General features: G+C 41.0%; 5 protein-coding genes across 5 annotated transcripts; 3 read left to right on the forward strand and 2 right to left on the reverse strand.

Annotated features, from left to right (window-relative positions):
* Positions 1-1,716: 1,716 nt before the first annotated feature.
* Positions 1,717-17,427, forward strand: coro1ca (coronin, actin binding protein, 1Ca; the record flags this gene model as incomplete). The annotated part of the gene is made up of 10 exons (XM_083904816.1): positions 1,717-1,911; positions 11,754-11,876; positions 13,278-13,407; positions 13,866-14,047; positions 14,184-14,303; positions 14,772-14,876; positions 14,970-15,115; positions 15,400-15,457; positions 15,611-15,853; positions 16,521-17,427. The coding sequence occupies 10 exons, from the start codon at positions 1,717-1,719 to the stop codon at positions 16,638-16,640; spliced, it is 1,422 nt and encodes a 473-aa protein (XP_083760942.1). The 3' UTR covers positions 16,641-17,427.
* Positions 17,428-23,232: 5,805 nt separating this feature from the next.
* tmem119a (transmembrane protein 119a) lies at positions 23,233-26,154 on the forward strand (the record flags this gene model as incomplete). Its single annotated transcript, XM_083905129.1, has 2 exons — positions 23,233-23,405; positions 25,407-26,154. The coding sequence occupies 2 exons, from the start codon at positions 23,233-23,235 to the stop codon at positions 26,152-26,154; spliced, it is 921 nt and encodes a 306-aa protein (XP_083761255.1).
* Positions 26,155-32,202: 6,048 nt separating this feature from the next.
* On the reverse strand, positions 32,203-33,854 carry iscua (iron-sulfur cluster assembly enzyme a). The gene is made up of 5 exons (XM_083904826.1): positions 33,731-33,854; positions 33,234-33,347; positions 33,040-33,150; positions 32,855-32,933; positions 32,203-32,687 (listed from the first exon to the last, which is right to left on the reverse strand). The coding sequence occupies exons 1-5, from the start codon at positions 33,827-33,829 to the stop codon at positions 32,614-32,616; spliced, it is 477 nt and encodes a 158-aa protein (XP_083760952.1). The 5' UTR covers positions 33,830-33,854; the 3' UTR covers positions 32,203-32,613.
* A 174-nt stretch (positions 33,855-34,028) lies between these two features.
* Positions 34,029-41,867, forward strand: sart3 (spliceosome associated factor 3, U4/U6 recycling protein; the record flags this gene model as incomplete). Its single annotated transcript, XM_083904810.1, has 19 exons — positions 34,029-34,226; positions 35,803-35,929; positions 36,012-36,116; positions 36,204-36,388; positions 36,584-36,689; positions 36,914-37,038; positions 37,224-37,379; positions 37,501-37,639; positions 37,730-37,837; positions 37,938-38,015; positions 38,106-38,164; positions 38,555-38,664; positions 38,756-38,868; positions 38,955-39,031; positions 39,126-39,297; positions 39,698-40,152; positions 40,290-40,442; positions 40,532-40,716; positions 40,957-41,867. The coding sequence occupies 19 exons, from the start codon at positions 34,029-34,031 to the stop codon at positions 41,147-41,149; spliced, it is 2,844 nt and encodes a 947-aa protein (XP_083760936.1). The 3' UTR covers positions 41,150-41,867.
* Positions 41,868-43,232: 1,365 nt separating this feature from the next.
* On the reverse strand, positions 43,233-45,228 carry ficd (FIC domain protein adenylyltransferase). The gene is made up of 2 exons (XM_083904818.1): positions 44,923-45,228; positions 43,233-44,468 (listed from the first exon to the last, which is right to left on the reverse strand). Exons 1-2 carry the CDS (start codon positions 45,191-45,193, stop codon positions 43,390-43,392), a joined length of 1,350 nt encoding a protein of 449 aa, XP_083760944.1. The 5' UTR covers positions 45,194-45,228; the 3' UTR covers positions 43,233-43,389.
* Between the last annotated feature and the right edge of the window lie 15,720 nt (positions 45,229-60,948).

Raw genomic sequence — 60,948 nt, forward strand, 5'->3', positions numbered from 1 at the left:
TAATATCCCTCCTAGTAACTGACCAATATTTTTCCCCTGACCAAGTAGAATGGTCGGCTGGCATCACATGTCACTCACTGACCTGCCTATCCACGTGGTCGATTGTGATGATAGGCATTTTCTGACAGGTGATTCACCCGTGATGCAGTCAGTTTTAACAAAGCTGAATAAGGCGACATCCGCACACAATTACAGCAGATTCAAGGCCAGACAAATATGGGTTAGGCTATGATGGGTTTTGGGTATTATGATATACCAGCTCCTTGTCTAAATCAGGACAGATACTTTCAAATTTCATCAATTTTTATACTCACTGTATATAGATTCATAATGATTGAAGTAATTGTAGTCAACCGTCAGACTAAAAACGTACAGAATTAACTTATGTTCTTGCAGCTTAATTTGTTGGTTAAAGGAAGATTAGCACTGAAATTGCCATTAGCTCCTTTTGTCCCAGCACGTTCAGAGGTTTTAAGAAATAAACGTGTTGTAATATGACTGATGTGTTTTACAGAAGTGTTGGGCTGGGACACGCCCACATCCCGACAGGAAGAACTTCCTGCTTGCGCTGCGATCTTTGTCCTGTCGGAAGCGTGTCATATGAGCCTTTCTTGCTTGTACTTACTTTTCTTTCTTGCTCTCTCTCACCCTCACGCTCTCTCTCTCTCTCTCTCTCTCTCTCTTTCTCTCACACACACACACACACACACACAATGGAAAACAACCTCCAAAACATGCCCCACATCCTGTGCTGTGCTTTGGTCATGTTGGTGATTCAGAGGCTGGGAAACTGTTGCCATGTGCTGTTTTCAAAAAAACAAAGAAAAACTTGAGGAGGCTTCCCAAAAGCACTGAGGAGATTTTGTCTTTCTCGAGGTTGTAGGTTAGATTGGACCTTCGTTTTTAGTCGTATATCTGGCCAGCTTTCCATTATCTTTGGAAGTGGTCTGTTATTGTAAGCAGAGCAGTGGGACTTGTAGCTTTTGAATGGGCTTGTTTTCCAAAGCTCTCGTGTCTGCCAGCAGATTCTTGTCCTGGTGAAGATTTTTAGCTGAACCAGCTACAAAGTCTGTTTTTGTTTGGATTGGGTACGTCCTATTTTTCTTTGGAAATGCCTCGTTTTAAGTGTTATAGAGATAAAGTGTCTTTTGTATTTCCGATGTTTAATATTTGTTTCAATGGAAGATGAAAAGAACAGTTTGAAGTCATTTAAAATATCATGTGTGTTTTTTTTTTGCAGTTATATATGTGGCTGTATTCTCTTTTTTTTTCTATGAAAAATTTAAATCTTTAGCAGTGAGTCGATAAAAAAACATACTAATTTCTTCTTGGGAGCTGCACCCTCCCTCATGCATCATGTGTTCCATCCACTGTGTAAAATAAATGCTATGTTCTTATGCACGATCGCCAACATGTGTACTACTTTGGAGCTGTGTTCACAACAATGCCAGAAATCCCACAGAGACCTTTGAAGTAGGACATTGGAGTGGTTTGTGACAATACACTCTCAGAGTGAGAGGCAAAGACATCTGCACAGGGAACGTGCTACAGAGGAGAAACAACCTCACACGTGATTTCAGGCTGTTACTCCAGCTGTAGCTGCAGTTGGTGGATGGGGTGTTTAAAGTCGCTCGAATAGATCTTCTAGTGTCACTTCTTCTGTGTTATGTTGAATAATCCTAAACCCTTACGCTCTGCTCTTTCTCTTCCACAGATATGAGACGAGTTGTACGACAGAGCAAATTCCGTCACGTCTTTGGCCAGGCGGTGAAGAATGATCAATGTTACGATGATATCCGGGTATCGAGGGTCACGTGGGACAGCTCTTTCTGTGCGGTCAATCCAAAATTCGTTGCCATAATCATTGAGGCCAGTGGTGGCGGAGCTTTCCTTGTTCTTCCCCTGCACAAGGTAAGTTTATCATTTATATGGTAATGAGCGCCACAGTGGACAAACACCATGTTGTGTACACATTAGTCGGACAAAAGGGTGGATATAAACTGTGTGTGCATGTGTACTTGAGTTTTGTGTGTCCAGTGTTTGACAAATCAATAATACTGGCGATACACTGTTGTTTTCATGTCTTCTTTGGTCACGTCTCTTTCCTTTGGTCCATGACTGGACAGAGATGAAAACAAGACAAAAGAGCTTGCTGTGGTATTTTCACTGCACGTTATGGTACTTTTGATTTTTTTTAATGACCAGTAACACAGTGGACTCCATGTTTAGCCTTCTCAGAAACATGTCCTGTGTTCACTGAGTAACTAAGCTTCGCTATTTAATATAATACAGAACTGGTTTGATGGTAAAATATGCATTTAATATAAGATTCACATGTGGGTGCCTTGTTGAGTGCTTGTCCTGCATGTGATATTTCTGTTACAGATTATCTAAATAGCTGTCATAATGACGGCATATTTTTAGATATGAGGGGAAGTCTCAATATTCTCACTGTTGCTGTAAACAGAATGATAACCATGGTATAATCTGGTGTAACGTTTGAATAGACACAGTCAAGAGCATCAAAACAAAAGTATGCATCCCTTTTATATTTTCTCACAATGTAACAACAAAGATAAGTGGCATTAAAGTCTTGCCTTGCCTTTACTTGTCGGTGTGCAGTAATCTTTACCAGTGAGCTCTTTAACACACCCTCGTGTGTACAACAGAAACTCTCAAATGCCCCGCAGTCAACAATCTCCTGATTCTAGCCTCCATATAAGGCATTGCTCTACTTCAACTAGAATGACTCAGGTCAGGCAAAGGCGGCTTTTGAGTGTTTGGCTTCAAACACTGTAGCCGGGTGATTGTGCTCCTCTCTCTTTTGTTTTGACCCTGTTGTCATAAATTGGCCTGATGAAGGTGCAGCAGTGGTCAGACTGGTCTCTGACATGTGTGTCCCCCCCCAGATCCCTAGAGTGTCGTAGCGGTTGACAGTGGAAAATTGCTGCCTGCTGCCATTTCTGTTTGGTGCTTTAAGCAATGGCCAAGTGGCAGCTCCTGACACTGCGAATGACATAAGTAGTGCAATATTGTTGACAGGTCTAACCTGGGCCTGTAATTAGTGTACACCAGTCCACTGCCATGTCATCCGAGAAGGCTTTGGCTCAGGGGACTGATCCCCGTGTCTGTCATCGCACAGATTACACCTCTCTGCACCTCATGCAATACAGAGCTCGTATTGAAGGTGGACTGTGAGCTCGACTGGTTTCACACTCGTCTGTGACAGTGTCGTGAAGGAGCTGCCCTCTGCTCTGCTATGTTCCAGTACAGTAATGGTGTGTCTGCTGAACAAAGTCCACTTTCACTGCTGAATTAAAAAGTGGTCGTAGACTGAGGTCTTTAATGTGCTGAGCAAACCTCGGGCAGTTTCTGTCAAGGAAGTGATTTTTTTTCTTCTTTTTTTTTCTTTTGATGAAAGCTGGCTGCTGTGACACAGACTAATCTTTCAGATATAGCTTTTTCCTCTCTTATTCTACAGGCCATCTATTTAGAAGCTGGCCCTGAAAGGAAATACCATATTAATAAAGAATTGTATGTGTGCGTCTGCACTTTTATGACTTTGGACAATGCAACAGTATACAATATATTGCCACCAAACCAGTTTAACAACCTAGCATAAATGAGAAATTCAGGACCATTCCTTTTTAGATCTTAAATCAATGAGCATTCCTGGGTTTTTTTATTATTCTTTCTTAAGAAAATATTCTATATATATTTAAAATTTATTGCCACGCTATTTTCAAATGACTTTTTCTGAAGGAGCAGGTCCATCTGGAAATCTGTGTATAACCTCAGCTGGAAGTGCAGATCCTGAAAGTGGGACGAGTGTTCCTGCAAACGCTGTCACTAGACCGCACTGCAGTGAAGCAGTGGTACAGCTTTCCTCTCAGCACCTGAGATCAGTCCTAAACCACTGAAATAATGAATAAGATAAGGATGTTGTCGTTCAATCACAAGTGGATTGAACAATTTGCAAGTCTGCATTCTAACTTGGGCTGAACAATTCTTAATTTTCTAAAACAAAATCGCAGTTTGGAACAATCCATTTAGCAGAGGCTGTGGTTTAATTGTTCTGTTTTTGATTGATTGCTGTTTCATACAGTTCATGTAACACATACACGTTGGAAACAAATCAGCAATTGCTTCATCATACTTTGAATATTAAACAAAGCTTGACTTAAACAATTAATCCTAATTGCAGTGTCGTTCAGCCCTGTTTCTTACAGCTCTGCTTGTCTGAAGGACTGTTGCAATTCAAATCGCTTGGGTCCTTCTTTTTTTAATTTTGTTGTAAGAATCCCTTAAATGCCCCCCCCCCCCCCCCCACCCTCCAGCCCCTTCCCAAGGCCAATATGAGAGGGCATCTGTCCAGCTCACCCATCTGCCAATGCCGTGTTGCTCCCAGTCTCTGTGGACAGCCACCTGCTCAGGGCCTTTGTCCCACGCTTAGTCCCCAGCGTAGCCCTTTGTCATTTCCACACTTCAACTGGGGGGTGGAGGCAGAAGTGTAATAATGCTCCTTCCCCCCCTTCACGATTAAGCCATATGCAGTTATGAGCCACTTCTGCTTGAATTCAGTCACGTCTGCTTTGTGTCATTACTGTCTGGAAACACACGGAAAATTATCTGGACTTCAGAGGATGATGTTGTGGGTCTCTGACCTGACCTCAGCTCTCATTTTGAGTTGTCGGCCAGTGGAACTGTGCGTCTCACTGGGGTGAGGTTAGTGTGGCAGGCCGCGGTGACTCAGCATAGCCATGAGTATTGTTGCTTCCTCTTGTCTGAACACAGGGATTTTATAGAGAAGAGGGCATCAGATGTCCAGCTCAACACTTGTCATTCCCTTCCCTCGGGCTTTCAATCTCCCTCTTTCTTTCTCTTAGCTGGGTGCCTGCTAATTTATTCCCTGATTTCCATATGAAGGAAGCTGTGGGAGTGAATGCCGCAGCTAGCAAATGTTAAATGAAAAAATTCCGTATAATTCCGCTGTCTGCACGGCGCGGGAGAGAGAGGGTGTCTCTTTAAATCGACGCTGTTGTTGATTTTAACTGGAAAATATGAAAATTATGAAATTATGTCATTGTTAAAAGTCCCCACTTCTTTTTTTTTTTTTTTTTTTTTTTCAAATCTTGGTTTATCCACCAGCATGTGTTAGTCACTTGGAGAGGTGTCATTAGTTTCATTCTTCTCTATTTCTATGTAAACATGACCTTAACTCCAGCCTTAACACCAGATTGTGCGTTGCCTAATGTCGAAGGCATGTTCCACGTTAGTGTTTCAAACGCGCGCTCTGTGCAGAAAGATGATCAGATTTGGAGTGTGTTTGATTTGGATTCAATCCCTCAATGCACCATTCATCCAGTGCTCAACCTTTGCTGTTAGTAATCCCTGGGTGTGTGCACAGTGACACATTATTTCTGCTCTCTCTCTCTCTCTCCTTCTCTCTCTCTCGTATACAGCAGTGTGGCTGCTGTCTTTACACAGAAATACCCTGCCCGTGCATAGTAAACAGGGTCTTTGACCATACTTTGGTCACTTTGTGTTCCAAGACCTCTATACTGCTCAGTCGCGTCTGTCTTTGCCGCTTCTGCCGCTCAGTCCTGCTGACTGCAGATTTTACCATATATGGTCATTCATTGCTCCCTGCCTGACAGCCTTCCAAGACCATTTCCTCCCTGCGTTGCCATTGGCTGCTGCATGCGGTGTCAGTGCACATGTGAATTCTGGGATAGGCTGAAATATGAAGAGCGGCCAAGATGAGAGAACTAGGTTGAAGTCAGATGTTGCCTCTGTCACAGAGTCATTCATTGTATTCATATGCCATATTTAAATCATTATTTTGTAATATTATACGTATGCAGTCATACTGGTTACGTAATAGCCATTTATCAATCTGGATTGTGGTTTATTTGTTGAATACGGCACACTTTAGAACCTTGGAACAATGCTTTGTTAGTTTTAATCATTATGTTCTAATTTCAGTGCCTTTTAAAAAGTATAATTTCTCTCATGCACTGTGTGTTTCATTCATTCTTTTTCACACTACAGGCTCTTGATTGTGCTCGATCACAGCATGCCCTGAGGAGAGGGAAGGAAGCTGTAGGGACACTGTAGAGACAATATTTATCCAGAGCAATCTCTGTAAAGAAATGACAAGAGTCGATGGCCCTCTTTATGATTTTAGATATCCTCTTATTGTGCTTAAAATGTCTTTATTATATTGTAAAAATATGAATCTGTCATTATTATCTACCTTTTTAGACAGCGAGAAATGGATATTTTGCAGGAGCATATATATAATAGCAGATGTGGCATAGGATTTCACCTGTACTAAATTCTGACTAGAAATATTTTTCTCATGTGCTAATATTTTTTATTTGATACTGTTTAAAAGGCAAACATAAGCAGCCATGTACCACAGTGTCTGTTTCTTCAGCTATGTATAGCTCGGGTTTCCACTCGGCACTGCAGTCTGCTTTCGTTGTCTTGGTCCAGCCACATCATTCAAAAAAATGTAAATCATAAGAAAAGGAAAAAAAAGACGTCTCTAGTCTTGCCTCAGCTGTTCGTCTCAGCCTCACAGATGCAGAGACTTTTTAAAATGGAAATTTCCAATGGCGCTGTGAGCAGCACTGTGCTGTGCTGTAGACATGGATGATGCTTTTGTAATGTGCATGTGTGAATCACATGTCGAGCTGCGAGGAAACCAAGTGTCCAGGCCCCTCTTGTGTGAAAGAGAAGAATGTCCTTCTCTTGCCTTGAGGGAATGATTTTTAGTCCATTCCTCGTGCATTTCACTTACGTGCTTTGTATTTATCCTTGTGTGTTTGACTATCATTTTCTGCAGTCTTACTTGTTGCTATGCAACCGGTTGTTTTCGAGGCCTCAGGCATTCCTCTCGAAGGATACAAATGTCTGTAGTGTAGTTTTGGACATGTAAGGTATTCAGCTGCTGGTGATTAACCCTTTGCAGTTGCTGTGGGTCGTTCTTGTGATGCCCTGCTCCATATTGTTGCCCTATTGCTTTCTGTACCTGGTTACAACGGAGAGGATTTTCTTGCTTTGGTGGTTTTAGTTTGTTAGAGGGAAATCTTTTCTCTGGATTTGATAAAGTTGTGGTGTGTCCAACAGTCAAACATTAACTGTTTATCTTTCTGTCGAGCTGTATTTGCAAACCTTAAATGTGATTACAAAACGTATTTAGGAAATATTTAACTGACACTTATCTACTTCCAATAAAACAAATGGAACTTGGAGCCATCAAGATTGTACATGTACCTCCCTTAAGTCAATTTGTACAGTTTAAATTTAGTAGTGATATGGCTGTGAGATATAGAAAGACATCTGTCTGCCGTTATCACTCGACAGGATTGCGTTTTCATCATTTGAACGATGCTTCGTGTTCTTACACATGGCAGGGATAGAGGCGGGAAATGTTTATGAAGGCAACAGAAGCATGAAGGAGCGTGAACATGACTCAGACGAAGGTAATGCCTAACAGGAGAACTCCTGACAAGCCAAGACAGAGCAGACAACTCTACATTTTAGTGCTGCAGAACCAAACACTACATATTCCTGCCACCTGTGCAACAAATTCCTGTGAAGTACTCCAAACAAGCTGTGGTTATTTATTTCGACATAGAAGGATTTCTGTTGCAGAATCTTGATCAGAATCTTTTAACACTTGATTGAGATTAGATCTGCAACTAAGGATATTCTTAATCGATTTATCTGTAGATTATTTTCTCTATTAATCGCTTGGTCCATTAAAATGTCAGAAAATGTTAAAAAACGTTGATCAGTGTTTGTCAAACCTGGAGATGACGATGTTCTCGAACGTCTTGTTTTGTCCACAAACCAAAATCACTCAGTTTTAATGATTTCTTTATGTGGTGCAAAGAAGCTAAAACAATCAAATCTTGATTTAATAATGAAAAAAACGATTATCGATTATCAGAAGAGTTGACGATTAATATAGTAATCCTTTAATTGTTTCAGCTCTAATTGAGATCCGTTTTGGAAGTTAAATCATTAGTCGGCAGATTATAAAACTACACAATCTGCAAGCTACTGAGTAACATTGACCTGCACAACATAAAATAACTATCAGCAGACTAATTAGCAGGTACCTGTTTTCCTGTCTCTGTCCAAATCATGAAAATAAACCCACACCAAAGAAAGAAAACGTACATTTAAAACAAACAAAAACACCCTCACTCATGCCTCACGTAGCTCAAGAACTCTTCATCCTCTTGTGAAATCAATTCATACAAACCCCCACGCGGGCGAGGTCCACTTGTGTTTGGCTCTTTTAGACCCTTGAATGAAGTATTTTGAATTATCGGACACAAACGCCATTAGCACCTCAAAGGGTGCTGTATTTGACACCCTCGTGGCCCACTTGCTCTCATTAGCCATAGACATACCAGAGAGATCCCCGGGGGCCAAGGTGTGGAATGTGAAGAACGTGTCTCTTCTGGTCGAGCTGTCATCTCTCCTGCCCGGCCCTACCCGCACGGGCTCATCAGGAGGTTGGGCTTCCACATCTTAATTCAAGTGTTACTGGGGGGGGGGAGGGGGTCATGGTTCAACGCGCGAGTCAACTGCAGCCATTGCACTTTATCCTTAAAGTATGTTGCTATTTATTTAGCTTATGCTGGTAATTGCAAAGTGATGATGAAAAACGGTAACATGTTTGACCTGTCGTTGGCGTGTGAGATTGCAGTAAGCTGTGAAGGGTCAAAATCTTTAATCACTGATTAGCACACAAGTGGTATTAATCTTTGTGGTCTCTGACGAGCACACTTCTGCAGGACATGGATGTGTGCTTATCAGTTATTTCACGTTTAATGTCCTCTAATAACACGCAAGAACAGTTATGTTAGTTATGTTATGAAGCCCTCATTCAGATAAATGAGATTTAACTGTGTATTTCTGGTAAACTGTGTTATAGCTCGACTCTATCATTCTTTGGTGCAGTGTTTGGACGGGCAGAAATGGAAACCTTTTCCAGTTTACCAAATTTCACAACACACAACGAAAGTCTTGCTTCCTACTTTTCATCTTACTGTTTCACATGAGTGGAGAAAAATCTGCTTCCTGTGTCCAGTGTGGCTGAATGGTCACTTTTTAGTTCTGTTATTATGGACTCAGGATAACAGAACTCATTTCTAAATTTGATATGAAGTAGATTCGCTGGGTATCAGAATACATTGTTTTCAAATAAACGGATTTACACAGTCCACACACCTATTGGTCATGCAAATCTACAGGGTCTGTACGCTGACACAATGCTCCTGCTCTAACAGCGGTGTTCCCCAGTTTATGGTGGGTGTGTAAATACTGTTGACCTTGCATAAGCGTGATACTTTGGATCTGTTTATCTTTTAACAAATAGTGCGACTGTGTCTGTTGCTTGCTACACCTGCATGTTAGTACTTGTATTTCCTGCTTTTACATCCTGCTTCTGTAGACTTCTGGAAATCATGTGCAGGAATGGTAATAGCTGAGGAGGAAACTTTGCACTGTAATCAGAGCTGAAACTTACTAATCGATGAATCTGTCTATTAGTTTCTCGGTTAATCAAGCACTGTTTGGTCCTTAAAAAGTCAGAAAATGCTAAAAGATCTTGATCGGCTTGGATGTTTTGGAATGTCTTGTTTTGACTAAAATTATTTAATTTCTTTGTTATATGGAGCATGGAAACCAGAAAATATTCACATTTAATTCAAATTCTTTTCTATTTTGACTTAATAAAAAGATGTTTCTATTGTAGACTTGACGGCACAGAGGACAACACCAGCATCACGCGTTAGCTAATGTTACTGTGATACCTGATGATGCCGTCATACATATAATGGATCCCTATTAACAACCAGTGTCAAAGTCTGCTTTTATTACTGGTTAGATTTCAGGGTGTGTTCAGACAACATCTTGTGATTTCTTACATATTGAATGCGCACACACATATCATATACAGTGGACTTTGATCACGACGCCTGCACCTGGAGTACGTGTCTGTCTCTGTCAGGTGGTAACAGGCCTGATATTATTCATGTGGCACAGAGTTACCTACCGGGAACTGTATGCATGTGAAGCCACTGTAGGATTGAATAGCAAGAGCTCTGAGATATGAATCTCGCTTGTTACGTGGTGGTATGAGCCGCACCAATGTGGATGTACTAGTAGTAGCAGGAGGTGTGAAATGTTCAGCATTTGCGGACGTGACGCAGATCTTTGACTGTTTTATCACCACCATCTTCTGTTTGTTTACAAAGAAGCTGCTGTTTGCTGCTGAAGAAATGTAGCACATTTTCTTTGTTACTATAAGAGTCTAAAGGTAATTATTTATTGCTTTCTGTGTATATATAATCTCTCTGACACTTTTAGCCTTTTTGAAAAGTCACATTTAATCATTTAGCTTCAAACGCCACAATTTCTAATCTTGGTATGAGCTCGATCTGTGGGATTTGTCACGTCAGTCATTTCACTAATCCTCTCTTTTGTCACCAGGACTGGTGGATAAAAGTAACACTTTTAGTTAAATCCACATCTGTTTTGCAATTGAATTATTGCCGTATCATATATCTCCTGCTGGTTTATAAATACTATTATACTCAAATGTGCTGGCATTTACACCTGTTTTAGTGGGAGAAGACATGATTCATACTCGTATAATAAATAATTTGCAGGTAACCGTGAATTGTTACTGAAAGGTTGTATCAAATTGATGTTAAATGCTTGTGTGAATTTCAAATGTATATGCAGTGTACGGTCATTGTGAGGCATACTGTGTGACTATTCTTACTATTTTCAGTGTAATCATGGCATAGCTGTTAACATGTAGTCAACCGTTGGGCTTTTTTCATTAGGTAAGAAGGTCAGAACACACATTTGCAATACGATTATTGCCCAAACTGACAGATGTAGTGTGGTGGGACCTGTTGGCCTTTGTCCTCGCGGAATGACAATGAAGTGAGAAGTGAGTCTTAAATGATGATTTCATCAGCTTTCAGATTTCAGCTGCCTTAAAGTGAATACTTTCAGTTTTCTCTGCTCCTCTATGATGGTTAACTTGAATATCTTTGGTTTGTGGACAAAACAAACATTTGCGTATGTTGTCATTTTGAGGCGTGGGAACGCCAATAGACATTTTCCACCATTCTTTCCATAATATGGATCAAACAACTATCACTCAATCAATGAATTAAAAATACAATAATTATAAAGAGGTTAATTGGTTACTCAGACATCACAGGTTTTCCTAAGTCAAATAACATTACAGAGCGCGTGAGAGTACCTGTTTGTTTACATGTTTTTGAGGAGGCTGCACAGTTGAGCGTTAGACTAGCCAGACAAACCAAGGCTTTAGACTTCACTCTGTTCATTTCTGTTCTCATAATGTATCAATGAGCCATGAATATCAAATGTTTTTCAGTATGCACGCTTGGCTTCAGCGCTCGTCTGGAGTGTTTTGTAGGACTGGTATTTCCCCTCATAGATTTCCTAAGAAGTTTGACTCCACAGAGCCTTTGTTCAAGGAAACAATGTTTTCAGCAATATTTACTGTGTGGAATAAGATTCATCATACTGACTTTTAAGTGACTTTCAGGATTACTCGGGATTACACTGTGACGGTCTTCTTTAAAAGAAAAACATGCTCACTCTTTCAGCGTGTACAATGTTCTCTAACAAGGATCAGAATAAGACTAATCTCCTTGCTTTTTGTTGCTCATCTTTTCATATTACAGTCGGGACGCATTGACAAATCCTACCCCACAGTGTGTGGTCACACAGGCCCGGTGTTGGACATCGACTGGTGCCCCCACAATGATCAGGTCATTGCCAGCGGCTCCGAGGACTGCACAGTGATGGTAAGGTGTTTTACTTCTCCACGTCTAAACTCGCATCTTTTGATTGACGGCGGGGGAGGAAAGGTCATCACACATTCTTGAGCTAACAAGACAAGCGACTGCATGCTTTTATTGTGAAAGGCCAGGCTGTTGTAACTCAGGGATGGGAGCAGACCTCACCCTCTGGATTAGATTAGACTCAAATATGTGTGTAGGAATCAGAGCTGGGGAATGATTTAACTGTTTATTGAGCTGAGGTCACTGACTTTTTTTTGAGACTGCAGTTGTGCTTTCCTCCATATATCCTTATTTGGGCTATGAAAGGATGAGATTGGTGTGCTGCCTGTTTTGGTGGCTGCCAGTTTCTCACCTGAAAGTCCTGACTTCCTGTTAACCCCACCCTGAATCAGTGTCATATTCATTTTCAATTTCATGTTTGTAGAAGTACAATTGATAGGATTTTTACTTTATTTTTGTTACATATTAGGTTCATGTGTACATATTTATCTATTTTATTTTGTTTAAAGCTTGTGGCTGAAGAGGGTTTGAGGACATTTCCCTATGTGATTGCTCCAGATGCATAGGTCCAAAAGCTTGCACTTAGTCAATTAATTAATCCTTTGTTTTGGTGCCTTTGCACCTTTAGCAGATTGCCCGGTAGTCACACAGTGCTACACCGTTCCAGTGTGTCGTACAAGCCCAGTTTACCATTGTTGTGCATCCACCTATAACACAAATAACAATGAAATACTGCACCACTGACTTTGGCGTGCACCACTGACTTTGGCGTGTCCCAGTGCCACATCATCGTCATGTGCCCGACTGCTCCGCATTTTTTAAGAACACACGGATGAGCTCAAGTGCGTGAGCTGTTTAATTTAAACGTCGTGGGTGGTGAACGGGAAAATGACAAATGTTTTGGTTTTGAAACGAGCAAAGACACTTCAAGCGTCGTCGTGCGTGGGGCCCCTTTTTTTCGTCAGCGGAAAACTTAATCTCAACATAGACTGAGGCTTGAGCACCAATGTGTACACGTGGGCATGTACAGTCGTCAATAATGTAGATCAACTATTGCATACTGTATATGTAAGTGAATGTCTGAAGCAATCCGTAATATCCAACCCAAAGCATTTAGGAAACTGGTTTTCAGAAGTTATGCAGCTTGTGTATTAGTTGCTTCTTCTGATAATAAACATCACTGTATTGTTTTTATAATTGAACTGTACCTTCTACCTGTCAGTGAATCATATCCTGTTGGGGTTTTTTCCCCACTGTAATCTGGTGACTGCTGCCCCCCTCAGGAATATTTGAGCAACTACAATTCATTGGTGTCAGTTGTATGGTAGCAGTTCTGCCAATGACTTGAAATCATCCCCTGACTATACTTTGTTCGTACGCCTGTCCTGTTGATATCCTCCACAGGTATGGCAGATTCCCGAGAATGGCCTCGTCACTGCCATGTCTGAGCCGGTGGTCGTTCTGGAGGGCCACTCCAAGCGCGTCGGCATCATCACGTGGCATCCAACAGCACGTAATGTCCTCCTTAGTGCAGGTAAGAAATCTCTGTCCATTTAACCTGTGACTAAAAATGGTATTGATATCCAGCTTTCCTCAGGGTTGGACTTGGTAGTTGTCGTAGTTATAACTATAAAGCCGGGTTTAAGGAATTAAATGGCTCCACTGAAGTCTGAACAGGATGCCAAAACAAATGGTCTAAATGCAAGGAAATATTTAAAGAGTAAGCAAAAGGAAAGCGGTACAGAGCCTGGCCAAAAAGAAACAATAGATGGGTAAACAACCCAGGCCACCCAGGCAATGGGCCGACAGTTCCAGCATGTCCCCCTAAACCAATTTCCAGTAATTCCCAAACAAACTAGAGTAACAAATCTAATAAAATACAAAAAAAAAACATTTATGTGTTGCAGTCTCGCAACAGTTGCCACAAAGACAAAAAAAAAAAAGATTTGTGTGACTTTGACACACTGGTGACCAGGACTTCCCTCTGTCCAGGTTGTGACAACCAGATCATCATCTGGAACGTGGGCACAGGTGAGGCCATGATCAATTTGGAAGACATGCACCAAGATGTCATTTACAACGTGTCCTGGAATCGCAACGGTAGCCTCATCTGCACCTCCTGCAAGGACAAGGCCATTCGTGTCATTGACCCTCGCAAGGAGAAGATCATCTCTGTAAGCACTTTTCAAATCTTTGATACATTAGAAGGAAGCAAATTCAGTGTTTATTTTAATCAAAAATGGTGGAAATAATAAAAGGTTCAGCAAATTGTTATTGTTGACAGACCTCCTTTTAAACTCTACTTCACAGGAGAGGGAGAAAGCACACGATGGCGCTCGACCCATGAGAGCCATTTTCCTGTCTGATGGCAACATCCTCACCACAGGGTTCAGCCGTATGAGTGAGAGACAACTCGCTCTGTGGAACGTGGTGAGCTGCTTCATGCGCTGCATTTGTTCAACGCGTTAAGTCCAGTTTATACTCCACAGAGGCGGAGCTGATCACCGCCGACAACATCGATGTCAAACTATAAATACGTCATATCTTAATACACAAACCACATGTTTAGACTCTAAATGGCTAATTTCTCGCCTCAGATGATCTTAAAACTGCGTTTCAGGACACAGAAAAACATTTATTTCAGGTGAGAAACGGCCACTGGTTCAATGTTATTCAGCTGCAGCAACAACAACAACAGTCTTTCTCTCTCGGACGCCATTGCTCGCTGTAGCCAGAAGCACAGCAGCCTTGCGTAGCGAGCCAGCCTTTAAAATCTCCTGCAGATACAACTGGATTAAACCCTGAACAGTTTGAACTGTTCTAAACACCATACTTTAACCTAATTCCCATCGAATCTGCTTCAAGAACCAAGTCATTACCATGTTCTTTTTCCTCCAGGACAACATGGAGGAGCCTCTGTCTGTTAACGAGATGGACACCAGTAACGGAGTGCTCTTGCCCTTCTATGACCCTGACACCAACGTGGTTTACCTCTGTGGAAAGGTACCCTTCCATTTCAAATCAAACCATAATAATTACAGCAGAATAAATAGAGATGTGTCAATCATAATAATATTTATATTTATTTCCCCACAGGGCGACAGCAGCATCCGATACTTTGAAATCACAGACGAGCATCCATACGTTCACTTCCTCAGCACCTTCGTTACCAAGGAGCCCCAGAGGGGCATGGGCTACATGCCCAAGAGGGGCCTTGATGTCAATAAGTGTGAAATTTCAAGGTAAACTGGGATTAGACGGCCGATCATCATCAACATCTCTGTCACCAGATTTCTAAAGATTAAACCAGGCCTTAAGCTGCAGTAGTATTACATTATTAGATCTAAAATAACTCCCTTGGTTGAAGGACATTTTTCAACGTTGATCTCAACTCTTAATGTGGAATTCCTATTTCAACCACTAGGGGGCAGAATATGATCACTGATCTCAGTGTAGAAGGTTGTGTTTGTTTTTGTTTGATAATCCAATGTCTTTGTGGATAATTGGTCTGATCTTGTGTTTCCAGGTTCTACAAACTGCATGAAAGGAAGTGTGAGCCTATCGTGATGACTGTGCCCAGAAAGGTGAGTCATCATCAAACGGGTTTGAAACACCTCACTGTGTTTCATCTGTTGCTGAATCACCAGATGGTGTAGTGGCATCTTTTTGTACAATAACATACTGTTGTAGATGTTTCCTCACGACCTGTCACCCGTGTCCGTTCCCCCCCCTTCCAGTCGGACCTGTTCCAGGACGACTTGTACCCAGATACGGCCGGACCGGACCACGCCCTGGACGCTGAGGATTGGTTTGAGGGCAAGAACGGAGACCCCATACTCATCTCCCTCAAGAACGGCTACGTGCCGCTCAAGAGCCGCGAATTCAAGGTTGTCAAAAAGAACCTTTTGGACAGCAAGGTGACCAAGAACACGGAGAACTCGAGCCCTGCCAACAAGACTGCCTCTCCGCCTCCAACCATTGTGAGTATCTTGTCTTTTGTCTGACCAACAGTGAGAACGGTGATAAATAATACATGATGCAACTGTTGGCCGCTGCGGGCCGTACACAATCAGACAGAGGGCTGTGATTGGTTTTCTGGCGCTCACAGTAATTAGACGGATGAACTGTATGTGTTAGAAGTCCAGAGGGCTGATTGTTGACCGTCATCTTCTCGAGGTGGTTTGTAAGTCTCGTCTCTTTAGACCTACTGTACAAACCGAGGGGTCTGTTTTTGCTGGGCGTCCTCACCCACAACACAGCCGCCCGCCCGAGGCCCAGCCCAACTGTCTCTGTGCTCTGTAATCACTGCCCAACGCTGGAGAAACATGTTAACCCTCAGGGTACCAGGTGTTGGCAGTCCAAGAGAGTTAGCCAAAGTTGTGTATTGGTTTTAGAGCAGGACGCCTGGGTAGAAATGTGTACAAACACGCCACAGCCAACATCCATATTGGGGTGAAAGAAAAAAAAAATGGGGGAGATAATTCATACAGAGGAGGATTTGGAGTCAATAAATGTCTATTTTGATGATTTTTGAAGGAAAAACCTTGTGTAAACATCAGCAGAAGCTCCACAGCAGACTAGAACAGTGCAGCTGCCGTCAATCCCTGCACATGCGTCTGACTCGCCTTCTCTTTCCGTCTCCCACAGAAATCTGAAGCCAAGCTGGAGGAGATTTTGAAAGAAATCAAATCCCTCAAGGACCTGGTCAGCAGTCAGGAGAAGCGAATCATCAATCTCGAAGAGCAAATATCCAATATTGCCATTTAAAGGTCCCAACTCACCCCCCCGCCCTCCTCAACCCCGCTGTAATTCAGGACGTTCCATTGTCTGGGTGGTGGGCAGGACTGGTCACTGCCTTATCTCAATGACGGTGTTCGTCCGAGTCCTGCCCGGCAACGATCCCGAGCAACATTCCAGATGAACTTCTTCTTCTTCTTCTTAGCCGGCCCCCGACCCTCAGTTTAACACAGGTGGAATAAGACGGAGGTTTGGTAAATTTAACTGAAAAACAAATTTCTCCTACTCTTTGGGTGACTTTTATTCTGTGGCAGCCTTTTTTTGTTTTGTTTTGTTTGTTTATTTGTATAAAAAGGTCTTCTTTTTTCTAATGTCGACACTTTCCAGTAAACATTCTACACCTAAGCGTTATTTTTAGGTAACAGTATTTCCTTCTTTTTTTTTTACCATACACCAAAATTGTTATGTTGCCAAAACGTCCTCCACAGTATTTCTTTGTCTCTCTTGTGGGAATATTTAAAATGCAAACAGGGAAGCTTCAGAAGATGAATTAGAAAAGGATAATTGACATTGGAATAATCTGAATATAAGAATAAATGATGATGGAAAACACATTTTGCTGCCACAGTCCAAATCGTCGTTGCTGAACAAGTCAACACTGGCTTTCTGCTCTTCCTTTTCATTCCTGCTCTGACCTTGGACACGATCGTCCACGTAAAACACACGTGCGATCTCTCCCGTCGTCCTGTCATTAACTTGCACTTTTTTCGTTTATTGGACAAAATGACAAAAAAAAAAAAAAAACATTCCGCAGTTGAATGACACGTTAGAATATCATTCCTCCTCCTCCTGAAAACACTCTACTGTAGTGACGGGAAAAACTCGAGCCCTGCTTTATTTTTCTAAGAGGTTCAGTGGCCAGGTTTTATTTTTCTTCTAATGCATAAAGCACCGTGTTTTTGACCTTTTCTGTCTCCGTAGACGTTCCTGTAGCGTTTTTGTCGCCTCTACCCTGCACCAACTGAAAAGTCCACAGTTAATTTCATCCTGTTTCTTGTTCCAACTGTGCTTATTATCCCTCTTAGCACTTCCACTCTCCTTATTCTTTTTTTTTTTTTTTTTTTTTTTATATAATTTCTCTGACCCCGCCCCTTATTGAATATAAATAATGAACCATGGAATTGTTCAGTCTGAGCTGCGTTTGCTCCGATTTAAAAAGCTCTATTTTCTTGTTGTTGTAGATTTCGCTTCCCAGTGGGGAGCAGAGAGACGGGTAATGGTTCAGTCTGTTGTTTGCCTTCAGTTGTTGTTGTTGTTGTTGTTGTTGTTGTTACCACTGTAAAGACCTGAAAGTGCCATAAAGGTGACACGGAAGTGTTTGTAGGGAGGAATGTCGTGCAAGTAGATTTGTGTAATAAAGAGTTGGTAGGTAGGTAGGTGCCCAGATTAAAAAAAAAAAAAACAACACTTTGAGGTGCTATTTAGTACAGACGCTAACGTTCTAAAGACCCTGTTTCCTCGTGTACTGTAATGTGACGTGATGACATCATGAACTATCAGCCCCCATTCCAAATGCACCAGGCAGCATTTACTGGTCAGGGTTTGTGTCCCCCTGACCTTTTTTTTGTGTGACTCTTTGTCCACCTTGGTACGGGTATTCAAATCATCGCCATCATGATGTCAAACCGAGAGGTCGGGTCAGCTGATCACAGCTCGTCTTAGAATCGCAGTCGGAGAGAAGTCAACACTCTCGGTTCTGTATAGCACCGACGGCACAGGAGTTTTGTGAGTAGAGATCCAAAAGGGACGCTGTAGGTGGGAGAAATGTGCGCTTGAGAGATACATGTACGTTTGTAATTAAGGTCTAGAAACTGAGTGAAAGCTGTGTAAATAACATGACCAGAATTTTTTTTTTTTTATTCATTTTTTTCGTGGTCGTGCTGAAGAGGGTATTTGTGAGGGTGGTGGGTTTATACATGTTTTTTTTTTTTTTTTTCTCTCTCCCCGTGTCTGTTGTTGTTGTTCCCCTGCACCTTTTTGCCATAAATGTACCATGAGACAACAACAACAAGAGCCTCTGTTATAGTGGAGGTCGTATGAATATGGAGAACGATAAACACCAACCAGGATGGAGCCTCACGTCGAGGTCTGCGCAGCATTGTTCATTATTCTTGCTTCAAGTATCAAGCATTGATTATAAGAAAAATTAATAAAGAATTTTTAAAACTGACTTTATCATGTACTCTTTTGCTTTTTTGTGTGTTTACTAGGACTTTTAAAATCAGTTTGAGTAGCTTAAATGGGAATTTTTTTTTCGGATACTACACATTGGAGAAAATGTACAAAAATTGTCATGCAAATCAGAACTGGCGAATAAAATATATGTACAAGTGTTGCAAAATGGCTCGGTAGCGCCCCCAATTTGGAAATTTCATGAAAAATTGCTGGAAACATGTCACAGCCCAAGACGAACTAAAAAAGTCAACTCAACAGGAAGTCGGCCATTTTGAATTTGGCGTCCATCTTGGAAAATTAGCACGTTTCGTAAATGAACTTGTCGGAGCACATTAGTCGTACCAACATTTTAAAAAAACAAAACGACAATTTGTCCTGGACACATCAACGATGAAAAGTTATCAAAGGATCTCGCTAATTCAAAAGGGCGTGGACACGGCAAGTATCGCAATTTTGGGGCGAAATTCGCCCCACGGAAAAGGCTGTTCCCCCGAACTTTGTCACACATTGACCGATCTGCTCGAAACTTCAGACGTGAAGCAAGAGATCGACCGTGAACACACCTGCGAACATGGTCTTGACCCAACAGGAAGTCGGCCATTTTGAATTCAGCTTCCCTTTTGCCAACGAAACAGGAAGTGCCCTGTAACTTCACCGCACATTGACCGATCTGCTCGAAACGTGAACACGCCTACGAACGTGAATTTTACCCAACAGGAAGTCAGCCGTTTTGAGTTTGGCTGCCGTTTTGCCAATGAAACAAGAAGTAATGTCACCGTACATTGACCGATCTGCTCAAAACGTCACACAATGCTGCTTTTATGCGTTATTTCCATCGCTGTGTTTTTATTCATTTTATTTGACTTTCCTAATTGCATGTTTTGGCTTCCTTTTACTTAATTTAAGTAATGTAAAGAACTTTGCGGCAAAAGGCCGTGACCTTGATCATTGTAAGTAGTTTTGTGGACTCCAGTAAGAATAACTGCTGCGACATAATGACAGATCCTAATAAACCGAACTAAACCGCTCTTGTAAGCGATGGCCTTCTTCACAGCTGAGCTGAGTCCTACCATATCATATTTCACACCTTCTGTCCAAATAACCAAATAACACGAAGACGGCACGAGCGCGGCTTTAAATAGTAACGTGTCTGCGTAGACGCAGCAGAGACGTATATATATTCGGATATAAGTGCAGCCTAAAAGACCATGGAGTTTATATGTTCGCTCTGTACATGTGTTTTTGGGATGAAAGAGTGCTCTCGCTCTCGCTGCCCTGCTCTTGTAGACAGGGCTGTAATCAACAAGGACCAAATTAGAGAGGACTCAGTGGGAGGCAGAGAAGTCCTGGGACTCGCCCTCCGCCAAGTACAGAAATATCCGTTTCCCCTCAAACATGGGACTGTTGCACCAACTGCAAGTATATTTGCACTTTAGACGCAGAAAGCCAGTCAGTTTTTGAGAAATGGAGCTTCGAATTGCACAAAATTCCACAATAAAGACGTTGTTACAGAGCCATTTTCTTCATGTCATCACTTCAACACTAATTATACAACCCTAGAAATACAAAACATGTAAAGCATGAGCTGTCTAATCCCAAATGGCTGCTCCATTATGTGCAGGAGGATGAAGAGAGCAGAGGAGATGGGAGGATCACAAACAGGGAGGAGAGGCTGAAAATAGAGGTTTGAAGTGAGGAGAACAGAATGTGTACGACACAGCAGGGAGGAGCGGATGCTCAGAAAAGTCTGCCTCACTCTTACTTTCCTCTTCTCAACTTTGACTCTGCCTCTTTTTTTCTCTCCGCCCGGTCGCTGGCGTCTGCGCTGCTTTGTGTCGTCTGCAGAATAAAGCCAGGATAACACGCTCGGTAAGTATGATTTTCTTTTATTAAAGGGTTTTTTTTATCAAGAAACTAAGAAGGAAACACACTTTTTTGTCACTTCAGAGCTGTTTATGCAAACTGACAATTGTCAATTATGAACAATATGGTTCATATTTAAAATGTTATTAGTCAAAACTAGTAAAATACATACAGTCTCTTTACTAAGTGGTGCAGTATTTGAAGGACTTGTACTTAAGTATTTTCTATTTCATGAGTCACTTCTACTTTTCTTTTGCTTATAACCAATGTATTTAACAATAATGGTTCATTAACAGATTAGGATTATACAGGGAATGTCTTATTAAAGGTTAAACAACTGTAACCAACTATCTTAATTAGAATTAAATCCAATTACATTCAACAATACTCAACTTTAATGATAAAACCGACTTTTGAGCTTCATTTTATATATAAAATGAAGCTCAAAAGTCAGTTTTATCATTTAAATAAAAAATTTAAAGTCAGTTTTATCATTTAAATTCATGACATTTTTACTTTGCCAAGTCAAAAAAGTTGAGTATTGTTGAATGTAATTGGATTTAATTCTAATAAAGATAGTTGGTTACAGATGTTTAACCTTTAATAAGGCATTCCCCTGTATAATCCTAATCTGTTAATTAACAGATATATAAATATATATATATATATATATATATATTTATCTTTAGAGATGAGAGTCTGCGTTTCTGCTCCACCCTTTTTAAAACCCGTGTTGTTTGACCAAAAACGCCGTTAAGCGCTCACTTTTATTGCTTTTTATTTTTCAAACTCTCGTCCAGATGCCAATTTTTGACAAACAAACCACCACTTTAGACGTTTAGGAGACCGAACTTAAATGGTAAAATGTTATAATTGTCGGTCGACAGGGCTGCTGCAACATTGTGCGTACGGGGCCGCAGGGCACGAAATTATGTGGGGCCCAGAGCTTGGGGGGGGTGGGGGCAAGAACCGTGAATTACGTTAATCCACAACAGGATTTAGGTGTCCATTAAAAAGTATCACCATTTTTGACCAAAATAAAATATACTTCATACACTGGTAGTGACATTAAATTAAGATTAGATTACATTACATTAGATCAGATTAAGATTAAGGTGAACATTTTTCACTTTATACGCACTCTGGTTTACACAGTAGAACAAGATTTAGTATCACCAGAGGAAGCTCGTGTACCACTGGTGCTACATGTACCACAGTTTGGCTGCAATATTTATGTAAGTCTCCTCCATCTCCTCCTCCTGCCATGAGGCGTGAGGTTTCCAGGTGGTCGAGGAAACATTTATTTGAACGAGCTTGTTATTATACGCTCGGTGGAGTTAATAGAAATAAAAAAGAGAACAAAGAACAACAGATTTAAAAAAAAAATGTTTAAACACATTTAAACAATGGGATCGTGTCCATAAATAGAAACCATTGTTAAAACGAGATAAAAAATAAAAATAAATATATATCTTAAAACATCCTCGCTATACAATGGGGAATTGTACAACAGGGAATAGCTACGTGACGTTCCGCTACGCTAAGTTATGGGACGTTACGCTACTCTAAGTCATGTGACACGACGTTACGCTACGCTAAGTTACGCCACGTTACGATACACTAAGTTACGCTACTCTAAGTTATGTTACGTTACGCTACGCTAAGTCATGTTGTGTGACGTGACGTTATGCTACGCTAAGTTACGTCACGTTAAGATACACTAAGTTACTATACGCTAAATTATGTGACGTGACGTTATGCTACGCTACATTACGTTACGTTACATTAAGTTACGTTACGTTACGTTGTGTTACGTTACGTTACGTTACGTTGCGTTGCGTTGCGTTGCGTTGTGCTATGCTACTTTGCGTTACGCTACGTTGCGTTAAGCTATGTTGCGTTAAGCTACGTTACGTTAAGTTAAGGATTAAGATGATAGAGAACAGACCGAAAAATAATTAGAACAGACAAAAAAACTAATTTTTATAATTTAATTTGTACATACTGTACATATGATTATTTTTATATACAGTATATATATATATATGTGTGTGTATGTGTGTGTGAATCCATGTCATTTATAATGGGTTAATAACAGAGTATCTGTGTCGAGGAAAGAAAGAAAGACCTTCAGGCCGAGTTAATGTCGAACCCGCTGGTAAAACACGGGAAATGTATTTATGGCTGTAATTATGGGGGACGGGGGGGCAGCGCTGTCTTACAGTGTATAGATGTACATCCAGGACGGAGAACCAGCCCAACATGTGGTCTAGAAGAGACCAGAGAGCAGAGAGCATGTTTGACCACACAAGGAGAGCAGAGGGGGCTGCAGGTTGACTTCAGTGATTGGAAAGCTGGTCTCTGCAGTGTAATTACAAACTGTGTTAAAAAAGATAAAGTGGAAACAGGCTGAACTTTGCCCTGTTAAAACTCTGCTTCACATTGTGATGGAGAGAGACTGTTAAGAGAGTCATGGAAGAAGAAGAGTAAGACTGGGTCGAGACAGTTTATTCAGCAGTTGTAAATGCAGGTTATATCTTCATTAGGTCTGGGAGGTGGTGCACAGCTGCTGCTGCTGCTGCTGCTGCTGCTGCTGCCCGCGGTAAATATAGAGGAGGCCACGGCCACAGGTCTCCCACGCCTCTTGCGCTCCTCTGCGCTCCCTGTGCTGCAGGACTTCCTCGTGGCTTTGGTGTGGTGGACCGGTGGCCTCCCTCCCCTTTACAAATTATAAGGGGCGACAGCAGCAAACTCACTATGCCTCCACCCCGAATAAGTAATGGCTACTCTGCAGCAGAACTGCTAAAATAGAACTGGTGCGACACAGAGACACACAGAGACAGACCTGAGTCAACACGGATCCTGGAGTCACATTTTTAAAATTCTATATAATATTATATTATATATGTGTTTTTAATGTGTGACGTGTCTGCTGACAGACAGACATTTTGACACTGAAATAATCCGAGTAGTTACGTGGTGGAAAAACTCGATTCTGTTTTCTACCACAAAACTCCTCTAATTTGCGTTATATGAGCTTAAAGAGCTTAAAGAGGTCGTTCCTCTGCCAGATTTTAAGCTGAGTTGTTTCACAGGCTCTAACTATGATACTAAAATATACAACTGCTATAATAACAACACAAAACAATGATTAGATCTTTGTAATTAGTGCTGCCTTAGTGTCTTTCTGTCTTTCTTTTAACCAATTTCCTGCCTTAAACATCCTGTAACTGTGGTTTAAAAAGTTACTTTGACCTTTGACCTTGTCTAACTGACTTTTTTTTTCTACCACAGTTACAAGATGATAGGACAGGAAATCTGCTTTTAAAAAGAAGAAGAAGCAAACGCTGTAGCAGCACTAATTACAAAGATGTGTTAGTTGTTGTGTATTGTAGTATGTCGTAGTTAGTGAATATTATAGTATGGCAGTTAGAGCCTCTAAAGAAACTTATATAAAGCAGAGGTTTATTTGTCAAAGATTGACAAGATTGAAAATATAATATATTAGAATTCTCCACCTTATTGTTCTTTTTAAAAATTAGGCATATGGTTTCACGAATAAACCCAGGGGTTAAAATAAAATTCCATCTTTAATCTTTAATGTTTATTTTTATTATTAACAGTTGAGAGATTTTTTAAATTATTAATAAAAAATAAAAAAACATTTGCTTTAAGAGGACAGAATTATGTGTATTAATAGTAAAAGTAGTGTTTTTTTGAAAGAGTTAGCTTAGCATTGCTATCAGGCAGACACACACTCAGTTCAACCACAGACTTATTCATCCTTTGTAGCTCTTACAAATATTGTATTTAAAAAAAAAAAAAAAAACCTTTATACTGTTTTTGCACACTGTATAATATGTATATTGTATATAAACTTCATAAATACATAATTAAAGGTGCATTATGTAATAAATCTAAAGCAACTGGCCATAAAATCCTCCTAATATGTCACAGAGACTCAGGAATAATGTCCATATAACAAACTGAACTCACCAACAACAACAGTACAGACAAAATATTTGCATTAAAAAAAAATATATTTTGCAGACTGCAAATCATGTTTATGTTTTGAAATCATGTTTTGGCATGTGGCGCCACCTACCGCCGTCTACCAATCATTGCAGTCAGTAGAGTCTCAGCTGCCGAGCAACCACGGGTTGCCAGTTACGTCAGAAATCGAAACCTAAAAGACCTCTGTATTTTTAATTTGAATGTAGTGACTGTTTTTGGCCACATTCTCACATATGGCACCTTTAAGTCAACTTTATATGAACTTTTTTTTGAGAATTTCCCCAATGGGGGATCAATAAAGTTACAGAATTGAACATATTTTATTTTCACAGGCAGATGTTCATCCCCTTGTGCACTCTGAGAAATAAAGGTTCCAAAAGTGTTCTTCTACAAGGGCTGAGGTTCTACTTGGAACCATTTGCTTCCGAAAAACCTTTTCCAGTAGAAAGGGTTTTTCAAGGGTTCTTGGTAACACTAATGGTTCCAGTAAGAACCATTTTGATCCAGAGAACCCTTTAAAACCCCTTTCCTGAATAAAGGGTTCTTGGTGGAAACTTGATAAAAAAGGTTCTACCCGAAGCCAAAAAGGGTTCTCCTATGAGGACAAGCAGAAGAACCTTATATGGTTCTACTTAACACTCTTGTTCCTAAGAGTGTTTCTAAGACTCTTTGTTGTCATTGCAGGACTCAGAAAAAGCAGCAGAAGATGAAGTCTCCCGTGGTTTTCACTCTGCTCTCGCTGTGCTGTGGCGTCTGTCACGCCGCGCCCATGTTCTACAACATGTCCATGGACGGCAGCGGTGACGACGCGGACCTGGGCCTCCTGTTCCCGTCCTACTTCTCCACCCGAGCGCCCGTCGTCATCACGGCGGCCACCGGCGCGCCCTCGCTCACCAACACCATCACCACCACCATGATCCGCCTGAAGGACTACGTCCTGACCCGCGTGGCGGACTTCCTGCAGGAGCACATGCTCATCATCATCGTCGTCACGTCCCTCCTCATCGTCATGGTCTTCATCATCTGCTGCGCCTCGGCCATGAGTCACAAGCGGAAGCTGGAGGCCTTCAAGCCCGCGGCCAACCCGGCCAGGAAGAACGCGGCGGCGGACAAAAGCGTGGGCTTCAAGAACGCGGGCGAGCTCCACGAGAGGCCGTACGCCGTCGACCACGTCAAGAGCGTCCAGACTCAGGGCACGGCTTCGCCCAAGCACCTGCGCACGCCCTCCAAGGCCCTGGTGGGAGAGCGGGGGAGAGACGTGAGGTCGTCGCCGCGCCAGGAGGTCAGAAAGGTCAAGCAGGTGGAGGAGGTGGAGAAGCGGAGGGAGGAGCCCAGGCACAAGGAGCCGGTGAAGCGCAGGGAGGAGGCGCAGCAGAGCTCCAGCGCCGCTCAGCCCGTCTGCACCTGTCACCTGAAGAAGGGCCACCATTAATAATCAATGGTCCCAAAAGAAATGAAATAAAAAACAGGTGAAATGTTTCAACCGTGACGTGTAACTTAAGACGGGGGTTACTCAGTCCTGATCCTGGAGACTCACAGTCCTGCAGGTTTTACATGTTGCCCTGATCCAACACACCTGATTCAAATGAGCGAATGGATCGATGATGAGTATTTGAATCAGGCGTGTGATGAAGCAGTGGAAACATCTTCATCATTAAAACCTGCAGGACCAGGACTGAGAAACACTGACTTAAGAGGAAAAGATGGAAAAAGAAGAGGTTGATTTAAGCAAAAAAAAAAAAATGTGTCAACATTTATGTAAAGCAGCAGCAGGCAGGATCACCGGGGAAACAGCTGACGGTTCAGGTTCATCCACAGGTTATCACACACACACACACACACACACACACACACACACTGATCTTGGGTCAAATCTCTCCTGTGATGCTACACATACACATTTAAAAAGTGTTATTTTTCTCTCCGATCACACAATTTTACATTATACTGAAAGCTTGTGGAATTATTGATCAATATTGCAATAATAAATCCTGCCTACTGTATCTTTAATTATTTAATTGTTTTTTTTCACAGATTGATAATATTTAAGTGAGGCCTTATTTGAAAAATCACGAGGGCTGCGATGCTAAATCTATTTTTGAGCGATTATTTGGCTTTTTATGTAATAATCAAAACTACGTTTTCTCATTTTTCAGCTTCTTAAATGTGAATATTTTCCAGTTCCTTTCATCAATTTTTTACAAAGAAATGATTTAAAACTAAAAGATTTTGGTTTGAGGACAAAACAAACACATTTGAGATCATCATTATTTACTATATACTCGAATAATCCAGGAAAATAATTATGAAAAAGAGAAAAAATCACCCATATTTTAAATGCTAAATGTGTCTATTCATAGGAATTATTGTGATTATAAGTGATATGGGAAAAGTCTAAGTGTTTGTCTGTACATTAAGGAAAAAAAAAGTAAATTTTAAAAGTAATTTCCCCTTTAAAAAACAGTAAAAGTCATGCATGCGTTTATTCTAACATATTTAATATTGTCCGTGTGTGAAGACAGAAGGACGAGGTCTGTCTGTCCTGCTGTACGTCAGTCGCAGTGAAGCTTCGGCTCCAACTCTTTGTTGCTGTAAATATAAAGCAGCGCGTGAGTCGCCCACTAAACTTGACTTGTGTAAGAAAACTCTCTCTCTTTTTATATATTTTAAACGCTCATCTCATTATTATTTACCTCACCTTTGCTTTTGCATCATGTTATTTTATTCATTTCACAAAGCTTCACACCAAAAACACAGGTTAACTGTGTTTAAAATACAGCTTTATGAATAAGTGTTTGAGCTTTTTAATACACATAATAATGATGTATATGAATAAAAAATCTTTTATTTTAATGTGATTTTGTAATGTGCAGGGAGAGATATTTGGCTTCGCAGTGTTATCCTCATATTTAATTGACTTTATAGTTATTTTTATTCTATTTGACTCTATTTTGGGGGAAAGAAAACCTCTCTTACTCAGTTTTCCCACTCCGTTAAGTCAGTGTTCAGTTTGTCTGTTTTTACTTGTTGGTGTTTCAGCTCCGATTTAGATTTTTGACGCTTCCTCTCCAAGTTATTGTTTACAATTGCTTATATTTAATAAAAAGTGTTGGAAACCAACAGCGTTTCTGTCCTGACTGAGAAAATTGAAGCAGTGGAAATGGTCCTGATCGCCTAACTCTAACACAAATACAGCCACAAACAAAACAACCTAAGATTAGAAAAGGCCAGGAATGTCGAAAAGAGAGGAAACTCTCGCTCGTTCGCTACCTACGTGCACATTATGTTGAATTCACATCTGTAATTATGAGCCAGATCCACTCACAATCTCAAATTTGTGCGTCCGATATAGTGGTTTTTTCTATCCCTCAGTGAGGCGGCAGCAGTGAACCTCACACCCAAACACACACACAGGTTTTGACGAAAGACGAAACCTTTTGTCCACAGCTGGCACCCGTACAAGATTGTTGTAAATATTTCAGCAGCAGTGAACCAGATACATATCAGAGAGCACACACAGAGTCTCTCGCTCTCTCCAAACCACAGCTCCTTCATGTGACGTCAGAGCAAAACATTAGAGGACACGGATTTGTTCTGGTGAATTTTTAAACTCTGACATTATGTCATTTGTACGTTGAGTAGTGAAATAATATGTGAGCAAATACCTACTCATTTAAAACAATAACTACATCATTAATTAATAATTCATTCATTCATTCATTCATTTATGCAGAAAAACAGGATAAATAAATGAAAGTCAGCCATCAAAAAACTTTTGATGAATATATTTCTTCAACTTATTTATGTGTTCTTTGATTTATATATTTATGTATTCAGTTATTTACTCATGTATTCTTTATGTATTAATCGTATATTTCTGTATGTATTTATTCATTTCTTTATTTATTACTTTATTCACTCTTATTTATTCACTCATGTATTATTTTATTTAGTCATTCATTCATTTATTTCTGTACTTTCGCCTTCATTTCTGTATTTACTCGTCTTTACTACTTTATTCATTATTTTTGTATTTATTCACTCATTCTTTTATTTAGTTTTTCATTCATTTATTTCTGTATTTCTTTAATTAATTAATGAATTAAGTCATTAATTAATAAATTAAGTCATTAATTAAGTCATTTAATACATTTTTTTAACTTAAATGTCATTAAGTAATTAATCAATTATTTAATTATTTAAGTCGTTTATTAATGAAGTCATTAAATAATTATGTCATTAAGTCATTAATTAATTGAGTCATTAATTAATATGCCATTTATGGTTGATACTTGCCGCTGGAATATGTTACGTCAAAAAATATGAATATGATGATAAATGTATTTATCATCATAATGTATGCTTTTGCTTATCCCGCTTTCCCTTTCGGTCATGTGTATGAATTAAACTAGGATGATGTGTGATGATGTTGATCTAACTGACATGCCCGAAATAAACAAATAATAATAATGATAATGATAAAAAATTAATAATAATAATATGGCCCTCCATACATTCAGACCATATCTAAGATGTTGTTTTAAATGTTTTAAAGGACACTTTCAGCAGAGGGTCTAAAGATGAAACATGAAAAACGTCCAGGTTAAAGAGTAAAACTCAGTGACTCTGTGACTGCGTCTGTAACGTGAGTCCTGACAGAGCCTCGCTCCGGGGTCACGTTCCCAGCTCTATTGTCAATGAAGTGCTAAATAATTCGAGTAAATACAATCCCTTCACTTTCACTCTCTTCCCATCACACCAGAGGATGATGGGGGGGGAAAACACTCTGCACTCACTCCCTCTGCTCCACTCTCACTAAACTCAGCCTTTGATCGTCTCTGCGTGAACTTTATTATTCACGTGCTGATTTCTAATCTTTAAAAACACACGTCATCCGTTTTGTGTTTTGACCTGAAGAGGATGCAGAACAGGTAACACGGCACCTTTTTTTAAGGCTGCGGTTAAACTTTGATGAGCATCTGCCTGGAACTGTCACAGTGGTCGTGGGTGCAGTGTCTTCAGAGGGACAGTGGACTGTGGACCTGAAGGACCATGGACAGACATGTCTGCGTGTCTCTGTGAAGGAGGAGCTGATCAGACAAGAACAGAAGAATGGTGAGTCCTCATGTCACTATCAGTTTATTGTTGAACATTTTAATATTTGTAGAGCAATTTTTGGTAATATTGTCTTATTTGGTTATAATGGAAAATGTTTGTGGGGAATAAAAGAGGATGAATTTCAACTTTATAATATGGTTATTATTGGTTAAGACATTACAGTGATGATTCTCTATAATAATTCAAATTATAAACCTTTTACCTGCACATTACTTTGGAAATAACATGGTTTTAGTGTAATATTATCTCCTCATTACCATACATGTTAATGTTATTACAAAGCTGGGAATTTCATGAGAAATAAGACGATATGACAGTAATGTTACTTCTATAGCTGCAACTAACGATTATTTTCAATAGTTTCAGGGTCGTATTTTAAACTCGATTGTCTTGTTTTGTCCACGAAAAACGGATTAATCTAATAATTGTTCCAGTCCTTATCACTTCCTCGTTACTAAAGTATTGCTTAACTATTACCAGGAACTGTAAATTAAAGTGTTTCCAATTCGTTTTTTTATTATTATTCACCATATTCTCATAAATTAAAGTTAAGTTAAATAAACCCTTTATCATTATCATTATTACTATTATTAAGTTATTGACCAATGCTGCTTTATTATAACAACTCATGTTTTTTTATTCAATTTGATCCATAAACAAATTACTTTTTCAATGGGATATGGTTTTGTTTACTTAGTTCACAGCAAATATGGGATGTTCCATCTATATTTACAAATGCAAATAAATAACTTACAGGTCAAATATATATATCTGTGATATATCTGATCAATTATTAGTGATTTAATTTAAAGCATTTGGCATCCATTATGTTGCATTACTGCCCTCAGGATTTAATTATCCATCATTTCTTTTCCATCTTCTCTCCGTGTTCTTCCTTCCATCTTTAATTCAGTCTCTAATAAGTTTCTTTCACTGAGTCTAACATGGACATCTCTCATCTCTTTCTTCTTGCAGTGAGGTCATGCTTTGGTGCAGATGTGGTGTCCTCCTGGTTCTCTGCATCTGTCCTCTAGCTTGCCTCAGCATGTCTCCCTGTCCTCCCGGCTGCTGTTGTCCTCGCCCAGGACACCTGGTCCTCTGCGAGTCCCTGGGCCTGCGGTCTCTCCCTCGCTCCGTCCCTCTCAACACCTCGGCTCTGTCCATGGCCAGAAACCAGCTCTGCAACGTGGACCACCTACTCCGGCGCTTCTCCAGCCTCCAGGAGCTCAGCCTGAGCCACAACCTGTTGGACCGCTTCCCTCGTGGACTTCCCTCCAGTCTAGAATCCCTGCTGCTGCAAGAGAACCGCATCACTTACATCACCACGGGCGCCCTGAGGCAGCTGGGGAACCTCACCCGCCTCGATCTGGAGGACAACCGCATCCGTGCCATCCAACCCGGGGCCCTTCAGGGCCTCAGCAAGCTGCAGGTGCTGACGCTGAAAGGCAACAACCTGACGAGGCTCCCTCCTCACCTCCCCGCATCGCTCACTCATTTAGACGTCTCTGCCAACTGCATCTCTGCCCTGGACCTGGCCTCGCTGTCTGCCCTCATCAACCTGCAGGTCCTGAGGATCAACAGCAACTGCCTGCGCTCCGTCCCAGACAGCGCCTTTGACCGCCTGCCACGCCTCAGGTCTGTGGACCTCTCCAACAACCTGTGGGTGTGCGAGTGTGACATCCTCTATCTGTACCGCTGGATACTGAACGGCAGGTTGAAGATGGCCACAGACCTGGTGTGCAACGAGCCCGTCCATCTAGCTCATCGTCTGCTCCTGAACCTCTCAGTCATGACCATCTGTCCTCATGTCCTGAAGCCAAACGAGAGAACGGACACGGTGACAGAGACGCCAACAGATAAAAGCTGGTTTAAGAAGACTTTGTCAGAGCAAATGTCAAAAACCAACACTGTTCCAGTCGTTTCAAAAGACTTACCCGACAGCCGTGTGTTATTTGAACACTATGCGTTAGAGGCCTTCATCTATGAGGAATGTTTAACCCTAAATCAGACACAGTCTGTGAGACCGTACCATTTGAAAACAGTTACGTCTCCTCCTGACGTGGAAGAGAAATGCAGAGACAACGTCACGGGTCGGTACCCGCAGACTAACGTCACCACTGCTGAAGAGACTCACTCTGTGCTGTTCACAAACAGAGACGCTTCCAGACCCACGTCTGAGCCACGACTCCTGACGCAGCAGAACTCCACCGTGGTCGTCGCTCTGCTTGCGCTGCTGTGCGTCCTCGTAGCTCTCCTGATGTTGGCAGTGCTGCTGGTACTGAAACAGGTGCTGCGGCGGCGACAGAGGGTTGCGCCGCTCGATGCAGGATCTGGTGGATGACCTCACCACAGACACACTGAAGAGGTTTTAATGATTTAATTCACATTAAGAGCAGTTGCATAATATTCTATAGCATGGCTTTGTACATACACTTTAACTGTTCAACCTAACTGTGAAATGGAGCAATGTTTTCACACAGACGAGCCAAAAATAAAGACTTAATGCCAAAACAGACCCTGACCTGAAGTATTGCATTTCTTATCTCACCAATATCATTTCATATCAACATTTCACCAAAATTGCATTAACATGCATTAATTTACACCTGCATCTTTAATTAAGACTAAATAAAAAGCTGTGGAGATTTTTGAGGCTGTAAAACTCCCACATGTCCCAGAAAAGTGAAGGCCCTGATGCAGATTCATGGCAACTTGTCATCCATAAACTAAACATGATGCTGAAAATATCCAAGGGACTGTTAACAAGAGCACATTAAGTGCTCGTCTCCTTGTCCTGTTTGAGCTTGTAGTCGGATAACGCGGCTTTTATGGCGTCTTCAGCGAGCACTGAAAGAAAGAGACGGACGAGGCTTTAGAAACACAAACAGCAGGAAAACCTCTGACAAATACAGACGATATAATGCTCTATTTTTCTATATTATTTGTATATAATTAGATATCAGAAAACATACATACAGGCAGTTACCATGCACGCGTTTGTGCTCTGAACTTACTTGAGCAGTGAAGTTTGACTGGAGGAAGGGCTAGTTCTTTGGCAATATCTGTGTTCTTTATCTCTAGAGCTTCATCGACCTACAGGGTGAAAAACAAAATATTCAAAAAGAAAGAAAAAAAAGATGTGAATAGCCAACTCTTTACAAACTCTCCTCTTATAATAATCTGTGTTGTACTAACTTACCGACTTGCCCTTCACCCACTCTGTTGCTAGAGAACTGGAGGCAATAGCTGATCCACAGCCAAATGTTTTGAATTTTGCATCCACAATCTTCCCATTTTCATCCACCTGGATCTGTAACAACAAACAATTAAACACCGAGTGATAGTAACACGTATGAAGAATTTCTGTTATTGGGATGATCTCTTCTTGCTTACCTGGAGTTTCATAACATCTCCACAGGCTGGAGCTCCCACCAACCCCGTCCCCACATTCTTGGAGCCTTTGTCGAGAGACCCCACATTTCTTGGGTTTTCATAGTGGTCCAACACCTTCAGGAAAGTCACACATACAGAGAAGAAACACTGCATCACTCTAGGGTTGCAACAATCCCCATTAATCCCCAATGTTTCAACATAGTTTAGTACTGTTTGCTTCCAACCCAAGTGATCAACAGACACAACAAACACTTGAAGCCGGGTTAACGTAACTAAAATGAAAGGGGAAATGAAAACAAAAAAGGAAAAACACTGAAATAAGAGCAAAGAGAACAAATAATAAAAGTAGCTTGAAATGAAAAAGATTGTCATACAGTAGAGCAGCATTAAACCTCTGTGTGTACACACACAGGAAGACGAAGGTAACTCACAGACGTAGAATAAGAGACAACAAAAATAAATGTTCCACTTTTAAAAACACGGTTTTAGTCTCTTACCTTTTTATGATAACACACGGCGTTTAACCGCGGCGATAAAAACCTCCGAATGAAAAACAACAGCGAGGTCGCAGACTTTGCTACAGACACCGCCGCCATGTTTAGCTGCGGCAAACAAACAGAGGGTCAGTCAACGAGTGGCGAAGAGTGCGCTTTTGTTGACAAACAAGCGACAGAAAGGCGTTCGCCCGCGAAGGAGCTCCACCCAGCGGCCAACAGACGTAAATACAGGATTACAAGGCCCCGCCCCCTCTGCCCCTCGCGCCGCTGCTGTTACCAGGCAGACAGCCTTTCCAATATGGCAGCGTCAGGCAACGCAGAACATACGCAGTTGCAGGATATGGAGGAGGAAGACGCGGGAATCGAGGAGAGAGAGATGGAGTCGGACGAGGAGGATGAGGAGGGCATGGGAGAGGAGAACACAGACGACGAGGACGACGATTCGTCGGAGGACGAGAGGGAAAACGAAGCCGAAATCCAGCGTTTGGAAGAGCAGGTAATTAGCCAAACAGCCGAGCTAGTAAGTGGACTAACGTGCTAATGAGAATGAATGGGCGGTGAACGTGGGGAGCTACTACGAGTTAGCAGCTTTAAAAACCCGTCACCTGCTCTGGTTTAGCACTCACTTATAACACAGTTAAGTGCTAACTGTTTATATATAATTGAATTAATGAAGTGCGCACAGAGATACGGCGTCACTCGTAGAGTCGTGATTAGCCGTCCTGCTAATTTGTGCTGCTGCTAATGGGGTTTGTGGTGATACACGTTTTTACAGCAGTTTTCAGTCTTCAAACCTTCAGCGTGGTCAAAAACATAAGTGCTACAACTCCGAGTACACAAGAGCCAACTTTACACACTGTTGTCGCGTTATAGGATTCCACAGTGAAGGATTATGTACTGTACGTACACTGTATTAAAGTGTCCAACGTGAGCTTTGAGAACCACATCAAAGTCTATGACCTCACTGTTACCTCACTGATCGTCCCTCAACTGTTTCATTACACACCTGACTTCAATATAGCATCATTTTTGCACTTTGCATTGATGTTGCTCTTTTAGTTTGTGTGTCCGCTGCAATAATAAAAAGTAAAAACAATTATAAATGGGACAAAACGTTCGAAAAATATATATCCACCACCACCATGAATTATGCACAGTATGCACAGCATAGAACACATGTATTAGACCACCTCTAAGGCTGAATAGTGTTAAATTGTACATAATTATTGTCATTTTCAATCGAAAAACATATTAAAAATGTGTGGTATTTGTGCAGATCTGTCAGAAACGGATGTTCTCTTCAGTCTGTAGAATAAGATGTGTGTAGATCGAGACAGTAATTCATCTAAAATGATATGTTTGGCCTCATATTAAAGCCAAATGTGTTAATAATTAATCGTTCGAATTTCGATTAATTGTTCATCCCAAAGCCACAGCAGCACTAAATTAACAGCATAGATAATCATTATCAAAAATAATTTTCTGTAATGGTTCATTAACCAGAAGGCTCTTTAATCAAAGTTATACTTTTAATGCTATCATTTAGTTTAAGTTTAAGCCAAAAAATTATGATGTTTTCTCATCTTTATGACAGGTGGTCTACTAAATTTGTTAAGCGCTCTACCTAGAATCTGACGTTGCATATGTAGCGAGTTAGACTTCTTCAGCCACTCGAAGTTGATTATCATAATACTTATCCATTCCAGAGCTGAATTAAACTAAATTAGCCATATATAAATAGATTAAGCATAAGACACATCAACCAAGACGTGGCCTCTGGGATATTTTCTCCATCCTCAGAAAATTGTTTCTTACTGTTGACGCGAGTGACTGCTTCGGCTTTTAGACCTGGAGACTCAAGGGGGCGTTTCAGTTTAAATTTTCTGACTAGGAACTCGGAACTGACCTGACTCTCTGGGTTGGATTATAATGTCAAAATAATTGAGAAATGTTTGCTGCAGTTTTCTTCGGTTGTGGTAATAAATCACTGCTGAATAAATACATAAAAGCACAAGTGATTTAAGATGATTGAAGATTAATTGTATAATCCACTATTGTATCCCCTCGTTTAGCTGTCAATCAATGCTTTTGACTACAACTGCCACGTGGACCTCATCAAACTCCTGAAGCAGGAGGGAGAACTTTGCCGTTTGCGGAAGGCACGGCAGAAGATGAGCGAACTCTTCCCTCTCACTGAAGGTTGGTGTATGTCTGTTTAATTTGACGTCTGTCAGCCTGGATTATATAAGCAACTGTAATTTTGTATTTGTAAATCCTGCAGAGATCTGGCTGGATTGGCTCAAGGATGAGATCCGTCTGACTGAGGAGGAATCAAACCGGGAGAAAGTTTACGAACTTTTCGAGAGAGCTGTAAAAGACTACATCTGTGAGTACATTTCAGCCAAAGTTGTTGCTTTTGACCTTTTTTGTTGTTACGTGAGTTTAACGTGTTATTCTGCGTCTTTACACACAGGTCCAGAGATCTGGCTTGAATATGCTCAGTATTCAATCGGTGGCATGGGCTCACCAGGTGGGATAGACAAGGTGAGAGCCATCTTTGAGAGAGCTGTGACAGCTGTTGGGCTTCACATGACCAAGGGACAGACGGTGTGGGAGGCGTACAGAGAGTTTGAGAACGCCATTCTGTCCACAGTCCAGGTTTGTGTCACCGTCATTTAGAACATATTACTGTAGTATAGCAGATATACAGTAAGTTGCTCACTGACAGGTCATCAGGTCATGTTTTTGGTTTGTAATCTACTTGTATACTTCAGTAAGTTCATTTTTAAATTTTTTACTTAAATCCGTCTTTGTTAATTTTTGTAACACAATAGTTGCTTTTTCTCCTCTCAGCCTCCACCTGGCAAGATTCCCAGCCGTGAGGAGCAGGAGCTGCTCAACACTCAGCTCGAGCGAATCCATACACTGTTTCGCCGCCAGCTGGCCGTTCCCCTGATGGGTAAGAGTGATGCTTTTTCTGTACTGATGGTCTGCTGTAAAAAGGACAGGTGTCTGAATAAAACTGAATAACAATATTTAAGCACCTTAAGTTGTTGGGTCTATCCAAACAAGAAGGACTGTAGAGCAATGTAACAACAAACACAGACAAAATGCTTGATCTGTGTATCGCATGCAGGATTTATCGTATTTTTAAAAAACTGGCAACGTTTTGTCACTTTGCAGACATGGGAGCCACCTATGCAGAGTACGAAGAGTGGTCTGACAAGGGCGTTCCTGAGACTGCAGTACATCAGTACAAAAAGGCTGTGAAGCAGATGGAGAAGAACAAACCTTTTGAGGACTCCCTGGTAAGGACTTGCACTGATAATTATGGCTGAAACATTCTATGCTATTTTAAACAATGTGTCTGCTGTTGTCGTTTTGGCAGACTGAGAGCTGTAATGCAGGGGGAAAAATATTTATATCATGTTATATTCACACACAAACCATTTTTTTTATTGTTTTGTGACTCCCTGCTGTTGTCTTCCCGCAGCTTGCGGCAGAACCTCCAAAAATGGCAGAGTATCAGTCTTACCTCAACTTTGAGCTAAAGGAGGGTGACCCGGCGCGGATCCAGCTCGTCTTTGAGCGTGCTCTGGCAGAGAACTGCCTGGTCCCAGACCTTTGGGCCAAATTTACCACCTATCTTGTGAGTATTGGTCTGATCTTCTGTTGTGTCATGGAATCCCTATTCAAAATCCCTCTGTCCAAAAATAACGAATTCTGATAAAAGTGTCTCTTAAGATAACTGTGTTTTCTGGTCTCTGTAGGACCGTCAGCTGAAGATCAAGGACTTGGTTCTTCCTACACATGAACGTGCTGTGAGAAACTGCCCCTGGACCATGGGTCTGTGGAAGAGCTACCTGCTGGCTCTGGAGAGGCATGGAGCTGATCATCCTGTTGTCTCAGGTCTGAAATCATGACTCGGTGACTATGACATGTATATGCTGGTTATCTTGTCTCATATTAACACAACGCCCCTTTTTTTTGCTTCTGTAGATGTTTTTGAGAAGGCGTTGAATGCTGGTTTCATTCAAGCAACAGATTACGTGGAAATATGGCAGGCATATCTTGACTACCTGAGGAGACGTGTGGATTTCAGCAATGGTGAGAGCAGCTGTGTTTTCAAATATTAAGAAACAAAAATGTCACAGGAGTTTTATTTATTTATTTTCAAACTGATGTGAAGTTATTTTTGACGTTTCAGAATCAAGTAAAGAGTTGGAGGAGTTACGAGGAGCCTTTTCTCGCTCTCTCGACTACTTAAAACAAGATGTGGAAGAAAGTAAGTGGATTTAGCTCGGATCTGTGTTTGTTGGTGTCGTGGTTTGAGTCTTGTAGTCATTTAATGGTGTTTTTTGTTGTGGCCTTGTAGGATTTGGTGAAAGTGGAGATTCCTCTTGTCTCATAATGCAGATCTGGGCAAGAATAGAGGTAAGGAGTGTTACATTTTCATTTTCTGTTCACTTTTTCTGTGTATAATCCTGCTTTTAATTTGTATTTGATTATAGCTGATAGAGATCATAGTCATTTATGTACGTGATGAAAGAAACGGGGTTAGTTCACTAATTTCTTGGCCTAATATTAGGCCAAGAAATTAATATCCTAATATTAGGAATAGTTTTCTTTATGCAAAAGGAAATGCAAAGAAATACTGCCCTCTGCTGGTTTCTTCACACCAGACATGGCATCTACCTCGAGTGTAAAACTCTTGTCAGGATTCAAGACAATCTAACTTTTGAATCACACACCATAATACTCACTCTATTTATAATAGATTGCACAAATTAACCTTTCATAACTTTTTTTTATTGTCCCTTCCAGGCTCTTCACTGCAAAAACATGCAAAAAGCCAGAGAACTGTGGGACAGTATTATGACGAAAGGCAACGCCAAATATGCCAACATGTGGCTGGAGTACTATAACCTGGAAAGGTCCGTCTGTCCGTGTCTGAACTGAAAATGCGTTAACTTTAAGTGAAGTTGCGATCACGTAACTAAAATGTCGTATTGACTTCCTGTGTAGGTCTTATGGAGACCCTGTTCACTGTCGGAAAGCTCTTCACAGAGCAGTTCAGTGCACCTCAGACTATCCAGAGCATGTGTGTGAAGTCCTGCTCACCTTTGAGAGAGTGGAAGGTGAGTTAAACAAAAAAATAACAAGACAAAAACAAAGTTAGCATAGACTGATTCATCATATCTTCATGTCGCGTCCTCACCGACAGGCTCTCTGGAGGACTGGGACGTGGCCGTACAGAAAACGGAGACTCGTCTTAACAGGGTTAATGAGCAACGAGCAAAGGTAAGAGCACAAATCAGGACTGTCGTTTTGCAGGAGTGTCGTAATTACGGTGCTTTTGGCTCACGTTACCGTCATGTTCGTGTCCGTCTGTCAGGTGGCGGAGAAAGAAGCCAACATGGCTCGTCAAGAGGACGACAAAGCTGACCAGCGGCGGAAAGCCAAGTTCGACAAGAAGGCTCAGAAGAAGGTCCAGAAGAAAAGTCGATTCGGAGAGAAGAGGAAAGCAGAGCAAGATGATTATCAGGATGAATGGAATGACGACTCAGGTTAGATGGAATACACGGTTTTGAGCTTAAGTGTGTAACTCTCTGTGTGTTTCTATAGTCCCATGGAAGTGATTTGCTTTATGTCAAGACAGAGAGGCAACAGCATCATTTTAAAGTGTGACTGAAAACACAAAGAAGAGCCCGTGAAAACCTTCATTAGTGAATTCTACTCCTCACAAACCTGGTCTTTCAGTAGTTTGTCAGCATAAATGATTCTTGTCCTCGCCCGTGCCTGCACTCCTGCTGTTTTCACACTAATACTCCCTCAGTCAGGTCTGATAGTAATGCTTGTTTTCAGATGGAGGACACGGCATACAAATAATGTGAAGATGCAACACAAACACCGTTAACAAGGAAGATATCTTTCACCTTTCCTAACTTTTCTGTTTCTCTGCTACAGAACAAGCCCCCAAACGACACAGAGGAGATGGAGACCAAACCACAGAGTACATGGAGACAGAGACAGGACTCTTTGGGAGAAACGCTCCCCCCGGCTACAAGCCCCCCGCTAAAAAAGCGCAGCAGGAAGCTGCGACCACGGCGGCAGCAGCTCAGAGGCAGAAAGAGGAGAAGCCAGAGCTTCGTAACGATCAAAGCAGCGTCTTCATCAGCAACCTAGCTTACACACTAGAGGAGCCAGAGGCAAAGCTCAGGACGCTGTTTGAGACGTGCGGCCCCATCTCGCAGGTCCGCCTCATCTTCGGCAGCAAAGGCGGGTTCAAAGGTTACGGCTACGTTCAGTTTGAGTCCACGGTGTCGGTCGCTGAAGCCCTGAAGCTGGACAGACGAGAGGTGGAGGGCAGGCCCATGTTTGTGTCGCCATGTGTGGATAAAAACAAAAACCCAGATTTTAAGGTAAATGTGAACACGAGTTGATATTTTTGTTTTTCTTTATGGCCTATCTGCATGCCTTTTATGAGTCTCCTCAAAAGAGAAATTGTTTTATTGTTTTGTTTGAATGCTGATGATATCTTCACACAATGTTGTCATAGGTGTTCAAATACAACACGTCTATAGAGAAACACAAGATCTTTATCTCCGGACTGCCGTTCTCCTGCACTAAAGAGCAACTGCAGGAAATGTGCAAAGGCCACGGCGACATCAAAGAAATCCGCCTGGTCACATATCGCTCAGGAAAACCCAAGGTGAGAAAGCGACACACTCTTGTTTAGGCTAATGAGGAAGGAGTGGCTTGAACAGTGTCGTAACCATGTCCTACTGCGCCTCTCCACAGGGTCTGGCATATGTGGAGTTTGCAGATGAAGCCCAGGCGTCCCTGGCAGTCCTGAAAATGGACGGTATGGAAATAGAGGAGAACAAGATCTCCGTTGCGATAAGTAACCCTCCTCGCAGAAACATGATGGATGCACCTGGTTCCAGTAAACCTTCAAACCTGATGCCTCGTCAGGTCTATGGATCGTAAGTTTACTGAAGCAAGAGTTTAAATTATGTCATTCTCCATTCTATCGGAAGTCCGATCTGGGAGTGATGTCAACGTTGAGTTGACCATTGCTGTGTTTTCATTATTGTATTGTGTTTGGTTTGGAATGGTGAAGCCCTGGATCACATTGTTTTATTATCTGAAAGTGCTGTTTACAAATGTAGCCTCACATTTGTAAAGGTAAACGGATACAGAGCTTCTTCTTTTCTTTTTTCCAGGAGAGGAAAAGGACGCACCCAGCTGTCGTTGCTCCCTCGTTCCCTGCACCGGCAAAGTGAATCTGTGAGCAAAGTGGAGAACGGGGCCGCCTCGGAGCAGGTGCTGGCAACCGGCAATGCGTCAACGAACGCGGCCGCAGAGACAAAATCTTTGTCAAATTCAGACTTTGCCAAGATGCTCCTGAATAAGTGAGAGGAAGGCGCGAGAGAAAGAGAGTCGAGACTGCCTTCACACTGAAAACCATCATGTGTCCTTATGAATTAGTGTTGGTGATTTTTTCTGTAATTGTTTACCTAACTTCCCTTTAATATCAGCCCCGTTCTCATCATGCGTGTTCTGCAAGATTGCCTTAATCACAGAGCTCCTGTCCTCCATCACAAACCCTTCTCCACTAAGACATTTCACCAGTGTGACAGAGAGTTAATGGTGGCTGTGTTTGAATGAGGCTGGTCGAGCCATTTTATAAAAGGAAAAAAAAAGAAAAAGTGTATCATATTTGTGTAAATACACTGTATGTTTTGTAAGCCTTGTGTTTTGAGGTGTCTTTTGTTGTGTTAATGTGAAGCAGATCTGACAGAAGCAGATGGGGAAGACTATTTTTATTTTTTAAATATTCGGAACAGCCAAACTTGTGAATGTTGTTCTAAATAGGGATTATGCAAGTTTAATATGTTTAAAATAGCTGCTGTGTGTGTTTGTGTGTGTGTGGGCATAAACACTGACCTTGTCAGGACCAGTAGTCCTGGAGACCGAAACCTGGTCCTAATGAGGCAGAATGTCATTTCTGAGGAAGTGGTTAAGTTTTGGGAACTTTTTTGATTGGTAGTTAGGTTAGGGTTAAGGTAAGGGTTAGGCTTTAAGTGGTTAAGGTTAGGCGTAAAGAAAAAATTGTGCGGATGTGTTTGTGTGTGTGTGCCCACAGTAAGGATATTCTCCAGATGTTTTTTAGGTAGCAGACTTCAGTAGTGTAACCTCTGAAGATGCACCCCCCCCTTTTTTTTTAAAAGAGCAAAGATATGTTTCTGAATAAACCACAATGATGTTTGACCATCTGTGATTTACCTTTAACACTCGCATATTTACAGATATATGATGATTTCTCATATTTGTCATCACTGACGGCATGACCTACCTGTCCTGGACAAACTCATCCCATCATCAAATCCCATTTATACATTGGTCTGACTGGCTTCCATTGAGAGGTAAATAAACCCTGATGTTTCCACCTTTTTGAAATTCAAAGAGCACTGAGAAAAAACTGTATTTAATTTAACTGGCTGCTTTGTTGGACACATCCACGAGTCACGACTTATGTCCATTTCCTCTGGTTTTGAGCTAGTTAATCATGTTTTGTTTACATATATTACTAAAATTATTACCAACGGTGTCATTATGTCAGTTTTACAAACGACTGAAGAACATGATCCGCAGATTGTAACAGACATGATTACGTTCATGCATTGAAGAGGTAATTTCACCCTTTGAGTGAAATTGTTTGTTAAATCTCCTACACATATTTAGGTGTATAGCTCTTCACAGGAGAAGAGAATCTATGCAGTGTTTTATTTCCCGTGTCACCAGTCAAACCACGTGTCTGGTCCACTTGCCTCACTAGGAAAGTAATGACTCTTCAATATCATCATTTCCAAAAGGTAACCATAGTTTGTAATAATATAAATCTACAGTTTTCAGAACAGATGGAATACAAGCTATACTTATTGCTCTCACCAAAGTGGCCTAATGTTAAATAAACGTCTAAATATGTTGAGTCTCTTGAAGTCACCTACCTTTTGTGAGCAGTGTTTTGTATTACTATACGTACATTTTGAGAGATGATTAGTAAATGGCTTTTGTGTTCGACCACTATTTATTTTTCAGCACTGTTTCCCCTTTTCTACCCGCGTGTTTTAGGGTCCTGTGAAAAAAAGTATTGTCTTTATTGTTTCTCTGATTAAAAACTTTGTTTTAATAAAGTCATGTAAATCATCTTTGAGCCCCAAAACACAGCGTTGTTTATTCTAAACCCTTTAAAACCAAGAGGCAGAATTGAAGTCACTACATGTTTTTATTTTAAAATTTAATAAATTATCAAAATGCATGAAAGTGCTTTACAGTGTCAGACATCAACTCTTTAAGATAATTAACTTAACGTTAACACACACTTAAACATCTCCACTGGAAGTCGCCCATAAATGTCCCAACTAAAGAACTCCTAAAGCTGCTTCATCATCAACTTCAAACTGGATTCTGATGGGAATCAAAATGACTTCAAATAAAATTTTAATTTCCTTTGACATGAAAGCAAACCTCAAAACATCCTGCAGCAGTTTCTAAAAGGAGTGAGTTAGAATTCACCCATGGAAATTATTTTTTTAAAGAGGGTGTAACATTAATGCCACTCATGTCTACATGGGATTCACGCTTTTTCCCGCTCAGTTGTGGATAGGGATGGTCTGTTTGCAGTCCAGACAGGCCTGGTCCTGACCTGCTTCCGGCAGCCCCACAGCGTGCTCCGTCGTAGAAATCAATAACGTGTCTAAAGTTATTTCTGTGCATTTGGCGATAAAGCGAATAAAAGGCCGTACGTCGCCCTCATTGGCCGTGTCCAGAGCTCCGTAATACTCAGCCCTTTGTTCTTTGCGGATCGTAATCGGCGGGTACCGCGCTCGCATGAGCACGAGGTTCATGAGGAGGCGCGAGGTCCGTCCGTTGCCGTCTATAAACGGGTGAACGTACACCAGTTTGTAGTGGGCGAGGGCCGCGCACTCCACAGGGTGCAGCTGCAGGGCCTCGTCAGCGTTGAGCCACTGCACCAGCTCCTGCATGTGTCTCTGCAGGTCCTGAGGGTGGGGCGGGATGTGGTGGCCCACAAACACCTGGCTGGTGCGCAGCCTCCCTCCTTCCACGGGATCCACGTAGCCGAGCACGCGGCGGTGGATCTCCAGGATGTCGCCGACGGTGACGCCCGCCGACCTGGACAACAGCGTGGTGTTGATGTACTTCATCGCGGCATCTACGCCGATGGCCTCATTCTGCTCCTGCAGGCTTTTCCCGGGCACGGCGTAACGCGTCTCGAGAATGTGACGGATCTCGGACAGCGTGAGCGTGCTGCCCTCAATGGCCACCGTGTGGTAGATGTGGTGATAGTAGGTTTCCTCCATCACTCTGCGAAGTGCAGAGTTGCCTTTAGGAATGGACATGAGCCTTCGCACTTTACTGTCGATGATGCTGAAGTAACGCTGGTCAATTTCTTCAACCAAGGGCAGAGTTCGATCTCGGCTCACTAACGCTCTCTCGTTACAGGGAGAGATGGCCAAGGCCTTGGTGTAGAGGTGATCTGCCTGGACAACATCCTTCTCCTCCAAAATGGTCCCCAGCTCGGTCAGAGCGTCGACAAAGTCGGGGTTCATACTCAGCGCGTGCACCAGCAGCTTGTGAGCCTTCTCCCTCTTCCCCAGTTTCTTCATCTCCTGAGCCTGCAGCAGAGCTGCTTTAGCCTCCAGCTCCCTCTCTGCAAACAGGACGTGCAAACAGAAACATCAACTCCAGGACCAGGGCCAGAACACATAAATTCATAGGTTAATAATCAAGTAATACTTTGATAATTGATAATGTAATCTCATTAAAATTATAATAATTTTCATTTTAGTAGATTTAGAAAGTGTATTATGCATTATGTTTAGATACTATGATAGTAGTGCTAGAAGATACTATGTTTCTGAGACCCATTTCTACAGTAGCCTGAATGGACAAATAGCCAGATGGTGCGTTTTGCCTTTTGAAGCAGGCCACCGTAGTTCCCTGGCGCGATTAGGAGGGAAAGGATAGAGAAGAGAACAGAAGGGAAGGTGAGGGAAAGGAAGTGTCCATATTTACAATGGGCATTTAACACGTCACTCTTAGGACATTATCACAGAATTTACACTGATTTTCGGTACATTAGTACTTCCAATTCTTGTCAGTACCTTTGCTGGGCTTGGACCTCTGAGGCAGTACATCCAGGGCGGTGAAGGCGACGGTGAGGCTGGTAGACTGAACAGCCGGTGTCGGGGGAGGACTTCCCCACAGCTGGCAGCGGAGCTGGGCGATGCCCTTCAGGCCGTTGCAGCACTGGTCCTCCACGCCGACCATGGGCATCAGGAGAGCCACCAGAGAGCCCAGGAGGACACACAGCAGCGGGCCCCAGCCTCCGAGGACACGGCCGCTGGTGTAGCGCCACGCCGTCAAAGCAGACATTATGACTCCGGGTTAAATCCTCCATTCTCTGGTGATACCGCCTCCCATGTGTCAGACCCACACCAGCTCGGAGAGCCGGAGGGCGGCTATCAGTAAGGAGGGAGCTGCCAACATGATAGCCGGTAAACTTAAGAGACTCTGCCAACGGAATTTAGCTCACACAGCCCGGGTTTACAGCTCTATAAAGCGGCTCCGAGTGCGTCTAACTGTCGCCTGTGACGCTCAGTCAGAGCTGGGTGTCGTAAGTTAGTTCAGATAATCACTTGTTGTTTATCGCGTCGCTTGTGTACATCATTCACTTCCTCAGTCTGAACATTCTCCAATCTGATTGGTTAGGTTTTTATTCAGGGCGGCGTTGATTGGCTGAAACGCAGCAAAACAGCAACGGATTCGTAGTCGTCTCTGATTGGCTGATTTACGGGACACTTGGCCCCAAGTGTTGTCTTTCAGGCAACAAATTACACATCAGCAGTCGTCAGGAAAAAACAGTGTCAATCATAGTGTTTCTTTAAAAATAATAAAAAATAAATAAGTGGGCACGGTTTTGCCATTTGCTAGATGAGGCCAACCGTGAATAAAAATATATTACAGAGCCACCAGGTGGCGACTCTGCTGGGTAAGTGTATGGGTATTTAGGGGGAAATTTACTTTTTTTTTAATCTTGTGGCTTCAGAACGGGATTTCAGCTTCTCATGGGTGATGTCAAGTAGTGCTGCGGCGTCTTACGCGATTATTAATCTATTACTAAGTGAATGGTCAAATATTGTGATCATTGATTAATCGGTTTGACTGTTTTCCCAAAGTTTTGGGATTTTTCCAGCGCTTTAAATGTGAATATTTCCTGGTTTCTTGGCTCCATATAACAAAGAAATCATTAAAAGTGAATCATTTTGGTTTTTATGGACCTAATATTAAAACTAATTGATTAATCAATAAAAATAACAAACATATTAATTGATCTTTTCTTTTCCCTTAGTTTCAGTGAAAGCCCTTCAAATCATACAGTATGACCTCGGAATAGCGTGCCATGGTTTTTCTTCAGTGTTTTGAGTAACCATGGTGAAGCACAGATTAAAAGCAGATTAGATTCTCTACACTGATTACCATGGCAACGTGTGCAGAGATCAAAGGCAGACAAGAATGTCGGTCTCCATTCATTTTCAATGGGTGGGAAATAATCATGAAAAATGTCAAACATTGGTCAAAGTTTCTAATCCGTTATGATAAAATGTTACCTCTTGTACCTTTTTATATAAAGTGAAAACCATCCATACAGTATACACTATATTTTATTTTGCATACAAAGTATGTGTCTTATAGATCAATAAATACTATAATATAATGAATTACATAATAATATAATAAGTACAGTGTGTAAATTATAGTATTAAAACTCAAAATATAAGTTTGTTCATTGTGGGCTACTGTAAATACATGGTGGTCCAAAATGGCACTTAAGGCACATTTACACTTATTCATTAATGAAGTATAGTTATTTTATTCGTCTTTCTTTGTGTTGTGACATTTTCAATGTCACAGTCACAACAAAGTAATAAAGACTCAACATGACGGACGCCAACTGTTGTCAAACACCAAGAACAGCTTTAGAAATGAAGTGTCATATTTGACTCACCACACTATAACAGTATAATAGAAAAAAGAAAACAAACACATATTACACTTAGAATAATTCATGTGCCTCAGGCAATGTGTGTCTGTGTGTCTATGTTCTGGCAGCTCACATGACTGACACCTCCGAGCTTTGCCACGTGTTAATTATAATAATAATAATAATAATATACAGAAGATGGCAGCATTGCTCTGTTATTGAAAAATCACAGTCATAGTGCAGCATATCCTTAAATGATAGTTAGCACTGTTGGCCTTGAAGCTATTATGGAATAGATTTATTCTTATGCCATTCAGTAAAAAAAAAGAAAGAAAAAAGAGAAATGTGTTTTTATATAAAGCACAATTAAAATCTGGCTCCTCAGCCTCTTGTTCTGTCAGTGCAGCACTTCATTCCCATTTCTATTAATACTTGTCCTCATGTCCTTGGTGTCTGGACTTTATGTCTTTATATCACAAGGTTTTCGTACTTCAATGTGTGCTGGTGCTGTGTGGTGATGGAGACAGGTGTAGCTGTAGATGATTGTGTTGTGCAGTAGTGACACATTCAGAGGTTCCTTTTTGAATAAGCCGTGTCATGTTGCACACACTGTGTACGCTCACACACAGCGAGAGAAGACCTGGAGCTGCAGACTTGCGTCATTAACCACCCAGAGTCCCTCAGTGCTAGTTCACACTTGCACAGCAGTTCAAGTCTATCAGGGGAGAGAGGGGAGAGAGGGGAAAAGGGAAAACGGTGGAGCTTCTTTATGTCTAATATGCGTGTGCTCTAGCACACGTTTTTCCTTAATCTAAAGGACGGGTTGTAGCAAGTTGTGACATTCAAGGAATAAAATTCGAGAAGGGTAACATTCTTTCAACACATTACGGATGATTGATGTTTTGGAAAGTTGACGGCTGCTGTCGGTTACCGGGCCAGGTGGTGAGATGATGATGCAGTTAGAGAATCCACTGACACAAGGCTTTATTGTTGCAGGCCGGTATCAGTTCTGACCCTGCAGGTGTCCGACAGTTTAATCCGAATCCTAGAAAACTCTGCCCCTGTTTTCCTTCTAACCACCCATTTTAAAGCCTTTGTACATGTTATGTTATACATTTTAGGGTTCTAACACCTGGGTTCTATCGCATCAGATCTAATCTAAGCATCCCTTTGTGAACTCCCTTTTGGTTTTTATTTGGACTCATTTCATATATTATGTGCTATGTGATGGCCTCCAACTCAACTCCTTGCCTTGCACTCAGAGTGATGGATTCCGGGTTGCATTTTCAGCGTACTACACATCTTCCCATTCAGCCTCATAACAGGATATACAGAAATAAGAATTAGCTGTGTTAATGTGTTCATCCAAGTCAGATCATTCACTGCCTATAGGACATAATTATGCTCAAATAAGACTGTGCTCGATCATTTGCGAGCGAACCAACACACTCTTTTTATAATTGCGGTCTGGCTCGGATCCAGCGTTCACTTGGTGATGAATGAAACCAGGCCTGTAGCTGGTGGTTTGCATTTCCACATGGAGATTGTTCATTTTTAAATGAACGCAAGATGTGTGTAGCCGCATCCTGTGGGTACGCGCTACTCCATACACACTCACTCTCGCATTCCCAAAGTGCCCGTTTGAGTTTTTCATATAAAAGACAAAACAAACGTGCGCTAAGAAGAAAATAAATGAGAGGAAAGTAAGAGTGTAAGTCACACGGCTACAGGATTCAAGTTTAAATTGTCCCGTTTTAGATAAACAACAGAGTGAACTGTGACATTAAACAAAAGGTTTGTTGTTTTGAATCCGTCAGCAGCAGCAGCAGTGTGGAATTGTGGTTCTCGCCCTGAAAACAAACCACATACTGTATATGTTATATATAGAGCACAAAATAATGACTTTATTTATGAAAACATAAGCCAGGCCCAGGATCAAGTGACTGAGGGGGGGGTTTTCTAAACTGTGTCATAAATAAAAAATAATTGGTTCAACCATGGAACAGCTCAGAAAAGCTGAATCAGATTACCGTTTCAAAGTTAAATATACATTAGAATAGGATTAGGGACACATGTAAAAGCCTGTATTCTGAGATTAAAGTCAGAATTCCCTGTTTAAAAGTCAGAATTCTTAGATTAAAACAATTCTTAGATTAAAACAATTGTTTAGATTAAAACAATTCTTAGATTGAAGTCAGAATTCTTAAAGTACTTAGATTAAAGACAGAATTCCCTGATTAAAAGTCAGAATTCCCTGATTAAAAGTCAGAATTCCGTGATTAAAGTCAGAATTCTTAGATCAAAGTCAAAATTCCCTGAATAAAAGTCAGAATTCTTAGATTAAAGTCAGAATTCTTATTGAAGTCAGAATTCCATGATTAAAAGTCAGAATTCTTAAAGTTAGAATTATTAGATTAAAGTCAGAATTCCCTAATTAAAAGTCAGAATTCTTAGATTGAAGTCAGACTTCTTAAAGTCAGAATTCTTAGATTAAAGTCAGAATTCCCTGATTAAAAGTCAGAATTCTTAAAATCAGAATTCTTAGATTAAAGTCAGAATTCTTACAGTTAGAATTCTTAGATTAAAGTCAGAATTCCCTGATTTAAAGTCAGAATTCTTACAGTTAGAATTCTTAGATTAAAGTCAGAATTCCCTGATTTAAAGTCAGAATTCCCCTTTGGCCCTAATCATCATCAGTAAATGTAAGTACAGTACTCAGGCATGTGCTGTATCTTGTCTTTTCTTGTCCTCAACAGTTTTAAAGCCTAAAGACAGAATGTACAGCCGAGAAGTTGCCACCGTGTGGCGCTGTTCCCTACATGAGCACCACATGTGATGTGTGTGACAAGGTAAATGATGTCCAACCATCAGTGCTGTTCTTCTCCCACCCAGTTCAAAACGGTGGCCCCTCGATTGAGTGATTGTTTCACGATCACTGAAACACCCTCTGTTAAAGTTTCTTTGGCTTCGCGTGTGTTTATTATCTGAGCAGTAGCATCTCCTATTCTGTTGGAAGAATTATGCAGAAAACATGCGCCTAAATAATTCATAGATAAATACAGTCATGAATAATAGATGTGGGTAAACCCTACAAAATGCAAATGTCAGACCTGAGGAAAAAAAAAAAAACCAGACTCTTCAGTCTGTGTTAAAGTCATGCTGAGGAGACACATTCAGGACTAAAGAGAGAGTCTGGAATAATCTATAATCTGAGGACAGGGTGCTACAGTAACTGTAGCCTTATGGGAAATGTAGGATATTTAAATATGACTTTTCAACCTTCTTCTTCTTCTTCTGTATGCCAGTCCATCCACTCGCCTGTCCCTCTGGATTAGATTAGATTTTAATGATTTAATGTCCAGAAATTAACCTTGGGTATCAAACGTTTTGTGTACTTTTGTGCTATCAAAACATCCTCCTTATATCACCTAATATCAAACATGTGTTGTCATTCAATATCAAATTTCGGTACCTAAAAAGTCTGAACAGCGTTAATGAGTAAACATTTTGACCAAGATCTCTAACAGTGACTTTCAATTCATCAGCTTATTCCAAATTTCAAGCACATACCTAACAAGATAAGATGTTAAATTGCTGAAATGTTGTATCCAAATTCATCGTGACGTCGTAATGTTCTTCAAAAAACGATTATTTCCTGCAGCTGGACTGGAATGAAGAAGTGATAAGCAGCAAATAAAGAGCTATCTTTTTCCAAATGGTGGGTTAAGAAGAAGAAGATGCTCATTTATTACGACACGTCAACTTTGCTTCTTCTCCCCCCCCCCCGGCCCCTGTTATCTCTCTGCGGTCCAGTGGCTTTTACTGCAAATAAGCACGAGCGCAGTGACACCTCGGCCGTTTCTCATGAAACGCAAGCAAGCGACTTTGGTTTCTTCTTGAGCTGAAGAGCCAGGACAAAATGTGGCAGAGTGAGCAACTCATCAAGGAGAAATAATGACGGCGTGGAATTAATGGGCCCTCTGGTCATATTGTGAACCAGTTTCGAGGACATCTGGAGTTGTGTGCTTGCACACGCTGAAACCCCTCAGCTGTGGAAACAGATAAAACCAGATGAGTCGGTAGTCAGAGTCATTGATGAGGACTGATTCTAGTTTGACTTGAGTTAGTACAATGAAACTTCTAAATCCTGTCCTGTCTCTTTTCTTTAACATTGTCCTACGTTTTGCTTTAACCACATGGAAGCCCTTGGATTAACACACATGTATTACGCATGCTATAATTCAATTGTACCGCATGGACTCACAGCACATTATCTCAAACAATATCACGAGACCTTTCAATTATTATAGAGAAACCCAACGGGAACGCGATGAGCGTGCACTTGGCAAAGATGGAGAGGAAAACATCTCTGACAGAACCAGACAGGGGGAAGGGAATATGGGGTTAGAAGAAGAGAAAGACCAGCTCCTCGTGTGACCGTCAGAGAAGGACAAGCCCTAGATGAAGGATGGATGACTATATTAACACAATTTGTGTTAATATGCAACTTTACATAAATCATATAGAGCAGGGGTGTCAAACTCATTTTCCCTGAGGGCCACGTCAGCATAATGGTTACCCTCAAAGGGCCAGATGTAACTGTCATACAGAATAAATGGAACTAAATGTAACCAAATATAATGTAATAAAGGTAACTACACTTTCTGTATTTATTACTTATTAAAGGTCACATAGAGTGGTCCTGTTGCACATAAATGTTAGTTATGGAGGTCTACTTACATATATTAACTTGTTTTTATGGTCAAAAACCTCCTAGTTTCTGTAAAATAGCTGATAGAAATCCTCTTTTCTGACAGTGTTTTTCAGCCGCGATGTTTCAGAGTGAACTTTCACCCCCAGAAGACAGAGTCTTGTGATTGGCCAGTACTATCCAGCACATCCGTTCTCAGAAGCGCAGCGCCCCCCTCTGGAACGGCGGATGCACTGCTCCTCATTATCAAAACATTGTTTTAACAGTGTTTAAAAATAGCTTCGTCACGACTCCCCGCCGCAGTCCCTTTTATGACTTTAAACCGGAGTCAGACCCAGAGTCAGAAGACACTGTCGCTCGTGAAACACCTCTACAACGGACGTTATTCTTCTTCTGCGGTTCAATGTACGCAACCGGATGTGCCCGGACTAGTGCCCGGAGCAGGACGATCGGTTGTTCAGGAGAACCGCTGCTTACGTAACTATTACGGGATTTTTAGTGATCTCGTTGAGCCCCGAGATTACAATAAAACACAACGTTCTCAGCAATGGCTGAACTGTTTGTTTCGAACCGTCAGGCTTCATAAACAAGGTAATGACGCAGATACACACCAAAAAAAACAGCGATAATAGGAACTTCCGGTCTAGTTCCGCTTTAAAGTTACATATATGATGCATTATAGTTGTAACCTAGTTCGCGATGGTGTTTTTTTTACAAACTAAAGCTAACAGTTTTAAAAGTCTGTATCTCGTCGGGGCACTGCGATCTAGTGGCGGGACGCCGTCACTTTGCGGGTAACGCAATCGCCATGCATTATGGGATATATGTAGTTTATGGTCAACGCACGTCTAAAAGCAGCATAGACCTATTTTAACACAGATTTTGAAGACCAATTAATCACTCGCGGGACACATAAAATGACGTGGCGTGCCACATCTGGCCCCCGGGCCTTGAGTTTGACACGTGTCATATAGACACTGAACCAAAATGACTGAAATGCAGGCTGTGAGACTGTAGGTACAGGTCAGATTTGGTGCATGGATATCAGTCCAAACAACAGTCCAAAAAGCAGAAGCAAAATCCAGTAATCAGTCTCGATACACTATAGTCCGAAACACCAGCTGTCCAAACAGCACCATGTGTGCCTGCCTGCTTATTCCTGTATTTAGATGTGTACTTGGCCTCCTCTGCTGCTACCCGTGCGGCTGTCGAGGATTATTTCCATACTGTTTTCCCGATGACACATATGAAACAGATTGTTTTTGAGCTTTGCATGAACATGCAGTATTGATTATATTTTTGCACCTGTTCCCCCGTTCAGAATAAACAACCGTCACGAAGAGAATCGTGTAATGAGGAAAAGGCTGCACAAACTGGCACACACACACAGAGGGAAGGATGGCAGAGACTAAAGAGGTTGTTGTCTAATCTAAGGCTTTGTCCTCCACATGAGGTGCACGGGGGAGCTGTGGAGACAATCCCTGCTGACACGGACACGGTCGTCAGTCTACTGCAGGGGCTGACACGCAGAGACAAACAACCGTTCACTCTCACACTCGCAGCTACAGTCAACTTACAGTCCAATTAACCTCTGTATGATTTAAGACATACGCAGACATGAGGATGCCCTGATGCACAAACATGCTGCATGATAAAGTGCCCTCTTTAACTACAAGACGCACACTTAACTACCCTCTAGAGCAGGGGTCACAAACTCAAATGACCTGGGGGGCCAATGCGCATCTATTGTGGTCAAGAAGGGGCCGGCCTAGAGAACAAAAAGTGTTCACAATGTCACACATACTTTATAATACTATTTATGATAATATGATTAATGTATTAATATCAAAAACAGACATTTATTTAAAATTACATAAATAATAGTGTGGACAACCGTAATTAAAATTCGTACCAGGAGCCGTTTCAGCCACTGCCATTCATTGAATGTTGTATATGATACATTTAATAATTGGATAATTATGACCAAATGTCTTATTATTACTGTTAATATTAATATAAAAAACATTCCTGCTACCAAACATATATTATGGCAGCTGTGCCTCAGCTACACACTGTGTTTAAAAGACGGTGACTTCGTGGGCCAAGTTTTCATTACAACATGATATTAAATGGGGGGCCGCATGTAATCAATTGGGGGGCCCCATGTGGCCCCCTGGCCCTACTGGCTGCCCTGAGAGGAAATTATAATCATTGCTGTATAGAAAATAGTCAAAGTGATGCTGGGCTTAAGTTAGAAAATAAAAAAATAAACAGGATATTCATAGATATTCAAGAGTATTTGTCCTCTTTATCTCGCTGAAGATGGCAAAGTAATTTAAGTATAAAGCCAGTTGTGTGATGTATTTCATAAATACAGACCTAAATATGAATGGAAACTTGGAAGTAAAGGAGGGAAATGTGAATGTTTTGTGGTTATAGCATATGAAGGAGGAGCCTGGTTGATTGATTGGTGACGAACAAGCACCTGCTCATTTTCACGCAGGTGTCTTCAATCAGCAGCTGATGAGCTTCTTCGAGCTAACGTCAGTTCAGTGCTGTTAATTCGAAGAGAAGCCGCACAAATGAGCCGCAAAACGAAAAAAAAGACGCGCAAAGGGGACGCTGTTTAGCACAGAAGCTCTTCCTGAAGGAGGGAACTTTTAAAATGACTACAAAACTACCGTAGCGTGACGTCAGACGCCGAAAAGTTGGTCGCGTGCAGCAGCAAGGAGATTCAAGATGGCGAGTAACTTTTGTCAATTTATCTGAATGATGTCGTAATGTTGGCTTAATTATATGCTCAAAATTAGCCTTAGCTCAGTGTTAGCTACACTGTACGCCATTATCAGCTCATTTTGCCTTAATGTTTGCTTATTTGCTCAATTATAGCCTTAGCTCAGTTTTAGCTTAATTGCTAGCCTAATTACTAAATTTCATCCAATTTTGTTTTAAAGGAACAAACTTCTGCTTCCTGCTCACAGAGACCTGGTTGGACTTGTTCAGCTTCACAAAGACCCGAGACTGCAAAAAAAGAAAGTGAGTGACATGTTTTTAGAGATAATTTACCATCTCAACCAAAACTGTAGGGCTAATTAACATAATGTATTGAACTGATATCAATACAGCATTCATTAAATTGAAAATATATAATGTATAAAGGTTGTGTGCAAGTCAAGTGTGGCTGTATGAAGTGCTGGTAATTTTTACATGTGATTATATTTTCATTTCTTTATTTCACAGTTACAGTAGGTAGACTTTTGCACCAGAAAACTGAATCATTTGAACCTCTCACTCCTACATCAGGCTCTATATTGAATATTGCTGGTCTACTGCTGCCTCATTTGGTACGTTTGTGTTGCTTCAAGTAACTGCTGTGTACATTGGTATAAAATCACTAGCTTTCTCTATGGACTTTGGAGTGGGAGAGCAGTTTATAAACCCTGTTTAACATGGCTGTCAAACACAGATATAAAGCAGTGAACATTGCATAGAATTTATAATGGCAGTCGTGTGTAAATGAGTATTTATCTCAGACTGGTTGTCAACACCTGCCACGGCAGGAGACTGAACTCGATGTTCTTTTTCAGGTTGATCTTCATGAAGATCTTCAAACAGTAGGTGTCATATGTGTTTTTATTCTTGGTGGCTGCTGTGCCTGTATTTATCTGTCCACATTGTCCGTTTGAATTTGCGGAAACTCTCTGTACGTCCAACGTGGCCACGTTCGTTCTCTTTGCTTCCTTTCCATCAGTCAAATAGCTGATGGTTGTTCACGGGGCACTAGCCACAGGTTGTGTTCTGTTGGTTGAAGTCCAATGTTTTAGGATGGTCTGTATATGGGAGATATTAATCTGGTCCTCATTATTTTCTGTTGTGGAACTGCCGAGTGCCCTTTCAAATGTCTTTGCACGCTACTGGTGTATCATCATGTCAGTAACAGCAGTTGACATGGTAAGTTGGACACTCTCCATAGAATAATTGTCGCTGACGCTTAAAATCACAGCCTTTTCGTTTCACTATAAGATAAAACGGTGCTTTTGAAAGTCGTAAATCCATCTGCCGGCTTGAAAAAAGTGACCTGTCGGGGCAGAAAGTAAATCCCTCTGGCACAGGTCTCCTCCCCTACCAGCTCTTCTCTCTTCAGCCTCTATGGAGCAGTCAGTCTGCTCGCCTTTATGTCTGAGAAAAGGCTTTGTTCTGGGTGACAGAGCCGGGTGTCAGAGATGGAGGATCTCATTAGACAGTCGGAGAGAGAAAGAGGGATGGCGGCTCTCTTTCCACTCTGAGTATGGATGGCTCAGAGAGCAGAGCTTGAGGGGAATGTAAAATGGATGACACAGAGTGAGGGAGAGTTACACTGGGAGTAACGACTGTCCTTGCCCGTTGGCATCTAAAATACTGATCTATATGGAGGGTTTGCTCCTGAATGTAAGATCCACATACTTATTTCCAGTCTGACGAGTACTGTTATAAATTGAGAGTCTTAAAGGTTAAGATGTCTTGTTTTTTTCTCGTTACTGTCACAGAGGACAGATTGTTGTCTTTGGTCTTTCTCACCTTGTCCAGGAGCTCCTGCATTTAAAAAAATAAGAGCAATTAAAAGAGCCAGCAACAAGGTTACAGACGAAACATCACTGTTTCACAACACTCATCCGTCCGCATGCCCTTCAGCTGCCTGGAGAGCCTTTTTTATTTTTTAAAATCTCTGGAAAACTGTAATGCAGATCGTTAGTGAGCCTGAACATGAATCCATTAGTTTTTATGTCAATGTGAAGTGGCAAAATTGATCTTCTCTTCTGTTTATTTTTATTGAACGTTTACATAACTTTGGAAAAAGAAAATAAGAAGTACTTAATTTAGATGGTTCTAAAACTCAACTTTGTATTGTCTTTTAAATCTTGGATAGTAAACTGGAAACTGAACATGCCTTGTGTCCCCATTCCTTTGCACTTTACAACGTTCTGCTGCAAGTAAACTCTGAGATTAAAGTTAGAGTTTTTTTTTTCTTAGAATCCTCTTTTACTTAATATCCATTTCTTTATCATACATTTATTTTTAATCATAGTTCAACCATCTTATTAACTGTTCCAATAAGTTATTTCACTTATTTCTATGTTGACTGTTGCAAAGGAGTCGGTCTAAAGAGGGTCCCAAGTTCAGGATTTCACAACAAGCCACAAACAAGCTGTCTATATTTTCATCTGGTCTACTACTCCATCCGGTCACACACAGAATAAGATTATAGATATTTTCTCCTGTGCTTTGTCAGGGCCTCAGGGCTGAGAGGTGAGTAAATGATGTGACAGACTGATAGGAGGCAGAAATAATTAGCTCTCCACTGATAGGCAGCCATTACCATGCAGGTGCAGGGACATCCCTCAGGCGTTTCTTGCCCTCTCACTTATTATCTTACACTTCCTCCATGGCTTGTCCCACTCAGTGGAACAGTGTTGCAAGACGAGCTCTGTCAAATTGACCAATTGCAGCACTAACAAGCTCATCTGACGATGTAAAGCAATGACTCAGCGACTGTGGGCGGCTCATTATTTTCTTCACCCACTAAGAGCAGAGCACTGGTTGACTTTGGTTTGGTTTCTCTGGTAGCTTACAGGAAGTGCAAAATAAAATTAGAGCTCCTTAAAACACTAGTAGACACAATTCAACATGACTGAATGATGTTTGCTTATGTTTGCCGTCTGCTGTTTTGTAACTTGTTTGTGAAACTAATCACACCATCAGTGTAGAAACACTCTCAGCCCCTCATTGATTTCACTGTCAGTGAAATTTTAGATGCTGAAAATATGATAATTTTTTTGATCTAACTTTGACTTAAATTATTGTGCAAAAGTCTCTATTAGATTTCTTGCTTTAGAAATGCTTTAATGACCGTTATTTCTCTATCTTTTTTCTAAAGAATACAATTAGAAAATACAGAAAATATCCATGCAGTAAACAAACCATAAGTGGGACAAATGTCTCCTACAGCGGGGTGGAACAGCAAATTAGTTTTCCAGAGGGCCACACTGACACATGAAGCAAACAAAGGGCTACAAATAAAAGGTTTAAAGAAATATTAATCATTAACCATCTTTATATGCAAAATGCATCTCATTTATATTTTAAAAGTACTCATGTGCAGGGTAAAGTGGTGAAAGATGGATAGATGGAAGTAAAAATGTGGTAAAAATAGAATACTGATTGTGATGAACACTGGGGAGACGATAAACTTAAATATCTGTATGAATGTAACTTTGTCGTTGCGCATACAAAGCCTTTGCTTTATTATTGTATTTATTCTCTATTTATGATACTTTTTATTCTTTTTTCATTGATTTTTAACCTGGTGGAATAAAGGAGGAAATTGCAGATTAAGTAAAGATAAGGTGAGAATTTTTATATGGATGTTATAAAAGAGCTCTTCTCACTGAAGCTACTTTACATGTCGGTGTGTAAACCAGCATTATCCGAGTTATCATGCAGCACCAAAAAGTGAGCTGCTCTTTTCCAGCCTTGTTTTGTCATCAAGTGTTATGAACTCTCCTCCTACAGTAAAGTTCACAAAAAGCTGAACTTGTTTTTTTTAAACCCTAAATGTCCAGACTGTCACAATGACAGAAGCAGAAGTTTTGATTTGAAAAAAACAGGAAGTAATTCTAGTTTTGCCATCCGTACTCTATGAGAAAGATTGAACTTGGAGAAATCTTGAAAATGATTTGTTACTCCTTCCTCCAGAGTCTCTTGTGTGAAGAGGTGTCAACACAGGATTTAATCCACATGCCTTGAAGGGAAAATGACGGTTAATGTAAGGATTTAACGTGCTGCTCCGTCTGTGTCTGTTGCTGTTGGCAACAACCCAACTCTAATCCCCCTGTATTTATGTGGGCGTCTAAATAGATATAGCGTTTATTGTTTCACAGTCCGTTTACACTTTGACAGCTTTGAAGGTGGTTGGATGTAGAAAGTTCATCTACGCCTCCTAAACACAAATAAACTTGAGTTGATGACGCATGTTGTTCCAACACAGAAGGTTATGTTGTTTTAATATGTGATAATATGCCACCATGCTGTTTTTAAACAGGATGTACCTTTGGAAGCAAACATACAGAATCTAACTAGCAATTTCAGGTCATTGAAGTCAAGTGTTTTTTTTATTATCTGTACTGTGAATTTTAAGTTTGCGTGCAACTTATTGTTAGAAAATAACAATATACTGATTGAATAAGAACAAGGTTATTTACAAGTTTGGAAAAGGGAAAACTTTTTTACAACTCGGTCAAAAACTGAGGGAGGGTAGCACATTTAAAAAATACTACTGCTATTCTAGAAATACAAAGCCACATTCAAATCGGTGAAGTATTCCTTTAACCCTCTGTTCATTTTGGCAGCACAGCAGTGCAAAGCTATTATGTTGTAATGATTAAAGATAGAGCCGAGTTGTATGAAATGACACCATTATTTCCTGAGTTGAATGCATTAGCTCCACAGATCATTCCCAGGCACTGATTACTACTATCTGATACTATAATAAAAAAAAACCCCTCACTTTATTTTCTTCTGTGATGCGGATGTGGCGTCTACATAAACAGATTTATGCCATTGACTGATGCATCTCTGCTAAACTATAATCTATACAGCCAGTTTCAACGAGAAGACACTAATGTTGCAATCATGCTCAAGTTACTTTAGAATACAATTGAAATGGCAGGCTGGCAGACGGGAGTGGAACCTGATCTACTGCAGGAGACACTTATAGAATACAAACGTCTAACTGTGGATTCATGTTATTAGCAGTTAGAAAAGCTAGAACATTTACAGTATAACCATACTGGATGAGAAGTAACGTTCTGTGAAAAAAGACATGATCGGTTTTAATAACTGTAGATTTGTCTTTGTGCGCAGCTCGTCAAAGAAAGCATGACCACATAACACCGTAGTTTTGTCGTTCCTCCACTGGCTTCCTGTCTAGATTTGATTTTAAGATTTTTCTTTTGTCTGTTTTTAAGATTCTAAATGTGTTGGCCCCATCTTATTTATGTGATGTGATACATCTGCAGACTCCTGCCAGAGTAATTAGATCCTCTCACCAGTTGCTTCTGGATCTTCTTAGAATAAGGTACAAAACCAGAGGTGATGGAGCCTTTTCATTGTCTGCCCTCAGTCTATGAAGTAGTTTACTTTCTCATGTAAGAGCAGCTATAGGAAACACCTCTTCTCCATGGCCTTCTATTCAGGATGAGCCAGACGGCTTGCCTGTTTCTACTGCACTGCTTCTTTCTTATATTATATATTTCTATATTTATTTTGTTATTTTTCTATTTTGTTCATCACATCATTTCCCTCTTACCCTCTTTCATCCGTGAGGCCATGATGTCTGTTTTGGTTTCGTTGTTGAGGGTCGCGTTTGCCACATCGGTGAAATGGCTCCATGCTTCTTTTTTGTGTTCCTTTTCGTACTCGTTTTACGTTATTTAACATTTAAATAATTGGAGTTTGGACGTTTGTGAATACATTACTTGCATACAGGTCCTTTAATTACAGTGACACATGACTTAACGTTTGGGATCAAATTAAACAGAGCTTTTGAGTTGTTGTGCTCAAAGAATATTAGAAATAAATCTGATTTATGTCCTCTTAATTCTTTCGCCTTGAAATATGGCTCATTGTAAATGTTTTTTATTAAATCGCAGGGTCATGTTTGATGCCGTTTTCTATAAACCTCTGCAGGACACACAATGGTTAATTTAGTCACAAAAGAAAGAATTCCATGTCAGCTTCCTCACTCGGCAGAGAGGTCATTGTGTTCAAGATTCTCAAGGACACTCCATTATGATACAGAAAGTGATTGAAATAACATCGCCTGTTGAAGGACAGCCTCATAATTCAGTGCTGCCCTGGTGACCAGAGGCTGTCACTGGCTTTCTCTGGGTGCCGTCTATTTTATGAAGCAGGATAGGATCGGAAGGATAAATGTGAATTCAATGTCGGCACAGACTGCTCCTAAACCTTAGGTATTATATTTTTTAACCAACAACATATGCAGTGGCTGTATACATTTATATTTGGACTCTTTATGGGATGGAGAGGCGTCACCATAGGTCAACCACAGAGAAAAACCTTTTTCTGTAACATTTTGCACTCATTTCACATCATTCTGAAACCACAGCAGCCAATTTATCACCAGTGCCAAGGAGATGATGTTTTTTGTCTGCAGTTGTCTGTTTTTATTTCCGTCTGTTTATGAGCAGCATAACTCAAAGTAACAGACAGGGGTGTAGGTTAAGATCTGTGCGTTTATTGTATCCATTGTGTTGTTGTTGTTGTTTTTTGTACTTTAACAGGTGTTTTGACGTCTGCCGTTCAATGTTTGTCTGCTCGTCTAACGTTTGCCGAGTGGTGCACAAAGAATTTCTCAAGGGACAAATAAATCGGTCTATT

The sequence above is a fragment of the Microchirus variegatus genome (genome assembly GCF_963457635.1).
Source record: "Microchirus variegatus genome assembly, chromosome: 18".
NCBI lineage: Eukaryota > Metazoa > Chordata > Actinopteri > Pleuronectiformes > Soleidae > Microchirus > Microchirus variegatus.

Excerpts from the sequence above, each read along its gene's own strand:
- iscua (XM_083904826.1), bottom strand. The coding sequence starts at position 33,829 with ATGGCGGCGGTGTCTGTAGCAAAGTCTGCGACCTCGCTGTTGTTTTTC. Across the intron at positions 33,151-33,233 it reads GAGATGTTATGAAACTCCAG|ATCCAGGTGGATGAAAATGG; the intron begins GTAAGCAAGAAG and ends TTGTTGTTACAG. Across the intron at positions 32,688-32,854 it reads AGTCAAACTTCACTGCTCAA|TGCTCGCTGAAGACGCCATA; the intron begins GTAAGTTCAGAG and ends TCTTTCTTTCAG.
- ficd (XM_083904818.1), bottom strand. The coding sequence starts at position 45,193 with ATGTCTGCTTTGACGGCGTGGCGCTACACCAGCGGCCGTGTCCTCGGA. Across the intron at positions 44,469-44,922 it reads GAGGTCCAAGCCCAGCAAAG|AGAGGGAGCTGGAGGCTAAA; the intron begins GTACTGACAAGA and ends TCCTGTTTGCAG.